This window comes from Thamnophis sirtalis, unplaced genomic scaffold (assembly GCF_051295495.1).
Source record: "Thamnophis sirtalis isolate CommonGarterSnake01/CBP01778 unplaced genomic scaffold, rThaSir2_p1.2 scaffold_7, whole genome shotgun sequence".
Classification (NCBI taxonomy): domain Eukaryota; kingdom Metazoa; phylum Chordata; class Lepidosauria; order Squamata; family Natricidae; genus Thamnophis; species Thamnophis sirtalis.
This window is the reverse complement of record NW_028261387.1, coordinates 60,859,832-60,920,329: the sequence shown is the minus strand read 5'-3', so window position 1 is coordinate 60,920,329 and position 60,498 is coordinate 60,859,832. Positions and strand designations below refer to the sequence as shown.

The 60,498-nt window shown below is 37.8% G+C and overlaps 3 protein-coding genes across 13 annotated transcripts; 2 read left to right on the top strand and 1 right to left on the bottom strand.

The window, feature by feature from the left end:
• Positions 1-12,218: 12,218 nt before the first annotated feature.
• On the bottom strand, positions 12,219-38,025 carry LOC106539195 (uncharacterized). Of its 2 annotated transcripts, none has more exons than XM_087720190.1 (6): positions 37,838-38,025; positions 17,700-17,817; positions 15,696-15,755; positions 14,742-14,903; positions 13,691-13,786; positions 12,219-12,551 (listed from the first exon to the last, which is right to left on the bottom strand). In XM_087720190.1, exons 1-6 carry the CDS (start codon positions 37,999-38,001, stop codon positions 12,447-12,449), a joined length of 705 nt encoding a protein of 234 aa, XP_087576316.1. In that variant the 5' UTR covers positions 38,002-38,025; the 3' UTR covers positions 12,219-12,446. The 2 variants fall into 2 exon arrangements, with proteins under 2 accessions (XP_087576316.1, XP_087576314.1); XM_087720188.1 differs by having other exon boundaries at positions 13,702-13,786.
• Positions 38,026-39,155: 1,130 nt separating this feature from the next.
• Positions 39,156-48,709, top strand: TMEM9 (transmembrane protein 9). Of its 2 annotated transcripts, none has more exons than XM_014053925.2 (6): positions 39,156-39,281; positions 42,870-42,964; positions 44,479-44,570; positions 44,903-45,011; positions 45,594-45,725; positions 46,978-48,709. In XM_014053925.2, the coding sequence occupies exons 2-6, from the start codon at positions 42,899-42,901 to the stop codon at positions 47,125-47,127; spliced, it is 549 nt and encodes a 182-aa protein (XP_013909400.1). In that variant the 5' UTR covers positions 39,156-39,281; positions 42,870-42,898; the 3' UTR covers positions 47,128-48,709. The 2 variants fall into 2 exon arrangements, with proteins under 2 accessions (XP_013909400.1, XP_013909401.1); XM_014053926.2 differs by lacking the exon at positions 39,156-39,281 and adding an exon at positions 39,291-39,500.
• Positions 48,710-51,903: 3,194 nt separating this feature from the next.
• Positions 51,904-59,250, top strand: LOC106539193 (proton-transporting V-type ATPase complex assembly regulator TMEM9). 9 transcript variants are annotated; one of them, XM_014053914.2, is made up of 8 exons: positions 51,904-52,038; positions 53,933-54,030; positions 54,298-54,349; positions 54,618-54,709; positions 56,281-56,372; positions 57,441-57,549; positions 57,992-58,123; positions 58,922-59,250. In XM_014053914.2, exons 4-8 carry the CDS (start codon positions 54,647-54,649, stop codon positions 58,934-58,936), a joined length of 411 nt encoding a protein of 136 aa, XP_013909389.2. In that variant the 5' UTR covers positions 51,904-52,038; positions 53,933-54,030; positions 54,298-54,349; positions 54,618-54,646; the 3' UTR covers positions 58,937-59,250. The 9 variants fall into 9 exon arrangements, with proteins under 9 accessions (XP_013909389.2, XP_013909390.2, XP_013909397.2 ...); XM_014053915.2 differs by having other exon boundaries at positions 54,278-54,349; XM_087720187.1 differs by lacking the exon at positions 51,904-52,038 and adding an exon at positions 52,480-52,497.
• The last annotated feature ends 1,248 nt before the right edge of the window (positions 59,251-60,498 follow it).

Below are 60,498 nucleotides of genomic sequence, written 5' to 3'. Positions count from 1 at the left end.
GATGGATGAGGATGGAACCAGTCAGAATAGTTGTCTGAACTACTCAAAATTTCCACTACTGGTTCTCCAGAACTGGTCAGAACCTGCTGAATACCACCTCTGTTCCCTGTGCACTGAGATAGGAAGTTGGATTTGCAAAAAATGCTGCTCATAAATGGATAAACTATTTTCATGCTACCTTATGGGTTTCATCTTTAGCATATTTTAATAAGCTAGAAAAACTTAGTTTTTAATATCTCTGATTTTGGATAGATTTGTACTGAAATGAGAAAGGAATTGGGAATATCTAGCAAATAAAGACACTAGGTGGTGCTAGAGACAGTTCAAAATCAATAACCATATTTGTTTGCTTAGAAAAGTCAGCACCTTGGAGACAAAAAATGTATTAAAGTACAAAGTTCTGTGGGGTATAGATAGTTAAAACTATGGAGTGTTTCCTAAGTTGGTTGACGAATACAAATATACTGGTGAAAAGGGAAGCAGTGAAGTCAATGGGAAAAAACTATGAAACGTATATAAATTTTAAATATAAATCACATAATGTAGGTGTTATTGGTAAAATAATATTGATGGTAATAAAGTCATTTTGATATTCTTAAGCTAATTCTTATATGAGAATTCTTATATGAGAATATAAAAGGATTAAAACAATTCAAGACACAGGTAATATTATTTTTGACATGTTTCAACAAAAAACTGAATTTTTCATAGCTCTTGTATACTGGGACCAATATTGTTACTGAGCTATCCAACTTGATCAAGCTCCATTTTTCTTTTTTCTTTCTTTTTTTGTATTTAGATGTATATATACTATGTTTGTATTATTTATATTTTAAAAAATAAATTACATTAAATTGCCCCGCCTACAAAGCTGTTCAGTGCCATTTTCTTTGTGTTTCTGGCAAGTAGTTTATCAGAAGGAATTTTTTTAAAAAATGGAGTTAAAGTCTGATACATACAATTAGAAATTCTCCAGTATCAGTCTGCCCGTTTTGGAATCAGTAATAAATCAATCATTGAGCTGAGGGTGGACGTATGCCTTCGTTCTGCAAAAAAGCAGAAAAAGTCCTTGGCGCGGAGAATTCACTGGGTTACAGGGCGGCTCACACCTTCCACCCCCAGATAAAGTCATTTTGATATTCTTAAGCTAATTCTCATATATAAAAGGATTAAAACAATTCAAGACACAGGTGATATTATTTTTGACATGTTTCAACAAAAAACTGAATTTTTCATAGCTGTTGTATACTGGGACCAATATTGTTATTGAGATATCCAACTTGATCAAACTCCATTTTTCTTTTTTCTTTTTTGTATGTATGCATGTATGTATGTATGTATGTATGTGTGTGTGTGTATATATATATATATATATATATATATATATATATATATATATATATATATATATATATATATATATATATATATATATATATATATATATATATATATATATGTTATATTTATGCTGATAAATAAATAAAGGGAGACTAGTATAGATCTATTTCAAGCTATTTAGCTCTCATCAGCTAGCCACACCCAAGGTATTAAGACTTTAAGTGTGTGTGTGTGTGTATATATATATATATATATATATATATATATATTTAAAGTCACAACCCCTGGTATGCCCAAATATGGGAGGAAGGTCACACTTCCACTCTGTCTTCGGCTCGTCACAAGAGACCATCCAGACAGAAACCCAATATTTTTTACTGTTCCCTTTTTTGTTACATTTGTTATATTTATGCTGATAAATAAATAAAGGGAGACTAGTATAGATCTATTTCAAGCTATTTAGCTCTCATCAGCTAGCCACACCCTTACTGGGAATCGAACCTGTGCTCTATTGCCTCTAAGGCAGATGTGTTAACCATTGAGCTACAGGGCTCGACTCCTTATTAGCGAGGCCAGGGTGAAAGGTATATATTTAAAGTCACAACCCCTGGTATGCCCAAAATGGGAGGAAGGTCACACTTCCACTCTCTTTTAACACATATTTTTTTTAACACATCTGCCTTAGAGGCAATAGAGCACAGGTTCGATTCCCAGTAAGGGTGTGGCTAGCTGATGAGAGCTAAATAGCTTGAAATAGATCTATACTAGTCTCCCTTTATTTATTTATCAGCACAAATATAACATACATACATACATACATACATACATACATACATACATATGTGTGTGTTTGTGTGTGTGTGTGTGTGTTTATTTGTGCTGATAAATAAATAAAGGGAGACTAGTATAGATCTATTTCAAGCTATTTAGCTCTCATCAGCTCTCATATATATATATATATATATATATATATATATATATATATATATATATATATATATATATATATATATATATACACACACACATACATACATACATACATACATACATACATACATACATACATACAAAAAAAGAAAGAATATATATATATTTACAACCCCTGGTATGCCCAAATATGGGAGGAAGATCACTACTTCCATTCTCTGTCCTTCGGCTCATCACAAGAGACTATCCAGACAGAAACCCAATATTTTTACTGTTGCCTTAATATTGGGTTTCTGTCTGGATAGTCTCTTGTGACGAGCCGAAGGACAGATAATGGAAGCAGTGATCTTCCTCCCATATTTGGGCATACCGGGGGTTGTAAATCTAAATGGATACCTTTCACCCTGGCTTGGCTGATAAGGAGTTGAGCTCTGTGGCTCAGTGGTTAACACATCTGCCTAAGATGCAATACAGCACAGGTTCAATTCCTAGTAAGGGTATGGCTAGCTGATGAGAGCTCAATAGCTTGAAATAGATCTATACTAGTCTCCCTTTATTTATTTATCAGCACAAATACAACATATATATATATGTAACAAATGTAACAAAAAGGCAACAGTAAAAAATACTGGGTTTCTGTCTGGATGGTCTCTTGTGACGAGCCGAAGGACAGAGGATGGAAGTAATTAATTAATTAATTTAAATTTTAAAAAATTAATTACTTTTTAAAAAAAAAACTCCATTTTTTTGTCAGTTAGAACTAAATAAAGCATTATTATTTCTTTCTGGTTCATCACTTTCCACCAATTATAATCGTAAGCTTTAAGGCAATTAATTGAGTTTGGAAATACATACGGATTACTTTGTTGTTGGCTTTTGTTTTTACCATGTGGAATAAGTTGAACTATTCACAAATTTAACTTTCTCGATGTCACTCCTAAATAATTTATGAACAAAGAAGATCCCTTTGGGAATGAACAGTTCCTACATCCCTTTGAGGATGAGTCTTGTCTGTTAAATCCTTGTCTCTGCTTTTTTTCTTTAACCAGTAATTAAAGGAACCTGTTTTACTTTTCTTATGCTTTTCAGGATCCTTTGACTCACACACTTTTGAAAGCAGTTATGTATTAGATCACCCATCCAGGTACTGAAATTCTGGAAGCAATGTTGTATGTATTTGTTCCTTAACTGTCCTCAAGTGAACATCCTGAATCTCATCTGGGGCACAACTTGAAATCTCTGTTATTATCCCTTCAATACAAATGCACATATGTACATACATCTGGAACTAACTGCTTAGTCATTTCAAAGAAAAAAAGAAACCCTGGCAAAATGTGTTTGGTCATATGATAGAAATAAGCTGAAATACACAACGGCTTTAAGCAGGTAGGAGAGAAATAGACGGAGCTCAGAGGAAATAAAAACTGGATCTAGGCCCAAAAGTAAAATTGGTTCACTACTGCGCTGCATGTATTTTTATTTATTTTTATTTATTTTATTCCATCAAGCATGAATTGGATAACAGATATAAGTATAGACATGATTATGCATTCATTTCATGTATTCATAATTATGTCTATACTTATATCTGTTATCTAATTCATGTTTGGTGAACTAAAATAAATAAATATAAATATATAAATAAAAGTCCAGTGCAGTTGTGAGCCAATTTTACTTCTGGGCCTAGATCCAACTTTTATTTCCTCTGAGTGCCATCTATTTCTGCTGTGATCCTACCTGCTAAAAACAGTTGTGAATTTCATTCATTTTTTTCATATGACCAAATACATTTTGCCAGGGTTAATAAAAATGGATCAGGGAAAGCAATTGCCACAGAATAGTCTTGTTGTCTTTCAGTCATGTTAGGATTAACTTTGCAGTGCTCTTTGGAAGAGGTCAGATGCTCTACATTCTCTACTTTTTCCTAACACCAACTCTGAGAGTTTGGGAATCATGATGTGATCAAGATATCAAGGATATTTCTAGGTTAATCAAGCAGGGCAGAACTGGATGTTTAACAGTTTCAGGTTCTCCAAATCCTTTCTGCAAATTCTAAATACATATTTGTACCATGGTGATTAGCATACAATAAACACCATGACAGCTGAATGGATTCTAATATGCAGAATTTAGAAATGTCTGTGGGCAGGTGGACAATCTCCTGAAGCTTATGCAATGTTGAGGGAATATTGAGATTAAAGCTGAGTCATATCACTATTCTGTATCTCTTCTCTCCTGGAATAATTATTGTACACTGCAAGCTTTGCTCTGTAGATATCTATCAAGTATTTTGAGTATTATCCATTTCTTATTTGGTCACCATGATACAAAATAGATGTTGAAACTCTAGAAAGGGTGCAGAGATGATTTTGGGGCTGGAAGCTAAAACAATTGCAGGAATTGGGTACGTCTAGTCTAAAAGGACTGGGGTGACATGATAACAGACTTCCAATATTTGAGGGGCTGCCACAGAGAAATGTTGTGGATGCAACATTTTTAAGAAGAGTTTTTAAAATGAAATTGGAGACATTGGATGTAGGGTCTCCTGTTTGAGCAGGGGTTGAACTAGAAGATCTCCAAGATCCCTTCCAACTCTATTATTCTGTTAAGTGAGCAGATGTGTTTGCACTGTTAATGGCTTGTCTAGACGATTCTGACATAAACATTACAGAATACAAATAAGTTTTAGAAGACATGCTAAAATTAACAAATTCAAAATTCTGCATGAAAGGTGTCATGATAGCACTGTTCCAAAATCTCAGGAGCTGCCACAAAGAAGAGGGAGTCAAGCAGGTGCTTCTCCAAAGCACCTGAGGGCAGGACAAGAAGCAATGGGTGGAAATTAATCAAGGAGAGAAGCAACCTAGAACTAAGGAGAAATTTTCTGACAGTTAGAACAATTAATCAGTGGAACAATTTCTATTCTATGTGCTTTTAGCTTAAATGTGATCACTTCCTTGGCAGCTCCAAATCACTGCAAGATCAATGTTACCTCATTCTTATGAAACTCTTTGTAGGACTTGAGAACTATTTCCAGAATTATTTCAAATGATATCTTTTGATACACTATCAAAACTGAGTCATTTATCTGAAAATGTAAGGCTTGGATGTGCCAGAGAAATACATATATCTTCTTTTAAAAAAAAAAGATTTAATATAGCAGCCATTTAATGCATAATCATTATCCCAGTATTCATTTGTCTTTCAAAGATCTGATAAGGTGTCATAAACTCAAGATTCAGAAGGATCTTGAAAGACTTCAGAATTTGGCCTTGGCTAAGAAGATGTAGTGGTGAGAAAAATAACATATCTAGGCATGAAAAACCAAATGAACAGATGTAGACTACATTGTATCTGACTCAACTGTAGTAACTACAAGAGGGATCTAGGTCTCCACTTAAGCATGAGCCAGCAGTGTGCTGCAGCTGCTTAAAAAAGCCAATACAGTCCTAGGCTGCATCAATGGGTGAAGCAACGGGTAGAAGCTCATTAAAGAGAGATGCAATCTGAAACCAAGGAGAACTTCCATACAGTGAAAATAATCAACCAATGGAACATCTTGCCTTCTGAAATTGTAGGTGCCATCGCTGGAGGTTTTCATGAAAGTATTAGATAACCATTTGTCTGGGATGATATAAGTTGTCTTGCCATGGGCAGGGGGTTGGACTAGAAGACCTCTCTTCTAGCCGTAGATACTATGTGATTAAACAGAGTTATTTGGTCAAACCATGGCTGTTACTTGATTAAATAATTGTGTGTGTGTGTGTGTGTGTTTGCACATGCAACTGTAATTTATTTTCCAGCTTTATATAGTAGTAATTGGTATACACTTTACCAATTCAGATACTATACATATGAATCAATCTTGTTCAGATATTCAGGGAAAGGAATTAATTATGAATACAATTTTGTATTCATGTGAGTTTGTCTAGTTTCATAGGGAAGAATGGGAATCTTTGAAATATGTAGATCTGAATTTCATTCTATACCCACAGGTTGCAATGCTAAATAATGGTGTATTCTGTATGCAATCAGCAAAACGTGTGTTACGTGTGTTAACTAAAACCTTGGCATGTAGCTTTTAAATAACTGTGAAAATGCTCTTGACATTGATTATGAAGTATTCAGCACACTTTGAAAAACAGGTGGCCAACTTGCAACTTATAGACCAGAGGCAAGAGATATTTATTTAAAAGGTTCTAAAAGTTTAGCATGCCTTTTTCACTGTAAGTCTTTTCTCCCAGCAACCAGTGTTGACATTCCAATATCCCTATGTAGCTTAAGTAGTTTCTGTATTTGTCTGCCTGTTGGTCAACATGCAGCAGGGATTAAAATCTAACTTCACAAATATAGAAAGCAATATAGGCAGCTTCCAGGTTTTAAATTAGCTTCTTCCTTTCCCTCAGTTAAATTTGATTTAAAGGACTGGTCAGCATTGTTTGTTAACCTAATGCCTAATTTAAAAGAAATAAAGCATGCTTTTAAACCTGATTTTTAAACTTCTGCCTTAAACATCTTGTTGGTTCCTGAGGTTGCTTTGATGCTTCTGAAAGGCCCTTGCAAGAAGAAGTGAAAACATTAGGAAAAAATGTTCACATAGCCTTATATGGTTAACAATCCTGATCAGATGGCTTCTTGCTCCAGGTAAAATTAACATTGCATATTCCAAATGTTTTGTGTGTAATATGTCTGGCATATATGTTAACAAAATAATAATACAAGCAAATTTAAAAATATATGGATATGGATAAAATCACTGTTTTCCCCCTTTGGGAAGAAGGGATGGTCTTGTCAGTTCTGTTGCTCTTTTAAACTTCATATCAACTCACAAATGTTAAGTATCCTTGCATTCACTAAAATTTGAGCAAGTGACTTCATGCACTATAAAATGCAATCACTGTGATTCTTAAACTCAGCATTAACCAAAGCTCTCATGTTCCTCTTTAGCTAAATCTTCATCCTTCATATTAGAGAAAACTATACTTAAAAACCAATTACATTTACCTTTACATTTTGAATGTAACCTTTCATTGGTGTGCTGTGTCATGAAATCTAACCAAATATTATTTCCAATTCATTTTCAATCGCTCCACTGACCAGCTGTACAACTCTAACTTCCACAAAAAGCCAATCTTTGAGATGGGGGCAACAAAATATCAGAAGAATCTGCAGCAGGGATTCTATGTGCTATTTTAGTGCTTTGTACTCCCACTTCCCCAAACCAGTTTTAAATTGGCAAAGGAAGGATAAAGGATCAGCAATGTGAATTCCTATACTGTTCAAATAATACCAATACTAACCAGAAAGCAACTCTTCCAATATCCTTTTCAATTTATATGAAAATTCAGCTTTAAATGGAGTTTTGAAATCCATGCATTTTTCTGCTACTGAAAAATAACATAATTTATTCAACTATTTAAATCATCAACTAAATAATTCCCATGCCATGCAAGAGCAATCTGTAAGAAGTCAGGAGCTTTCAAGATTTGTGACTCACCTTGTTACTCTTCCCTTTGCCTTACAAGCATCTCCCGCTTTGCTGCTACTCAGTAGCTTCTCTGTTGCAGCCAAAGCTGTGCAAATGAAGATCTAAGAACTAAATCAGTAGAAGCCTATTGACTCTCCTTCTAATCTCTCTCTCTCTCTCTCTCTCTCGCTTTCTCTCTCTCTCTCTCTTGCCCTCTCTCTTTCATAGATCAAAACTTGTCAGTCATTGCCCCCGTTTTTTGCTGGAAACAGCATCTGTCCTCTGGACATTATTATTTCAAGCCATGTCAGAAAATGCTGAACAAATTCAAAGTGAACTTAATTTTTGACATTTCATAAATCTACCTGGTGGGTTAATTTTCTGCCAATCTGATTTTTTTTCCTTCAAAAAAAGAGCTTTTTTTCCAGAGCTTTCTTTTCGGAAAAGTTTTTAAATATTTATTTGTAAATGCACACTGCAAATCTCGGGAGCATATTGCAATCAGCAACATTAAATTTCCAAAGAACAGAAAACACACTTGTAAATTATGAACAGAATCATTAATATTGTTCTTTATTACATATTTTCTTAATCTTTTAATAACTGATATTTTAAAGAGTTTTTTTTATGAATGAGAAACTATAAAGGAAATTTACCGAAAGCAAGTTTTAAAAGTTTGCATATTCCATTTTGATTTGAGGATGAAATTTGACTGCTCAAAGAACATTGGTCACCACTAGATGCTCCATTGGCTTCTGGGTCTTTTTCTGCATTTCAGTAGATGCACACAAACACAGCACATGAGCCAGGGCAGTAGCATTAATTTGTAGATAAAGTAGTCCTCGATTTACAACCACTTGTTTAGTGATCATTTGATGTTGCAATATCATTATAAGAAGTGATTTACAACCATTGCTGCAGCCCCACAGTCATGTGATCAAAATCCAGGCACTTGGAAACTGGCATATTTTTAACAATTGTTACAGCATTCCAAGATCAGGTCACGGCCATTTGCGACCTTCTCAGCTGGCTTCCAACAAGCAATCAATAGAGGAAGCCAGATTCACTTAACATTCATGTGATTCACTTAACTGCAATAATTCACTTAACAAAGGTGGCAAAAAAAATGAAAAATCAGATGCAACTCAACTAACCTTAGCAATGGAACTTGTGGTCCCTGTTGTACAGTTTCCCTGAAAATAAGAGTGGGCCTTATTTTCTTTTGACCCCTGAAATAAGCACTTGGCCTTATTTTCTGGGAGGTCTTATTATTTTTGAGGTGCAGGAGGCAGTGAGCATGGTCACCTCATGGCTGCTGCTGTGTTGCAATATTTTCGTGGAAGGCTTATTTTCAGGGGAGGGCTTATTTTAGCACATGCTCTCAAAAGTCCAATTGGGCTTATTATTCAGGTAGGTCTTATTTTCAGGGAAACAGGGTAGTTGTAATGGAATGTACCTAGCTCATTCCATTCAGAGGGTGCCTGTTTGAGATACTTTTATAAACTTCTGTTTTTGCATGGTCTTGGCCCATGTTTATCTGTTCATTGCTTTGGTAGATCTTCCTTCTCAGTTAAGGTCACTGTCTACATAGCATACACACTGCTTGCAAATAATAAATTGATAGACATCGACAATAAAATGTATTGATTTCAAGACATAGTTTTAACATGCTACATGAGCTGCAGAATACTGTCCTAAAAATCTGCTGTTAATGTTCACCAGGATCAGTAGTGGGTTGCAGGCGGTACGCCCCGGTTTGGGCGTACTGGTGCCTGCCGGGAGTACTGGGTACTGTTCCAGTACGGTGCTCTAGAGAGCCCACCCGCCTGCCCACTGTCCTTACCTGTGTTTGAGCTCTTCGGCTCTTCCATGCACACGCATGGCGCCTGCCGCTGCTCCATCGAGCAGCTGGAGGGTCACGGCGGCATCGCAGAAGGTAAGGACGCATGCCGCGTGTGCACGCGCGCTGCATGCATTCATGTGGTGGCCGCCGGGTCCCATTGCACCGTACTGGTTGCACTGGGATCCGGAACCCACCACTGATCAGGATCTGTATTCTTATTTTAATCATACAGTACACAAATAAATATTAATACTAAGTTTAGCAATGTGACAAAAACTTCCAGATATTTTCCTATGACACAGGTTTAGAATTAGCCCAGAATGTTCCATATTGTTTGAGAAAATGACACCATGTGACCACATTTGTCTTATTTATTCACCTAAGCCAGGTTGAATGTTTGAATAAGACTAATGGGACTAAACAGATTTAAAATGTCCTGGGGAATTGGGGAAATTTCTCAGAAAGAGATAATGGAAAAATACCCTTCCTATTGATAAGCAAACTTGAATGCATATTAAAAAACCTCAAGCTTAATTTGGAAGAAAATATATTCTCTAGTTGAGCTTTATTTTTGACAACTGCATCTATGTAGGCAGTGTTACTGATAGATATAGAAGTAATTTAACGTTGTCTCTTTCTAGAAGTATTCTAGAAGGCAATGTTAAGCTACTTGTATAACTATGCCATTCAGTTTCCCAAGTTAGATAATATTAACTAGGTCCGTGATGGTGAACCTATGGCATGCGTGCCACAGTTTGCACATGGAGCCATTTCTGAAGGCATGTGAGACGTTGCCCTGTCAGCTCCAGCATGCATACGTGCGCTGGTCAGCTGATTTCAGCCTTGATTTTTGGCTGTTTTTCTCCATCTGGAGAGAGAAAAATGGCCCAATGGGCGACCAAGAAGTCCGTTCCTGAATTTCTGGTTTGCGTGGTGGGCTGTGTTTTGCCCTCTGGAGGCTTCAGGAGACTTCCCTGAAGCCTCTGAGGGAGAAAAACAGCCCAACATGGAAACCAGAAGTCAGAAAACTGGCCGTTTCTGGCCTCCTACAAAGCCTTTGGAGCACGGGGAGGGTGAAAAACGGGTCCATTGTGCCATCACATGCCAAAATCGGGGGGGGGGGGGGTGTCGCACACGCATGTGCGGAGTGGTCATATGCATGCATAGCAGAAAGGCGCATAGAATTATGGGTGTGGGCATATGCACGACCCTCCCACACTTCTCCCACTTTTGGCACGTGATAGCAAACAGGTTAGCCTGCATTGAACTAGGTGTTGCTACCTGCTAAGGCACTTGAAACTTTTATACTTACCTAATCATTCTACTGAACAGAGAATTAGGCACTGGAAGGAAACAGCTATCAACTTTGTTGTAATAATGTCTATAAAAAGACACAGAACCAAATTTTGCATGCCAATTTGAGTCACCTTCTGTCACTTCTTCATAAGGATTTTATATAGGACTATATTTAAACAATCCTGGCTCTTTAGACTATACCAGGTGATGAGCTTTTCATAGGGAGAGTCAGTATATCCAGGCTAATATGTGTGCAAAATCTAACTGTTAAAGGCTTTCTTGTTTGGTACAAATTTACTGAACACAAGTACTATCTTATGTAAATGCATTTCAGAGAAGTCCAGGAAGACAGCTTTTCACACAATTCGTGTGTGAAACAATTTCATCAACAAGATCCAGTGTGTCCACATTTTGTGAATTTTCATCACTCACCTTTAAAGTTTTCTTGTGTGCAAACTGTATTTTGTTAGAGACGCATGAGCATTTCAATGAATAGTCTGGATAATTTTGCCTTGCCTTGTTCATTTTTCATTCTTTGTATTTATGTGACAAATTCTGTATTTCTATGATAAATTGAAAACTGCTTAATAAACAAAAATGTACTTGAAATTATAATATTATAAATATAAATAATGTATTCTATATTTTTAAAGGTTGTCCCTGTCAAAGATGTGCTGAAATTGTAGAAACGCTGATAGGAATAAATCAACAGCTGTATTGACAATCTTTCCCCCAGATGGAAACCACAAAAATATTGATACTTGTGTGTGAATTCAAGAGCAATTTAAAAGAATTAAATAGCACATTTTTACACATTTACTGATTCCCTCTTCTGGGTATTCCATTACCACACTGGAGTGAAAAAATATATGTATTAAAAACACTTAGGGGCAGAGAGGTGCTTCTTCCATTGGTTTTTGGGAAGAATACATTTATACAAAATATTTATACAAAGAGTAAAACACTATTAATATTCTTATTAATGGTGGTTTGGTTGGTAATAGCAAAATACTGGAAATATCTAAAAAGGACACTGAAGAAAAATGATATGACACACTTACTTCTTTGATGGAAAAATTAATATGTAATTTCTTCTTAGTTGAAGAAAAAACAGATTTTTTCTGTGGTATGATTTTTTTAAGCTCTCTAGTAATGAAAACAATAATCAACCACCAAGATGATCTTATGAGAATAAGGAAGCTATAAATGTGCTGTAAATGTATTGTATGCTGATATTAAAAATGTCATTGCTTTGCAAGGCATTAAAATGTTATGATCTGAATTTGTAAGGTGCATAAAAAACAGAAACCAAATGCACACAGGTATGATTGAAACAAAGAAGTCAGTCAAGAATTTATGAATATTACTGTTCCAGAAATTCTTCTGCACATGATTCAAGGTTCCTTTACAAAAGACTTCACTTATCCATATAAGAAAGCTTTGTGCCTTCGCCTTCTTTCAATTCCCCAGTCAAGCAAGCCTTTACAGCTGCTTCACTGTCCAGTTTGCAGATCAGAACAGGAATGGATCCATGACTCGAAGAAACTATATTTATGGCAGTTTGTAGTTTCAAGGACACTCCTCCAGTAGTGTCATGTGGTAGTGCAGATGTGAGCACAGTTGGCTCCATAGTTCTTTCAGGACCAATAACAATGGAATCCACCAGCCTAGCACCTGTTCAAAAACAAACAAAGGACTTGGAATGCAACATACAAAAGCCAGTCCTAAAATATAAACACACTAGCATGGAAACAACTAATTTTGAAAGTTTACAAAAAATCATTTCCACTGCTAGATTTCAAAGAGAAACATAATGGTTAAGATTGTGTTAAATATAACAAAATAGTGTAACCATGTTTTGCTGTCCTGTTCCCCTGTACCCTTTGTGTTGGAGGCACTGCTTAAGGAGCTTTTGGGTTGAAAGGATTAGCTGGTGACATCACCATTTCCCAGACAAGCCCATGGGTTATGACCCTGTCAAAAACAGGAGTGAATGACAGGAGGTCACACCCCACCCAGCAGCACTTGCGTCTCAAATGCGAGCTTGCTAACTTCCAACCCAGCATCTAACCACATAAGTCACATGCTCCTATCACTATCTGTCGCTACCTCCTTAATTAAAGGATGTATTTTACGTGACTACAGTGCAAGTCCAAGAAGAAAGGAAGAAAGAAAGAAAGAAAGATAGATAGATAGATAGATGATAGATAGATCTATCTATCTATCTATCTATCTATCTCTCGCTCTCTATCTCTCTATCTCTCTATCTCTATCTCTCTATCTCTCTATCTCTCTATCTCTCTATCTCTCTATCTCTCTATCTATGGAACTGCTGACAGTTAATTATATATTTACTTTACTGATTTTGGTCTTTGGCTATAAATCTCTTCTCAGCCTTTTGACCAAAATCAAATGTACTGAACAGTACAGTAAAATCTCCCATGCCAAATCTGAAGTACCCTTTCCATTCTGAATCGGAATAGCTGTGCATCCCTAGCTCATACCAAATCCTGGCCTATAAGGAGGACCTATGCATTTTGTTTGCTACTCCTAAATCTGCAATGTTTTATAATGTTATGCCTGTATAGATGATAGCAGCTGGAATATGACCTATTATATATGCAGTTTTCGTATTTTCATTTTTTACAAAATAGTAAGATAATGATGTAATCTTACAATTCTTTTCAAAGCTACCTCTTGGAAAAAGCATGAGGAAACCCCAAGTTATATCACATCATATAAATACTTTAAAATGTTTCATGCCAATTTTGATATTACCCATTATTCCTCTAGTACTGACAACTTCAGCTTACTTGTTCTGTACCTGGGGTATCAGGGGGACAACTGTAAATTCCATTCACATCTGTGAGAAACACAACCCGCCTAGGAGAGAATGTCTTAGCTAAAACCTATAACAGAAAAATAAATAAACAACTTTATACTAAGGCAAATCACTGGTCCGCTAACTTTCAAATTCTCTTGTGATTGACTAGCATCAGCTGTCTAAGTCTTCTTAGAATGATCTTCCACAAACTGATCTATTAACATGAGGAGCCAGAGAAGTCACTGAAAGCCACAATGCCTGAAAATACAAGGAATAATTTGAGGGAGACTTGTCTGCTTCAGAACCATAGGATGATTTCATTGTACCCAAGACTTCACACTATTTGAGATTGCGATGTTTTTTCATTTAAAATGGATGTACATTTTGTCATTCAGATGTTACATGCAAGAAAACTTACTTTTTTTCAAACAAAACACAACGGAACTGCTGTTATCTGCACATGGTTGATGACATTAAGGGTGTGTCTTCATTTGTACACAGCTCTGCATTTCTTCAGGCTACTTGATACATTGGTATATATTTTACCCAATTAAGAACATGACCATATCTGTATTTCTATTTTTTTAATCAATCTCAATTTCAATTAACTGCAGACTGCAAACAACTTCATCTTAGTAATATTAAAGTTCAAAAAGTTCAAAGTTTAATAAATTTATATGCCGCCCAATCCCGGAGGATTAATTAAAAGAAAAAACAGTCTGAAATAATCAGATATATCTGCAGCAGTGATGGGATTCCATTTTTTTTATTACCGGTTCTATGGGCGGGGGGAGGGGAGCTTGCTGGGCATGGCAGGAGTAGGACACTGCAAACAGAGAATAGATGAGGGCAGAGCAAGTCAGAGGTAGTATTTACCAGTTCTCCGAACTACTCAAAATTTCTGCTACTGGTTCTCCAGAACTCGTCAGAACCTGCTGAATAACATGTCTGATGTGCAGCATATGAATTCAAAGAGTAGAGCTCAAATTTCTTGTAAGTATCCTGGTGAATGTACAAGTCAAGTCATTCCCATATCTCACCTCAATAACTGTATCTCCAGATAAGATACAACAGTGTTGCTCCAAGTCCAGGGTACAATCCCCATGTAATACAGGAACATAACCGGCATCTACAACCTTCTTCACAGCATCAATACCAGCCTCAACAACATTCTTGTTTGTTGTTTGCCAGGTTCCAAAAGGCTGGAGAAAAATAGCAAACACATAATTCTGTTACTGTTATTAATCAGAAGGAATTACTATTTCTGAAATAAGAATGATCTGAAAATTAAGGCATTTTGATTCTGGTTATGTTTTATATTCAGGAAATGACTTTGCCTTTTTACATGGATATACAGTAGCATTATTTCTTAATCTGTATATGTGCCAGTTACAGTGGCAACATGAAAGACAACTATTAGATATGTTGGTATTATACAAAAGTATTTAAATATATTTCTCAAATTAAAATACAGGTAAGAAACTGCCAACAAGAATCAGTTTGGTGAAGTGGTTAAAGAACCAGGCTTGAAATCAGGAGACTGAGTTCTAGTTCTGCCTTACAAAGAAAACCACCTGGGTGACTTTGGCCAGTGGTTTTCTCTCAGCTCTAAGGAGGAGGCAATAGCAAACCACTTCTGAAATCTTGCCAAGAAAACTGCACAGACTTGTCTAGGTAGTCACCAGGAGTCAACACTGACTCAACTGCAGCAACAAAAACAACAGAAACTATCATAATTGATGAATATATTATATGAAGCAATAAACTTCAACAATTTACTTAGGGCAGAAAATTCAGGTTTTTACAGGATAAAGAAAATTTTCCAAAAAATACTTTCAAGGCAGATTCTCTTGATAATTCCTTCATCATACTGTTTTGAGTATGAAGATGCCCTCATACTCGAACAGTAATGAAATTAACATTATCTAACCTAGGCAAATCATCAAAATCTATCTCCTTCCAAAAAAGACAAACAAAAATTATAGGCCCCTTACCGAAATCCCCACTGCTGGAACTCCAACACTAATCAATTGTTCTGTCACCAAATGGTTCAACTGTAAATAAATAAATAAAAGAGTGAGTCTCAAAATCCTGGAGCTTTCCTGCCTCAATTTCCTCTTCTTAAATTTCCATATTAGTTCAATAATATTACTTCTTAGATAATGAAAGGAGTAATAGACTCAGGATGACCCAGTATAAGCACAAAAAACCAACCAGATAATTAGATAAGGCATGGAGACTTTTACAGAGACTGCATAGAGAGTATCTTAAGCATCAGATCATATAATTTTGCAAACAGCGTTGCTTCTAAGTGTTCTCATGAATGGCGATACAATAAACCATCCTGATAACCATTTAAAGCATATATTGTGGTTGTGTTGGTAACGCAAGAGAATACTCATTTTTCAATGGAAGGTGATAGCATCAGTCAGTGGCACACATTCAAAGGTGGTCTGATATGGCTTTAAAATCCAGTTTTATTATAATCTGCTCCAATTTACTAGTTGACAATTGATTTATAATGGAGTGGTCCAGAATATACATTTCATGACTCTCCTTAAGTCACAGCGGGCTGTGAGCATCTTCATTATCTTTCAGAACCACTTTGAAAATAAGTTAGGGATGTTCCTCATGACCTGAAGTATCTGAGCTTAGAAATTTTAAATGTACAGCTTTATCCTTCCTTCCTTCCTTCCTTCCCTTCCTTCTTTCCTTCGTATAATTCTGCTTTCAAAAAATAACATCACTGGAGGGCAGATAAGATGCCTCGCATGGCTAGATAGCTGCCAAGCAAATCCTATCCTCTCTGTTTAGCACCTGAGTTGTTATACTGGGTATCAAAACACTAAATTGTTCCTCTCTTACAATTTTAACATGTCTCCAGATCCAATATCATCTGGCTCTCCTCCTGCCACCCTGTTGATGGAATAAAGGAATATCTGGTGGATTTGCTTCCTCTGCGAGAATGAGAGTTGATATCTCTCTTTTTCTAGCCTCCATCCTCAGGCTGTTTGCTGGAGACCTGCCCTATACAAGGGTTCAGATTTCTAGCTGGTCAATCAAGTATTTTCAACTGGACTTCTTTCTTACTGACATGGAGGGGAAGGGGAATTCTTTTAGGCAGCCATTGGGTTGCAACACTTGTCTAGTCCATTGTGGGTGTGGCTTTCTCCGCTGCCATATTATGTGAATCATTGTTCATTTTCCCTGTCCGCTGCTTTTGGAGAACTGGTTGGGCTATTCTTTTGATGTTCCTTCCCCAGTCTCCTTGATCAATCTTCCAGCTCTCACAAACGCAGTCTTCTACATCAGTGGTTCCACAGCTATCAAGAGGTCCTTTAGAATGGTGGAGGATCACTGATCATCTTCTCAGCTTCTTATTCTCAGCTTCCAAAGTAGACCTGATGAAAGGGCTCTGTTTTCTCTAAAGGATAAGACGAAACAAAGATTTCTTTCACGGGCAGGAAGAAACCGTAAATGATCCCTATAATTAGAAAAGAGAAACTTAAGCTTTTTCTGTCAGCTACCTTCCCAGTGGCAAGTTGTAATGTTTCCTAGTTTTGAACCAGAAATTAAAGTATGATTCATGAAACTATTAGAATTCTCACAGAATTCTCATCTTCTTATGTTCATTATCGCTGGTATTGGTAGAAAATGAGTGGGTGGTGGGGCCTCCATGATCTCTTTACCATTTTATCACGGGGTGGAAAAGCCCTATTTATAATGAGAAAAATCTGTTCTATAGTAAAGCAATCAGCATGTATACCAAATGCAGACATGTATTTCAAGACACATATTTTGCATTGATTTCATATATCTGTGAAACTATATATCATTTAAGCATCTCCACATGCTCTCAATTCATCCAACTGTCAGACTTCAGTGCATCTCATATAAGGAACCCAGCAAGGACTACAGCACAATTCAGGAATGAACATGTGATCTGAGAACATTTGCAAGACATTCAATGATGTTGTTGAATATTGCTTGGTGGATACCTTGGTGACCGAAAGCCTGGTCAAACACAGCCCTTGTCTCAAATTATCACTTGCAGCTGATTTTCCTGATGTCCCCAAGGCAATACCATATTCTCTTGCCTGGAAATGCCCAAAAGACCTGGAATGGCAAAAGAGAGTGATTTATATGTTTGGTTCTCAGCAAGCAGTTTAAAAAAGCAGTATTTGCCCACTGATCTTCACATCCAAAGACAAAGGCTATAAAAGACAGGTTTTCACTAGTTGCTTATGATTTCTTTTAATTGCTTTGCTATAATTGCAAAGTATTAATAAGTGGTGCCTCAATTCACATGATCGGCTACTTGTAGAATTTGGCTGTTATCATGCTGTAAAAGAAAAAAAGACTACATTCCTCTATTTTAAGTTACTATTTTTCAAAAGAGCATAAATGGAAAGCTCTTAAACTATCACTTATCTGTTATTTTATCTGTTACAAATCTACTGTCAGTAAAAACACTGTTCTGAGCATATCAGACAAACCCTTTATTCAAAATATTCAACTCCTCACTAATATTTTCCTCCTCAAAGAAAGCTATCTTTTTCCACTGAAAGGAGGAAAGGGGAAGTTTTGTGGAAGATGACTTTGAGATGAGACAGCTGTTTTCCAACTACATCTGATGTCCATCCTGTTACAACAGCTACAACAAACAAACGTCAGGAAAGCATATTTTGTGCCTGGTATGTCACATCTATTTTAGCCCCAAGAATGAATGAATACTTAACTGCTTAAGTTATAAAGTACATCACAATATGATGCACAGCATGAGGTTAATTTGTTTTTTTACAATGAAAGCCAAGAACTTCCAAAATGGGAGAAGAGGGATTATAACCAGAACAAACAGATCCACCAAGCAAAGCCCTGGGACCAGCAATCTCTCTTTGCCTTTTTCACTGAGGAGTTTGTATGCTCTGCTAAACTTTCAGAACTCACCTGGTCAGAACTCTTTCAGTAGTTATTTTAAAGTGTGATTGTTTTTATGTATTTATTGTTTTTAATTAAGTGTTCTATGCTGCCCAGACTCACTTTCATGTGAGATGGGCAGCCCTGAGGGAGAGAAAGGGATAGGAGAGGATCAATGGGGCCAGCCTGAAGGAGAGAAGGGGATAAAGTAGGAGAGGTCTCTATGGGGCAAGCTTGAGGGAGAGAAGGGGATAGGAGAGAATCAATGGGCCAGCCTGAGGGAGAGAAGGGGATAGAAGAGGCTTCTGTGGGGCAAACCTGAGGGAGAGAAGGGGAGAGGAGAGGCCAATTGTAACTACTCATTAATTTTCAAGTTGTAAGTGTTGATTTATCAAGCCCGGTCACATAGTTTCATAGCAGAGCATGGGTATTCAGCTACTACATACACAAAAAAGCAGCAGCAGTTGTGAGCAGAGAAAGCATATACCTATTATTTCATAGATGGGGTATAATAACCAGTTTTTTTCAACATTCACTTCTGAAGGTTTCTCTGCCTCCTTCTCTTTTGTTTGCCTTGTCCAGGGAAATAGAGTTAAATCAGTATTGTTTTCCTCTCATTTCTATGTCTCCTTTGAACTTTAAAATGACTTTCCGTGCATCTTTTCTTCATCCATTTTCCTTGATCAAAAAACTGCTAGTAGCAATACATGCCCAGTATGTCAATCATGCTGATGTCAATGCATGCTTACTTTGAAATAAACTCACTTCTCTAACAAGATATATTAAAAAATACTGCTTGAGATGTCGGAAAATCTGGCATCCCTCTGAGTAATTAATACCGGATTAAATCAGGCTGACAAATGATGGGTGCTGCTTTTGTGACAGCCTTGAGGTGGGGGAGGGGATTTTTGAAACACAATCATTCAAACCAAAATCAGGATTATTAGAAATTTACAGAACTGTCAAGCATTCGTACCACTGCATGACTTCTGTGTGCAGCTAAATGAAACTGATGTAAATTCCAAAACAGCTTATTGCAGAAATATGACAGAAGTCAAAGCAGCTAAAAGAAGCCTGTAAACTAAATCCATGTAAAAATCTAGTTTTGCTTCACTTTCAGACAAGCTCAAGAAATAATTTTAAAAATGAGAAATGGGAGTATATCAGATACAGCTTCTATTATTTATCACCATGGAATTTACAAACTGTAATTACAACAAAGGAACGTAACTTTTACAAATATAAAATGACTATATCTTAAGTGGACGAACTGTATATTCTCAAGTCATTTTATCTTGTCGTTATTTCTCTTGCGGCTGTGAATAGGTGATGCAGGGATGGGCTGCTGAGGGTTCGCATGGGTTCGGATGATCCTCTAGCTAGGATTCTGCCCATTTCAGTGAACCCCCAAATGCCACCGCAGGTTGGCCCCTTCTGCCCCTCCCAGGAATCTCTACGTGGCCCATTTATCATGTCAGGTAAATGCAGGGGCTGCACGGAAGTTCAGGGAGGGGGGGGAAACAGGCCTACCAGAGGTTCCAGAAATCCAGAAACAAGCTTGTTTTCGGCCTCCAGAGCCTGGGTGAAGCAGTTTTCGCTCTCCCGGAAGCTCAAGCCAGGGAGGGTAAAAAGGGGACCTACCAGAGATTCCAGAAACAGGCTTGTTTCCGGCCTCTAGAAAGCTTTTGAAGCCCAGTGGAAGCAGTTTTCATCTTCCCGGAGGCTCGAGGAAAGCCTCTGGAGCTGGGGAGGATGAAAAACATCCCCCCCATGTGGTGTAGGAGGCCGACTAGGCCACACCCACCATGGCCACACCCACCTAGCAACGAGGCAGCGAACCCGTTGCTACAATTTTTGAAGCCCACCCCTGAGGTGATGTATGTCTTCTCAACCTGCTGTCCATTCAATTATAGATGGGGGATTCTGAAATCTTTATTTTATTTTTTTATGATTGTTTTTACCGGACTGGGAACTTTAAATTGCACTATGGTTTTTGAAAGAAAGAAAGGACTGTCCTAACAAATAAGACATATGGTTATGTTATTACTCATGATTAATGTATGTGTGTGTCACAGCACACCAGAAATGATTGCTAACAAAATCTTTAGAAAAGAAACATTCTGAATTTATTTAAGGAATAATTTTCTGCATGGAGTAAAAATCACCATGTTTTAGGTTCAGGAATGGAATAAATTCTGGCAATCCATATATCAACTTTAATTGGAGGTGGGGGAGCCGCTTCCCACTATGAAGAAGAAAGTCACAACATAAATATGCTTAATTCAATAACAAAGAAATGTGTGTGGTATGTTGTTATTGAAATGACAGCTCTTAAGAATTGGAGTCTATTGCCCCAACTGTCCTCTGGAGAGTTGGGAGAACCCACCAAAGCAGTTTGAAAGGGACAGAAAAGACAGTTGAGTTGCCCAAATGGAAATGGTGATTTTTCACCTAATGATGTAGGCCAGAGGTCTTCAAACTTGGCAACGTTTAGATTTGGGGACTTCAACTTCCAGAATTCTTAGCCAGCTATGTTGGCTGGAGAATTCTGGGAATTGAAGTCCATAAGTCTTAAAGTTGCCAAGTTTGGGGACCCCTGATGTAGGCTTTTTTCTTAGTTTACTATTCCAGGGGTGTCAAACTGGTGGCCCGCAAGCCGAGTGTATCACACACAGAACACACACACCCCAGTTTCACAAATGGGGAAAACGTCGTGAAATGTCATGTGACAGCAACGTGACACACAAGTTTGACACCCATGTTCTATTCAATTGTATCTGGTTCACAGAGACCAGATTTAATGTAATCAGCAATGCAAAGTAGAAATAGGTGGTCCATGCTGAACAGAGTCACCATTCTAGCTATTTTGGGTCTCTAACCACTACTAACTGACCCTGTCTTCTAATATTTGAAAAAGAATGCAGTAAGGAGAGTCAATGAAGGCTAAAAACGCTACTTGTCCAAAATGGGACTAAAATCATCCACCTGTTATGAAGGACCAGCCAAGTCTTAGGTCAGACTACCATAAATATTCCCTCACCACGAGGGCCTCCTCATTTTCAAGCATGTTTTATGCCTCCATTATGTGCTACTTGATCCTCTGTTAATGCCACAATTACAAAAAGGCCATGGAGACATGTACTTGATTGCTTGCCAATGGAATAAACACTTTTACTGCAGCAGGAAACGGCTGAAAAGATTTAAGTTTCCCATTTGCTTACCTGCCAAGCAGGTCTTTCTAAGCCATCAGATGAATGAAATATTAACCACAAGGACCCACTGCTAGCAACATAACATTCTAGCCTCAATTAAAAGAAAGCAGATAATGTAATTGATTAACACCTCCTCACGCACAAACATATGCATTATGGCAACAAGTGCAACACTGTCTGGTTTAATTCTCTGTGTATTTGTTTATTTCAAAGATCTGTCTGGCCGCCCATCTTAAAACATAACTCTGGGTGGTTCACAATAGTAATAAAATCTCAAACTATAAGATCAAAACAAGAATTTAAAAAGAAACATTTCACTTTTTACTTTGCTTTTCTGTGGGAATGACACTTGTAAATGATCTGCTTGAATATATAGGCAAAAAAACTTTAAAATGGTTCTGTGGCAAGAGATTTAAGCAGCTTAGATAAGTGATTGTAGTAATGTAACCAGAGGCTAATTCTCTATTTGAAGAACCGTCAGAACAAGCTGTAATGATGAAGTGCCATTTGCACAATTCAATTTGGGTGGGCATCTTAATAAATGAAATGTAGAAAATCTCCAAGACAAAGCATATAATCCCAGGTTAATAAAAACTCAATAAAACCAATTCTGGGAGGGAGGAAGGAACAACTAGTACATGGGTGTTAAACTTGCCGTGTCACATTGCCATCACGTGACGTTTTGCAATGTTTTTCCCATTCACAGAGCTGGGGTGAATGTGGCCTGCACATGTTGCATCTGGCCTGTGGGCTGCCACTTTGACACCCCTGAACTAGTATGACACATGAGAGAAATAAGAATTATTCCTGCAAAGGAATAATAATAAATTATTCCTTATTTTGTTCAGCGTGTCTCCTGTTGATTCAATCAGAGAATTTTATATCTCACAACATTATATTTCAAACATGGCTAAAATAATAAACTTTTAAGCTAATAGTTCAAATAAAAACAAAGTAAACAAATAAAAAAAGAAGTATAGAAAAATACAAAATGGTTCCCCCATGTTTACTCCCAGGGCCTCATTTAGCACCTAATATCCTTGTTTTCACAGCTCTTGTTTTATAGGGTTGTCAAGGCTATTTTTTCCTCATCTTTACTGTATTTGATTTGTGATGTTTAATGATGAGAGTCTGGGTGAGATAGTCAGAAAGAATGGCTCACAGTTTCTATTTCATGGTGTTTGTTTAGCTTGTGCCATGGCTTAAAGGAAAGGATAGTGGGATCCTGAAGTTGCCTCAATTGCTGATTAAACCTGGTCAATGTTTTCTCTCTACAGTGAAATGTGACATATTTCTAGTTTAATGACTCTAATTGTATTAAATTAGTATTTTTATAAAGTTACATTCTATGCAAACTGTTGTCTTTTTTGGTCAGGAAAACCCTTCCCTTCTTCTAATATATAATATACATTTTATTTTCCATTTTCATAACATACAATCACATGTATACTATTACATAGCTAGTATCCTATTGTATTGCGTGGCATTTACATCAATTCCTCTTGTCATCAACACCCAAAAGGATAAAAACTCATTATTAGCTCTTCTGCTCTCCATACACCTCTTTCTTCTACCTCTCTCCTACCTCCTTTCTTCCCTCCAGCATCCTTTCCTACTCTACTTCCCCTTCCTTTCTCCTTCTCCTCTCTCTATCTTCCACACCTCCTTATCCTCCTCATCTTCCCCCCTTACCCTCTCCTATCCCTCTCTTCCCAGCTTTCTTCTCCCTCCTGTTTCCCACTCTTCCTCTCCTTGGTGTATTTCTGCTTCTGATGGTGCATGCAGCCATCTTACTTTCAAGGGGAATTTATTCAGGAATGGCCTGCTTTCTAAATTACTCTGCATTCCAATTCTACTAAAATATTTGGAGGGGAAAGAAAGCTCAACAGAAAAAGCAGGGTTATGAACTGAACCAGCACAAAGAATTCCAGAATCCAAAGGGAGCAGAAGAGCTTGAGAGGAAATCCCCAAGCAGAGTTTGTTTACCAAAATATACAATTTTAGCAGAGAAAGCTGAAGCTTCCAAAACACCTAGACTATATTTTCAGGAGTTTTGGGTCTGCAGAAATCACTGTTATTCCCTATATTGAGTCAGAAGAATAACTAAGGATCTTTAGAAGCAAATGTTTCTAAAAGGAAAAAAAGGCCAAAGTAACAAAATGGTCTATTGAAAGCAGGGCATGTTCAACAGTCAGAGAGATGGCTCTTCTAACACCTTTCAATTAAATACCTAAAGGCTGAACCACATGCTTCAGGGACAGGGATAGTGAGTGAGTACTCAAAGCTATGTCCCTGAATTGCTAGAAGTTAGAACAAAGCATAATTAAGAACAGTAATTGATACGTTTTAAATGAGGATAGGGAATTTTCAAAGTGGCATAAAAATTGACTAACACATATGATGATATGGTGAAACACAAAGCAGACACAAAAAGAGGAGGTAAACATAAATGCAATGTACAAGAAGACCAATTTGAAACAAGCCCTGATTTCATATCCAAGGCTGGTCATCATTTTTAAAGTGGAGAGGATATTTGTTTCAGACTATTTTTAAGTAACAGATGTTATGAGATCACCACACATCCCAAAAGGAGAGGCAGGATGGCTATCCGTGTGCTGCTCTGAAAGGTTAGGATGGTATGAAAAAGGCACAAAGAGAGGTCAGCAAGCTGAGGGGGTATTTGTAGATAGCTCCATGTGCTACTACTACCATATGCAGGCACGTCCCATGACAACACTGCCACTGAGTCTATAGAATTTCTGTCACATAACTAGCCCTCTATATTGGTTCTCAGACTTCATTCCTTCTCGCCAGTCCTAAGAAGAGCAGCCCACCGAGTTTACGCTATCCAGTGAGAAAAGGATATGGGAATGACAAGACTCCTTCCATAATGTCACTATGCATGCATACAGATCAGTAACAAAAGTTTCCTTTTAACGCTCTAAATGGATCTGAACCAACTGGCTAGTTAGATTAAACAGTAAAATCTAGAGTACCGTAGTTGGTTGTTGTCATAAATTCTACAAAATCAACAATTCTATGTGTGATCTATTTGTATATATAAAATTGTGTGTGTGTGTGTGTGTGTGTGTGTGTAGAGAGGGGGGGGGGGGAGAATGATACTACAAATATGATTGTTTCCTTGAGCAGCTCCATATCATGATGTGATCCACCTGGCATCCTCATTAGCAACTAGATACACCAGAAACCAAAGTGAAGAGGAGACACATGAGCTAATGACAGATCCCAATGTGTGTTTCCAGATTCACAAATCTCTGTGGTATCCTTAGCTGGCAGATAAGCCTAGGTATTTGTCTTAGAAACATGCTTCTCAGTTAGGGCATCATATAGAGAGAATCTTTGAACTTTACTGATATGCAAGGCAACTGACAAGAGTTTTGTATTTGAAGAGAATTACTACACGAGAAAATCTTTGTTTTTTTAAAAAAAATAAAAAGACGAAAGAAATCAGCATCTGTGATAACATGGTTTCCCAATAATAAAGTAGCACCCTCACCATGTTGGATCCTAGCAATTAGCATAAATACAATGAGCCCGTTATCTTTTTTATGGGGGATATTTGCCCTGGACCCCATGCAAAGAAGAGACACTATCCAAAGCATTTCATAATTTTAATTTTATATTTGAAATGACCAAATGGATAAATGCTTTTATTCAGAATGTTCTCCCCATACCTTCTTATTTATGTATGGAGCCACTGATTTCAATGGACAAAGAACAACAAAAGAAAAATGCCTTAGGGTAGGTTGCAGTAGGAAGGGAAGATGATGGCTTACATCCGTGATGGCAAACCTATGGCACTCATGCCAGAGGTGGCATGCAAAGCCATCTCTGTGAGCATGCATGCCATCGCCAGCTGCTCTTCTGCTTTCACGCCGGCCTGCTGGTCTTTGCGTGTGTCAGAGTGCTGGAAACCCAAAGATCAGCTGGCTGCTACACATGCAAGCGCCAGAAACCCAAAGACCAGTCAGCTGGCCGGTATGCTGGACTTTGGGTTTCTGGTATTCTGGGGCACGTGCATGCGCACATTCTGATTTGGGCATTCAGTACTGAAAAGGTTCGCCATCACTCGCTTAGATATTTCAACATCAGGGCTACCAGAAAAGATCTGATTTTGCTTGTGCCAACTACTTCAGGAGAATAAGATTCTACTAATGTCTGAATACTGAAAAAGTACTCAGAAATGGGAAGAAGAATCAGATTTCTAGAATCATTAGTTTTATAGCATTTCCATCATATATATTATCTCAAAACTACACATTCACAAGTCAAAAGTCTGTTCCAACTGAGGAGACATTCATTTCTTTTGAAACAAGACTTACAGAAATAGGAAAACTAGACAAGTGTAGTTTTCTAACTCTCCATGATAACACACAAATAATAAGTCAATTACCCTTGTGAAAATATCTGCAAAGGATGACAGTATATGCAGTGGTTCTTTACCCCCTGCACAAATTGCTTGTGGAAAAAATACATAAAATGCAATTATATGACATACACATTTCTATTATTAGATCAGGAATGGATTACAGCTGAAGTGGGAAACCTATAGCCCTTCAGATGTAGATGACTAATATCTTCCATCAGCTCCAGCCAACTTCATCAATGATATGGAGGGTTATGATTCTACTTTGATGAATTAGACATTTCTAAGGAAATGCAGGAGTGAACTTAGGCCTTTTATTTGTTATATTTACACCCTTTCCTTCAGGTGCTCAAGGTGGCATACACAGCATTCATGTCTCTCTCCCCCCAGCCCCCATAATAATCTTGAGAGATAGGTTGGACTGAGTGACCGGTGCAAAATCATGCCATGAGCCAACATGGATAAAAATAGAGTCAAACTTGAGCCTTCAACATCTTAACACCACATCACACAAGGGGCAGGAAGCAGATGACAAAGAATACTTAAGTCCTGAAAAAACTGGGAATATTGCCTGCTATTCTTGTCTTCAGTTACTGTATGATAGCAACATTCCAATATCTGCCACAAAGAAGTCGGAGTCAACCTATTCTCCCAAAAACCTAAAGGCAGGACAAGAAGCAATGAATGGAAACTAATCAAAGAGAAGAGCAACCTAGAATGAAGGAGAAATTTCCTGACTGTTAGAACAATTAATCAATGGAATGATTTGCCACCAGAAGTTCTGGGTGCTCCAACACTGGAGGTTTTTAAGAAGAGACCAGACGACCATTTGTCTGAAATGGTATAGGACAGTGATGGCGAATCTTTTTTGGCTTGCAAGCTAAAAGCAGGGGGAGCGCAGGGGGGTCATGCATAGGCATGCCACACCCATTATGTTTCTCAGCGCTCCTGCCATTTCTGGCATGCTTTTTTCACCCTCCCCAGGCTCCGGAGGCTTTATAGGAGCCTGGGGAGGGCAAAAACAGCCTTCCCACCCCAACAGAGACCGTCTGGAGGCGTCAGGAGCTTCCCTGAAGCCTCTGGAGCACGAAAAACCAGCCCTACAGGCAAACCGGAAGTTCGGGAATGGACTTCCGGTTTGCTCGTAGAGACGGTTTTAGCCCTCCAGATCCTTGAAGCCTCCGGAGGGCGAAAAATGGCCTCAAAAGAGGGCCAAAGTCAGCTGGCCACTGTGCGCATGCACGCTGGTCAGCTGACAGGGCAAGCCTCGTGTGCCCTGACAAATGGCTCCGCTTGCCACCTGTGGCACGCGTGCCATAGGTTCGCCATCACAGGTTTAGGATTTCCTGCCTAAGCAGGAGATTCAACTAGAAGACCTCCAAGGTCCCTTCCAACTCTGTTATTCTGTACTGTTCTATTCTATTCTGTTCTGTTTTACTCTAATCTATTCTGTTAGAAAATTCTGATTAACATTGATTGATTTACCTATGCCCGTGATGATGAACCTATGATATTTGTGCTAGAGGTGGCATGCAGAGCTCTCTCTGTTGGCACACGTGCCGTCGCCCCAGGTCAGACCTGGATGGCATTTCTTTTGTGAGTGTCTGTTTCCCTGCAAACGATGAAGCAGAAGCTCACGAAAGTAAAATATCTTACCTCTTGCCGCGCTGCCAGTATTGGGATGCCCTACCTTCTGCCGGCCAGCTAGTCTTTGGGTCTCTGCCACACATGTATGCATGCATGTCCACGCATGCACATGCATGTCTAAAGTCAAAAGGGAAACTCAATCAAAAGCACCAGCAATGAAAATAACCACAACTGAGAAGGGCTAGTTGAACTTCACAAACTTGATATAGCAATAGCAATAGCAGTAGACTTATATACCGCTTCATAGGGCTTTCAGCCCTCTCTAAGCAGTTTACAGAGAGTCAGCATATTGCCCCCAACAATCTGGGTCCTCATTTTACCCACCTCGGAAGGATGGAAGGCTGAGTCAACCCTGAGCCGGTGGGATTTGAACCGCTGAACTGCTGATCTAGCAGTAGCCTGCAGTGCTGCATTTAACCACTGCGCCACCTTGGCTATCTTCACTAAGGTTCTGAAAAAAGGCAATCTTGCCTTGATTTTAGAATTCAAATTATAATTTCTTCTCTAGACAAACAGTCATATAAGCTAACATGAGAACCCATGACAAGTCATTGAGCAAACTTTAGATTGTCATATGTGCACCATATGGAGGCTGCAAATTCCAGAGGACTACTGGATCATAGAGTTTACTGCATTTTTTGGCTTTTATTATGAATAAATTAAATAATATTAAGAATATTAATAAATATTATTTATAGAATCATTATATGATTATATCATTACTAAGGATATGGAATAAGAAGAAATATTAAAGAATTAAGGAATATTTGTGAATAACAAAATGCTCATAAAAGTTCAAATTAATATACATCACACACACAAAAATAGGATGAATACTTCTATAAGATTTTTCTACCACTTAGTGGTTGGCTGGATTTTTGCAGCTCATATTGGGTAGACCTAGGTAGCATAGTCTAGTGTTGGCAAACCTTTTTGGCACCAAGTGCCAAACGGGAGTATGCGCACATGCTGGAAATCAGAAGAGCAGCCACCCAGTGTGCATGCGCGCCCAGACCAGTTGCTCTTCCAGTTTCTGGCACGCATGCATGCGCGAAGACCAGCTGGCCAGTGCACATATGCACCGTAGAAGCTGGAAGAGCAACCTCCTGGCAAGCGCATGCATACCTTTGTATTTAAGTTTTAAATGCTGGTCCTAACATCGAGTTGGGGGAACAGGGCATTTTCCAGAATAGGTTCACACATAGTACAGAGGCGGATATTTTGTTTTGTTAGCAAACCCACAAATGGCTGAGTTTGTACATCACACTAGGTAAAAGTCACTGTTTACAAACTTTAATGGCTAAGTTTATACAACTAAATCAATCTCAAGAAAAACATGACACAAGAGGAAGTCAGTTTTTGACTCACTGTACCAATTGCACACTATGCAGTTAGAAATAGCCCATTACTTTGGTTCTGAAAACTTCTGAAACGCAGTAATGGAAAAATCTTGACGCCTGCTTATGAGGCACGTTCTGAGAGTTGAGCTAAGCCCTTCTGCATCAAAGCACATTTCTCTCAAGAGCTAACATGCTAGAAATCTTCTTGTTGGCTCCAGTTCAGCACCTTAAATGCTTCTATTCCAAGTGCTGATCTACCTGCTAAATAGTAACCCTTGGTGTAATCCAATCACAGCGGGCAATGCTGTGCTGATTCCTTGCCATCGGCATCCCACTCATTACAGACTTTGCCATCTGGCTTTCTTCTTTCCAAAGCTAATCCATGCCAATCAGCAGCAAATGAGAAACAGCAGTATAGCGGGCAGAAAGCTGGTGAGAGTGGAAACATCAAGCTGATATTGTATGCAAACAACAGGAAAAGCAACTTGCTGGGAAAAAAAACCTCCAGTTTTGTTCTTCTCCAGGTTTAGCAGCTGCTACTTATATTTGGACCACAGCTACCAGAATCTACTGCCAGTGTAGCTGGTAAATTCTAGATGCTGTAGTTCCTACATACCTTTTAAAGCGTGCACCAGTGGTGGGTTTCAAAAATTGTTCGAACCTACTCTGTGGGTGTGGCCTCCTTTGTGGGAGTGGCTTGCCGCCCATGTGACCGGATATGAAGATGCCGACACTTGTCAGAACCACCTTAAATTACCTCACACACAACACTGGCATGCATAAGAATATGATGTGAACTTGTTTTTTAAAAGGCATCTTTGGTTTGCGTTAAAACAACTTCAACACACGCAATGTTGTTGCACCACAAACGCAGTAGTCATCCTTACCTTTCACAGAGGCACTGAGTTTTATAAATATGAGCATGATAGTGTAGAATAACCATATCCAAGGACCTGTGGTGGGTTTCAAAAAAATTTGGAACCTCTTCTGTAGGTGTGGCCTGTTTTCCGGGTCCACTGGTGGAACGAACCGGTTCCACCGAATAGGTGCGAACTGGTAGGAACCCACCTCTGGCGTGCACATATTAAAGCATGTGATTTGGGGCCACTGTACAATCTGGATCAATCAGAGAGTTGTGGTCAACTTCAAATCACCTTAATACAGTACCCCTTCTGTTCTGAGCCAGGCTTCCTAAAAAACCTTAAAAAGAAGCAGAGTCTTGTTCTGGCAAAACCCCTTTTATTTACATGACTGTGAATTCCTTTTATTCATAGTCAGCAAGGTTTATCAAACAGTCTTTTCGAGGAATATTTATCAACAAGAACCTTATCATGTTTGGAGAGCTGCCAGATAACTAGTTTCCAAAGGCAGGGCAAAGCAAAACTTGGCACAGGTCTCTTATAGTCACAAATAGAACTTTCCACTCTTGAACCAACTGAATGAATGAATGGTTTCCTGCAAAAGCCAATCACCTCCAAGGTGTGGCTTTACTCATAAGTCGCCCTGCTTTCTTAATTGTTCTTGTCTTCTGGCAGCTCTGCGCACACTGGGAACAGGCTCCAGCTGTTCCTCTGCCTTACTGCTGTCTTGCTCCCTCTCTGCCTCCAACGCAGAGCCCTCGTCTAAGCTGTCCTCAGCCCCTAGGACTGGCCCATGTTCCTCCCCAATCTCCTCACTGTCCAATTCTGCTGCCAGCTCCGTTGGATGCCAGCGTACTACACTTTCAGACCTTCCAGGCAACTATTCTGCTTCAATAATTCCATGAGTGATAATCAGAAAACTCCCAGAATCAAAAAGGAGTAAACAGAATCTACCCAACTTTTACAAAGTTTTAATCACCTTCCTATCACACTATGCCATTACTGCTTAGCTTGTATTTTATTCATGCTTATCTGGGAATAAAACCCACTGAACTACTGACATGTTTAAGGACTGTATCGTCTGTGGTTTCCTTTGGGTCTTTAGCCCTATTCATGCAGCCAGAGAACTGAACATCTGAACATGTCTATTAAGCTCCAATGCCCAGTGATTCTAACTGCCCTGCAGAATTTGCATGTTTAAAGCAAACATGTACAGAAGGAAAACCATGTCTGGCTATATGCACACTGAATCATGCAGAGTGCAGAAGTCTGCAATATGAGGATCCTGGGTCTTATAAAACAGTTTTACTAGGGTGACTGATGGCAAGGGAAGGAGTAGAGAAGTTATCTGAATTTCTCCCTAGCAAGTACTCTGGGTTCGTAATGGCTGAGCAGGGTTTTGGATGGTTATGTACCATCAAATCATTTTCAACTCTTATCAACCATTTTTCTTTGCTGATCTGTGCCTAACTTGTTCCTTCAGGTCTTCCAATGCTGCCCTCATCACTACTCCCACTGAATCTATCCACTAGCTGGTGGTTGTTGCGCTACCCTAGCAGTAGTAGCTAGTGTAGGAATTAAGAACTGTCTCCTTTAAGAAACTACCTCATGGGAAATATAGGCAGAGACTGCCTTATGGGAAATGTAGTTCCATGACATGTGATCACATCTCTGTTTATGATTGGCCACTGGGGCATCTTGCCCACATACAAAGTTTATAGCAGGGCAGTTTAAATGCTTTTGTGAACCTGAGTAGTATTATCTATCTCTCCGCTCAACACGGGAATGAAATCATCATCTTTTTACACTACGTGATGAGACAGATCATGGAAAGTCAGAAGTATCTTAACACTGAACTGTAAGTTTTGCTATTAAAAATGTCTGATAATAAACTTGATCTGAAAGAGATTCCTAAGCGTGGAGTTAGGCCCCAGCAAGCCTACAACGCTTGAGGCAGAACAGTTTCTTCCATCTTTCCGCTGAAATAACAGCAATGTATTTTATCAAAGGTGACAACTACTGCCACCTGCTGGAAATGAAACTTCACTCTTATTAAAATAAACGAAGTATCTTTAAGTCAATACTCTGACATGATGGAGGCTGTCTATAAAAGATCATGTCATAATAAGCAAGAAAAAGCTGGATATTGGATAACTAATGAACATAATAATTTCTGTGGGAAATCTTATCCATACGCCCATTCCTTAAGTTAGCAAAGATACGAAATCATTCCAGAAAATTTCAGATTTTAAACTAGCAATTTCAGACTTCATAATTATATTTCTCCCTATTAAAAAGATTTATAAATTTACCTAAGAACAAGGCAAAACATGAACAGTTGATAATATATTCCTGAATCTCAGCATGGGTAATAGTTATTTCTTCATATTCATAAGCTTGGGACTTCAGAAAGGCAAGAAAGAAAGAAGCTAAAAGGTTATTTTATGGATCAAATACCTCTTCTGAAAGACGCTTTCAAGACTTGAATACTAAATAAGGCTATTTATTTAGTCCTGAATAAAAAGGTTAGGCTTCATCTTGTATTTAATTATATGTGTAGCATTTCAAGAAATGTGTTATACGTAAGTGGCTTTTCATACACTGACTCACTCAGACAGCAAAACTCTGCACTATCAGGGTCCTGCTCACATCATTTTTTCCCCTCCCCTAGGAAAGAAGATGATTTTATTAGGGTGACTGTTGGCAAGGAAGGAAGGAAGGAAGGAAGGAAGGAAGGAAGGAAGGAAGGAAGGAAGGAAGGAAGGAACAAACGAACGAACAAATGAAGGAAATTATCTGAATTTCTCACATAGCAAGTAATCAAGGTTCATAATGCTTGGCAAGGCTTTTGATGATTATGTGACATCAAGTCACTGTCAACTCTTAGCAACCACATAGGTATATTTTCTTAACCCAATATAATTATGCACCAAAGATAAAACAAGCATAAGTGGCAATGTCAATAACAAAATTGTCAAATGATAAGGTGAAGAAAACAATGCATAACATGTCCTTGAACTGTACAAGGGCCAGAGGAATAGAGATAGGTAGATGTTGTTGCATGATATTTCCCATAACCACTTCCTACTTCCCATTGTCCATGCCACTTAGGGCTATATGGTATTAACATTCAGTAACATCCCTATCTGATCCTTCAAAAAAAAAGTTGCCTATTTCCCAAGTCTGGAAATTGCCATCCACCAATCTTACCAGAGTTCAGTTTTAGTCTCTTGACCAAGTCTTGCAGGATGTCAGAAAGGTATTTATTTGAAGATATGCAATGATTCTCAATTAATTTCAGAGTATTTTCTACTGTCAAGGAACATCTTAGACCTTGGATAAACAAATTGGTCTTACTTCTTGATCAGGTTTGATCAAGATGATCTGGATGAGAGAAATAATCAATTTACTTCATCAAAGCGATTTCATAAATATATTTCCTTCAAATAAATACATTTAGGGACAACCTATAAAAAACTTCATTTTTTCTGTTCGGTTTTATTGGCCAATATCCCTGTTTCACTTAGTTTAAATTTATTGTCCCAAGTCCTGATCTAAATCTGTCTAAACTTCTGTAGTTTCAGATCTAACTGAGAAATAGAGTTGAATACCATCAAAATCCTTGTTATGATCCCACTCAACTCAAGCTTGGAATGACTACTTCAATTTGACACCAACACCATCTCTTCTCACTTTCCATCTCAATTGATTCTGGGATTACAGGGCATAATTGCAGTCTGCACTTTCTATAAAGGTCTCAAATTAATTCTTTCTTTTATTTCAGGAGCTTTGCTGACATTAATCCTGTGCCATAAAATAAGGAACAAAATACCAGATAATCCACCACTTTGTGTGGTTTATTCAAGAAGTAAATTTCAATAGGAGGAAACTCAAGGCCAGTAAACAAACAGATCATGTGCTAAATATAACTTAAAATAGCAATAGCAATAGCAATAGCAGTAGACTTATATACCGCTTCATAGGCCTTTCAGGCCTCTCTAAGCGGTTTACAGAGAGTCAGCATATTGCCCCCAACAATCTGGGTCCTCATTTTACCCACCTCGGAAGGATGGAAGGCTGAGTCAACCCTGAGCCGGTGAGATTTGAACCGCTGACCTGCTGATCTAGCAGTAGCCTGCAGTGCTGCATTTAACCACTGCGCCACCTTGGCCACCTGAAGCATCCATTTATTTCATTTATTTAGTTGCAATACCACACAATAACAAGCAGACTGCACTTATCATTTGATAGGATTATACATTTTAAGAATGTTAATTAACATATTTTTCTATTTTCACTACCACGCCAGGATAAAAAGACAAGGAGTCATCATTTTTAACTTTAGCGACTCAGAAAATAAAAATATTTTGAGACGTATCAGAGAAAAATCAATTCTGCAAAGGAATATTTAAAAAAAAGTTGCTAAACTACAGTTGAAAACATATATTAGGGATCTTAAATTTCTGGCCCACAGGTGCCCTGTCATCTTTTGCAGCCCACAGGTAACCAACAGGAGAGTGAGGCATAGATGTTGGCCAGCCCCTCTGTACAGTGTTCATGAACACACATTATGAATCCTCCCTTGGGTTAGTCATTAACATGAAGCTCCGTTCTTAGGCATTGCAGCCTAAAAGGCAACTACCATGCATCAAGGTGCAATCACAGCCGCCACTGTCAAAACAATTGTCTGTCAACTCCAAACTTGGACAGTGAAAATACCTCACTGCAGCCTTACCTTTGCCTGTTCTATACAGGTTTATAGCTGTATATTTATCCCCTAAATCCATAGCAAGAAGAAACACAGCAGAGTCACTGGTGCAGTGCCAACTCTGACCCCATATGTGACATCTTAATGCACGGTGAGGAGTGTAACCATCTGGGCATGGAACTGACTCTTGTGGGCGTTAGAGTCATTGTGCCTGACAAAACCTTCATACTGTTGCCTAATTTCCAGCAGTCTTTCTCCTGCTGTTTCAGTAATACCTGAGTGACTTTCCTCCTCCTTTTTTCCATTGGTTGCCCAGATTTTTAGAACTCTGAAGGTGCACCTGATATGCCAAAGGAAAATATGGCAACAAAGAGGCATCTCAATTCTCTATGCAATTGCCTCCTAAAGAAATATCTCTCTCAGGAAATATCCACAAAATATTCCACTATGAGATACTTGAAAGACCAAAACCAAGGAGCTTTCACTCAATTCTTTATTTGTCATTATAAATATTTGCTTTCACTTCAAACACATAGTAAATGAGTTTATTAAATAAATAGGGAATCAGTAATTAGGAGGATGTGGATAAAATATTGCATATGTTTATATATAAAATATACCTTATTTCATATATAAAATTAGAGCTGCTGAGTTTAGTCACTGGAAGCAGTTCATGCCCCTTGCAGCAATTTACTGGCAAGAAAACAAAACTTCCAGCCACAGAGAGTCACATGAGAAATTGTATTATTAAATGCTTGGATCTTGATTACGGTTATTTGATAAGACTGGACCAATTCAAAAATGAAGTCTTCAGTTTTGTTTATTAATTTTAAATTAATGATTAAATATTAGTATATCAATTTTCCCCATTAATTGTAATGAGAAACTATCCAACAGCAATTGTTTTTTCTAATATGATAATATTGCATACATCAATACAGCTGGCTAGATAATCCAGCTTTGATTGTTTTGTTTGAAATGCTATCCATGCCCTGCCCTGTGATTACTGATTTAGGATTTATGGGTTTAAAACTCTGGGTTTTTATTTCTGTATACCGCCCAGTATCACTATGTGTCAGTTGGGTGGCCATATAAATTGTTTAATAAGCATCTTCTCTGAATGTCTATGGAGATTCTCAGTTATCCAAGTCATGGTTGTCCCAAAGGTGCTTTTTCAAAAGGCAACTGGACTTTCTGGTTTTTCTTTGAAGACTCTTGAAAAAGCACCTTTGGGACATCTTCTCTGAATCAAACCCTTTGTGGGTTCTTCAATAAACCAGGGTTAATCAAACTATGACTTAAAATAGTCTGTAAACCTAATTAATGTATCCAACAGGAGCTATTTAGTATTTAGTATTTATTGGGATTTATAGGCCGCCCTTTTCCCTGAGGGGACTCAGGGCGGCTTACATTCGTAGGGAAAGGGGAAGTGCAATATAAAACAAGAACAGTATGTGACTAAAATAAACAGTAAAAAAAACACAACTTTCATTCAGCATTCAACACTCGGGCGGGGTGAATTAAATGAATTCAGCTATAAATGAATGAATGAATGAATGAATGAATGAATGAATGAATGAATGAATGAATGAGCTGGAAGGGACCTTGGAGATCTTCTAGTCCAGACCCCTGCTCAAGCAGGATAACCTATACTATTTCAGATAAGTGATTATCTAGACCACAGGTGTAAAATTCGCCACGTCAGGTTGATGTCACTTGACATATCGCAACATTTTCCCCTTCACAGAGCTGAGGTAGGCGTGGCCTGCATGTGATGCATCCGGCCCACAGGCCACCAGTTTGACACACCTGGTCTAGACTCTTCTTAAAAATATCCAGTGATGGGAGTGGCCACAATTTCTGGAGGCAAGCTGTTCCACTGATTAATTGTCCTCATTGTTAGGAAGTTTCTCCTTAATTCCAGGTTGTTTCTCTCTTTGATTAGTTTCCAACCATTATTTCTTGTCCTGTCCTCTGGTGCTTTAGATAATAATCTGACCCAGTTCTTTGTGTCTGTCCCTCAAGTACTGGAATGCTGCTCTTATGTCACCCCAAATTCTTCTTTCTTTAGACTAGCCAAACCCAAATCCTGCAGCTGTTCTTCATATGCTTTAGTCTCCAGGCCTTTGATCATCTTAGTTGCTCTTCTATGAACTTTTTCCAAAGTCTCAACATCTTTTTTGTAGTATGATGACCAAAATTGGTTACAGTATTCCAGGTCTGGTCTTATTAGGGTTTTATAAAGCAGTACTAATAATGCACCTGATCTTGATTCTATACCTGTTTATACAACCCAGGATTGTATTCTATTCCCACATAAAATTATTCCATACATTTCTTGGGTGTCAATTCATAGAGCACGTTGAGGACTTATTTATAAGAAAATGTGCATAGATTTGCAGAGATAGTCTCTTACATTTGTTTCTTAACTTCGTTTTCTATTTTCTGAACTCTGTATAATCCAGATTCTCCCTTTATTTTCTACTGTTTGACCCTTCAAAATCACAAGACTTGCTGGATTATGCAAAACCATGCAACTAATAAACTACAAAAGGTTTTCTTTAAAAAAAAATCGTTGTCATTTTTCTTTTACAGATACGGTTTATTATTTTCTCAAATCATGATGCCAGTACACGCTGCTGCGTGTACGATTCTAGGCACTTCAACCACAAAAACCCATTAAAACGCAGTTAAAATGCATCTTCTTGGTGAAATCCCAGGAACAAGATTCATTGGGAAAACTGGGAACTTCCTTCCAAATAAAAATACGCATGGCTGCGTTACAGGATGTATTTGTTGCCCGTGCAAATTTAAACATAGTGCAATCACCCTCTCAAGTCAGAGGGACTCGCTCCGCGGTCTTCCTTAACTTTGTACCCCTCCAGGAGTGTGTGACTTCCTTTCATTGGCATTAATTAATTAACCTCCTTTCATTAATTAAATTGTTTCGGAAAGGTGGGAGTTGAAGTCCAATTTATCCCGAGGCGCCAGAAGGAACCGATGACGCCCATTTGGCACCTTGGCTGAAAGGCAGAACCCTTCCGCTACTTCGCATGCGTTCCTACCCTGCGCCGTGCACGATGATGCATCGTCTCTCTCCAGCCTCCCAGAGCTTCGAAACAAGAACAGCCGCCCTCCGCAAGGACTCCGTTTTCAGCGTCTCCAACTGGTTTTTCTGCGTCAATGCACTACCTCCTAGTTTCAGAATGCAATCCACTTCAGCAGCCATTGTGCCCACACTTGCCGGCTCGCAATTTCCCAGCTGTCTTTGCTGACGCCACATCCGGCCAATGCCACTGTACCAATTTCAAGTTAGCCCGTCGGTGGCAGCGAAGGCAATCGAGTGAAATTGAGGAGAATTTGAAAAATAACTACTGATTGCAACATCGAACAATTTATTGCTTTTTTTTGAGGGGGGGGGATATGCGAGTATTTTTGTTTCAACTTTTCTTCCCGAATACTCAGAATGCTGCTCTTTCCACCTTTTAATCAAACTCTCGAGACAGGTTAAGACGAGTTGATTCCTGCTGAAGTAGAACTGCAGATATTCAGACACTATTTTATGAATTTTGTTTTCACAACTGGAACCAGGTTGATGTGCATTTAGATGATTAATCGACAAGGGGGGGAAATGGCCTTAGGCAATGCAATGCATTTGCGAACATTAGTCTCCTTTTACTCCCCCACCCCACCCCCCAAATTGCTGTACAATGTAAATCAGACGGGGGTCAGAAAATCCATGGGCGATGATTATGTGCCAACATAGTGGCTTCATAGATAGAAAGGATGGCTTCATGCTCACAGAAACGGCTTATAGTGGGAAAAACATTTTAGAATAGAATATAATTCTTTATTGGCCAAGTGTGATTGGACACACAAGGAATTTGTCTTTGGTGCATATGCTATCAGTGTATATAAAGAAAAATAAAATAGAATGCATTCGTCAAGAATCATAAGATACAACACTTAGTGATAGTCATGGGTTACTAATAAGCAATCGAATTATACTAGGAAACAAATAAAACAATATCAATTTAAAAGATATTCATTGGCACTGCTAAGAACGTCTCCTTTTGCTGTTGTGATGGTGCTCAAAGGTAGCAAGGCAAGGATGCATGCAAAACAACCCGAAAGCACCTCTTTACAGGCAATGAAAAGATAGCACTGAAGTTGTTCTCCAAATCGTTGGAGCAAACGTACAGGGCTCCCGTGACTCGCGTAACAGATTAAATCGGTAAAACGACATCGCTTCTTTAACCCCACATCCTGAGGAACAGCTACGCAGCCTTTTCGCCTCTCCTATTTTAATATTTTGCAGTCAACCCTGGAATCCACAGAGCGCAGTCATATGACTTTTTTTCTTGTTACTAGAAGGCTTGAAAATCATTAATGGTCCCTTAAATCGCGGCAGCGGATTTGGTTGGTTCCTAGCACCGTCTACTATGGTGATGTCGCAGAAAATCACAGCGAAAGGCGGACCCGACGGTTTCTAGGAGCCTGCGCTGCTAGGTGAGTCTCTTGTTCCGTCGCCAATAGCATAAAAACCCCGATGTGGGTTGAGAGAAAACGGGGAGCACTTTCCTTAGCTTGTGGTACTGTGGGTGTAGCGAAGCTTGGAAGAATCCGACCTCTGCCCGTTGATCTGCGTGTTTTTCTGGTGGTTCGTGTCCCTGGAAAATGGTATGCTCTGAAAGGGAATTTAAAGCGCCAGGAGAAGCTGATCAGCAGGTAGGAAGCTAGTAACTATGAACGGTTGCCGTTCCTTCAGGAGTTGCAGCAAAAGACACCCTTATTTAATTGGGCATGTTTTTCATCATGACGTGTATATACAATCTTCACCTTTTCATTTATATATAAAAAATCCAAATTCTGCGTAATGAAGAAAAATTAAGTCGCAGATGTATCACATGAACATTTTATGGGAGATGTTGGCCATCAAAGTTAAACATTCTGAGAAATCTGGCCATTGTGCAAGAGAGCTTCCTAGCTCTTTCCCCTCTATAACCCCCCCCCCCCCTGAGTAGTGGAAAAAGCCTCATCATCATCTTCCTTCCCTTTAACTTTCAAGTAATCTACACCACAAAGAGGAAGAAGAGTGTAAACTTTAGCAAATGCTTAAGAAAAATGCTTTAGTGAAGAATGTATGTGGAGATTTTAAGTCATCCAGGTCATGGTTGCCCCAGAGGTGCTTTTTTAAAAGGCAACTGGATTTCCTTTGAATATGTTTCCCTTCTTATCCAAGAAACTTCAGAACTGAAGAAGCTTCTTGGATGAGAAGGGAAACATCTTCAGGGAAAAAGAAAGAAAGTCCAGTTGCCTTTTGAAAAAGCACCTTTGGGGTTTTAATGAAGTACTCCAGGAATAAGAGAATCAGGCAGAACACACAAGGAATACAGTCTTTCTTTACAGGACATGCTTTGGGATGGGGAGAGTGTGTAGAAATCATAGGAGTGGGGAGAGATGGGATGTGAGGAGACTCCTTTCCCATCACATGTTCACCCAGTTTCTCAAGGCATCTCTAAGAAATGATTGGAGTGGGTGTGTATCTCTTCAGTCCCTGCATAGACCCCATCACTCTTTACTCTGAGCTTGACTTAAAATATAGATTCAAACTAGTTGCAGATAGTGTCATTTCCAAATCAATAACTGCATCTGAGATTCAGGAAAGTTTTTCCAGCTCAGGTTGTGTGGTTATACATAGTCCTCGATTTACAACCATTTGTTTAGTATCAGTTTCAAAGTTACAATAGCATTGAAAATATGAATTATTACTGGTTTTCATAAGGTTACAGTCACAGTCATGATCCAAATTTAGGTGCTTAGCCACTTGCATGTATGATAATTGCACTGTTCCCAAGTTATGTGATCATCATTTGTAACCTTCCCAGCCAGATTCCAACAACAAAGACAAAAGGAGGAAACCAGATTTGCTTAATGACTGCATAAGTCATTTAACTGTAGTGATCTGCTTTAACAACTGTGGCAAAAAGGTGGTAAAATGGAACAAAAATCATTTAACATATGCCTCGCTTAGCAATGAAAATTTTGCACTCAATTGTAGTTCTAAAATGAGGACTACTTACACGATTAATTTCTAATTTGGTCACTTCTTGAACATGTAGAAATTGGCATACATTTAAACAAAAAATCAATATGTGCCATTCCTCATTTATGCTTTTTCCAGATTGGGTAATTTCAGTGTGAGAGTAGAACTTTGGCTTTCATATTTATCCAACTAAATTGGGTACAAATTTCAAAGCATTCTCTGGACTGTCACAGAATAGAATGATGTCAAAATGGCTTGGATAGCTAGCCGTGATGTCAGAATGGCTTGGTTAGACCTCATAGCGCTAGAAAGAATATAGCTGGAGACTTCTGAGTTCTGCCAGACATTTCCCATAGCGGTGGGTTTGATAATTGGAAGATTGCACTGGTAGTCAAAAAAGAGTCTACAGATTGCATAAGAAGTGGGGTTCATTATATACAGCCTTTATTCCAGGTGACATTATTCAATTGTTATGGCGCTGCATGCTGGAAGGAAACATGGCACTATCCATCATCATTCTGTCTTATGAAGAAGTCTAGACCAGGCACTGCATAAGAAGGGGAAGATTATTCTGAAATCTTTACATTTATGCAAAATCTTATCCAGATACTGTGAAGGATAACATATTAAGTATGTATGTATTAGATATGCTTCAGAAGCTTCATCAAACTCATTATGATTCCTTTGGGTCTCTCTTCAGCTTCTCAGGCATCCAGGAATAACTTGGACATATCTTACATAAGTACAATCTGCCCCAGCAGGCTTTCTTCGCTTTCAAGAGAGTTTCCTGATAAATCTATTGATGTTTGTTATGGATCCCCCAAAGTATAAACTGAGAGCAATTTGAGATGTCACCAAACACTCTGTTTTTAAACATATGCTGGGAAATCATCTAAAACCCCAAGAGCATTGGGGAGGAGCCAAGCAGCCCCAATATTGTGAATAAATAAAGCTACACAAACAGAACCGAGAATGAACCCACCCTTGGTGTGGTCTAAGACTGAAGCATTCAGTTCACATTCTTTGCAGATGACACAGTTTTATGATTTCTTTTATATGACTCAACTGGCTTTTCTTGTGTTCAAATGTTTGATTGATTTCTGCCTAAAAGCTGAAACTTTCCAAAATGTGTGTAAATGTGATAGATATTTATGTATGTGGTAGATATGCATATGTAAGATCTTAGTAAGTATCTTACTAAGAATGTTTTTGCTTTTCAATGTTTCAGTAAAATGGAACTTGGAAAAAGTTCATGTTTACACAACTTTCTTAGTAAAAGATGATCTAATCTAACTTAATTGCTCTTTTATTTTTTATTTACATTTTGAGAAATAGCTGTTGGGATCTCAACTTTTATCAAGACTGACCACTGATTAACTTCGACATCTACCATTTTTGGAAAAATAAATGCATATTTCTTTTCTGCTATTGTAATTTTCATTACTCTACTGTTAAAGTGATAAGATAAAGATGTAGCCAATGCAGCTGAAAAGCTTTGTTCTTTCGTGAACATGGGAAATCAGTTAAACTGTGGCCTCCAGGTTACTTAAAAGGATATGAAATTTTAAAGTGTGAAAATATGATTCAAATGAATTCATCTTTCCTGTTTTTATATTTTTTACTGTTATTAGATTATTTCTTATGTAGTCTGAACTGAAACTGAATTGTAGAAAATCTAATCTACTTGCAGAAAAGCACAAGGTGTAACATATGATAAAATGGTAATATGTAATGAGCTATATTTAAAATTAATGCAAAACTGATTCTATTGAAATTGTCCAATGAATAGGAAAGGGCTGATTTTCTCTTCTCTTCTACATACGCTACAAGTTCTTGTGCAACCTCCAAATTTGTTGGGAACTATTGGCATTTGATACACAATTTTATTGCTTCAGGTTTTCAGGCCCTAAAAGGAGGAGGTATTGTCAAAATTACACATATGCTGTGGTAACCAGCTTGTCACATTTTATCAGATGAGTTGTGATATCTAAATGTCTATAATGTTATTTTAAAAAATGGCTTATTTCTGTTGTTTTCTCTCCATCCTCCAGGTAATGTTCATTTACACATCTGAGAAATCATGAACTCGGTGTCACTTGCAGCCATTTTTTGGTGTATCCTAATACCATCATTTGAGACCAGCAAGGTGAGGGAGGAAAATAGAGACAAAAATTAGTTTATAATTAAATAAAAAAATTGTTTATGGATTAATTTCTACACACAAACCTGAATTCATTTACTTGCTCTATTTTTTTATATCTGAATATAGTCTGCAATCTTTCACTCTATTTTTTTTTTGATAAACACAATTATCTCAGCATTCATCTATACTTTCAGATCCATGCTCTTCATTGTATCATATAGTCTTATCAGCCAACAACACAATATTATTAAATACAAATGTACATCTATGTTCATGGCCCCATTTATCACATATCTAATGATACTACAAACTTTCCTTATCTATTTATTTCACAAATACATTAATCAAGGAGATGTCATACAAGGAGATCTCTATCCTTATCTTATTCCCTGTTCAGTGTTTAATCATTCACTAAACATTCTATTTATTCTCACACAGGTTTTAATTCCATTATATACCAAGATTATTTCCCTCAGCGATTAACGTCCAATTTTATATGCCGGATGGGGAGCAATGGGCTGAAACTGATTCCTTGAAATATCAAATGAGACTGGGTTTGGGGTTCTTTGGTCCATGGAGAATTTCTGTCTCTGGTCTTGGAAGGGGTAGCACTGCCACAAGATAGATCCAGTGTGTAATGTGGAGGTTCTTCTGGACTCACAATTCCTGCTGAAGGAGCAGGTAGCAGTCATGGCCAGGAGGGCCTTTGTGCAGCTATGGCTTGTGCATCAGTTATGCTCTTTCTTGGACCAATGATCCCTCCTTGCAGTTAATCACACCCTAGTAACCTCCTATCTTGACTATTGTAATACTCTGTACAAGGAGCTGGTTTTGAAAAGAATCTGGAAGCTCCAGATTCTTTTCAAAATGCAGTGGACCATGTTGTTTTGTGTAGATGTGTACAGGTGTCATCTCTCCTGTACTACCAATCTGCTTCTGGATACAATTCAAGATACTGGTTGTCACCTTATAAACCCCCACATGGCTTGGAGTTAGGTTATCAGAAGGACCGTCTCTTCTCGGTTACATCTCTCTGACCTACCAGAGCTGGGAGTCAGGAAATGTGGGTCCCCTCTCCTATGGAGGTACATCTGGTGGGGCCCAGAAGGGCCTTTCCTCTTTTTAGAACAGCCCTGTGGAGATTAGAGTGGCCTCCACATTGATATTCTTTTGCAAGGCCCTGAAGTTCTGGTTTTTCCAAAGTGTCTGGGAGTTCATCAAGTGGCTTATTTGATTGATTGTTGTTGCAGGGGGAGAGTATTATTTTTTATTTTTTTGTATATTGGATTTTTATTTTTTGTAAGCTTGCCCAGAGTGAGTGGACAGCCATACAAATTTTATTAAATAATTAAATGTTACTGAAGTAAAACTGATATAACAACCAAAATATGAAGGATCACAGATTCTCCAGCACAATATGACATGACTGGAAAGAGTATCGTTAACTACTTTACTTTGCAATGAGGGGAAACTATTGGTCACACATATTCAAGTTATGTCCTATTTTTCTTCTATAGACATTTGAAGACATCCGCTGCAAGTGTGTCTGCCCACCATATCGGAATATAACAGGACAGATTTACAAGAACAATGTATCACAGAAAGATTGGTGAGACAAATTTCAAAAGAGATTTTCAAAGCTCAAAGAATGTTTGCAAGATGTGATTGTTCTAAAAAGCTGGTTTGAAAACTGCTCTTCAGTATAGGAAGACAGTGAAATGAAGTAGTCTCATGCTTTCAGTCTGATCAATTGGATACTTTCATCATGTAAATTTTATCTATTTGCATATCTGCCAAGGGAATTAACAGTGATGTAATAACAGTCTCAAAATTATCCAGCTAAATGTTACATTAAACTATGTATCCTTGAAAACAGGTGAACTTCCATATGATAAAAGGTTTTTGATGCCTGTTGTTGCTTCTTGTTTCTCACAACTACAGTAACTGCCTGCATGTGGTGGACCCTATGCCAGTGCCAGGACATGATGTGGAGGCATATTGCCTGTTGTGTGAGTGCAAGTATGAAGAACGAAGTACCACGACCATCAAGGTAAAATACCAGCTTTTTCTGTCTTCTGTTGTCACTGTATAGAACTAAGAATTTGGCTGTTGACAACCGTCAAGGAAACTAAAAGGAATCTGAAAATATACTCACAAAAAAATTAGGATTGTGAGATTGAGGCAAGAGGGTCTATATCGGTATTTCTGGTTAGTGTTTCTCTTATACATATTACTTTGTAGTGAAAGCTGCATTTAAGAACCATATCTTAGATTTTTCCTTAAGAGATCAAAGAAATAATTTTAGTCATGTTTTAGTTATGTACTGTATATAAATGTTTAGTTTTGGACTGTTCAACTTTGCTGGGAAAGGTATTATTTTATTCATCCTTTCTTAAATCTGATGTCTTCAACAATGCAGAATTTTGAATCTGCATAACTGCATATGCTTCCAGCAGATTGAAAAAGCATCAGATTGGGGAAAATCCAATCTGGTATCTTTGACCATATTTTGATCTTTCTAAGCACTGGTAATTTTTTTGCTGATTTCCTCTATTACAATATAGATGTTGATGCTTTGCTTAAAATATGTTCTTTTATCCAGGATCTTTGATGACATTTTGTGTTCATGCAGATTATCATCATCATTTATCTCTCAGTGATTGGAGCTCTTCTACTCTACATGGTCTTTTTAATGGTAGTTGACCCTTTTATCCGCAAACCTGATGCCTATACTCAGCCCCTGCACAATGAAGAAGAATCAGAGGTGAGTTTTATGCTCTTTAAACAGATTTCCCCCCCCCCATTTGGATTACCTGAATCTGCTATGCTTTGCATGTTGCTTCCCACAATCCCTCACTTAGTAGATTGTGGGAATTAAAAGCTAATAATTTTGGAAAGCTTCAGATTCTGGAAGGCTTGGCAGTAATCAGACTTTTAAATCTATGTGTTCAGCAGTGGAGATTTCTACATAAGAATCACTTTACAGAGCAAAGTGATTGGTATGTAGAAACCTCCATGTATGCTTATTCACTTATTCACATAATGTTTTCTATATGCACAGTGATGGAAGTCTTCCCAGACACAGAGCGTACCTTGTTCAGTATACAGCCCTTTCTCTCTAGATACCCTTCTCCCCAATGCACACACATCTTCATCTTTTCCAGACAGCAGAATGCCTGAAGAGGGTTCAAGATATGCCTCAAAATCTGTTTCTATAATCAGCACTCAGAACTAACATTTCCAAGCTGAAACACTGCAGATAAGTTGAGACTGCAGTTTTCTGAAGTCTGGAGGTGACCTGGTTAGAAAAGGCAACTTTAAACAATTAGTGACATAAACGAATTGGATTTCTTTCTAGGATCTCATTTTAGATTGTGGCTTACATCTTTAAAGTCCATGCACATTAAATACAAGCACATTTTGTTTTGAAGAAAATATTTTAACTATGTTTCCTGAGACAACACAATTCACATTAAGCCATAGTACAAAACCAAAGGATTTTATTTTGTATGTCATTCATTCATTTGAATTAGAATGCTGAAGCAGTGTCTAATAAGGCTGTTTGTTTCAGAACAGTTTTCTGAACTACAGCTCATTATGATCAAGAAAGAGACCTGGGAATTATATTTCAGAAATATCTCCTGCTTTTGTTTTAAAGAATATGGCTGCAGTGCAATATAACATGATTGTATTGATTATGGAAATTTATATTTTTGGTAGATAGAATGTTATCCAGACATTTCACTATAACTCCTTTGTGTTTGTTTTCATAGAAGGTAACTAACCATTCTTAATAATCTGAAGCATACTGCAGTAATATCGCTGCCTTGGGATATTTCCTGTTGTTAATGATGAGCAATTAACCTTGCTATTTTCACAGTGTGCCTGAATATAACATACCTGTACATTCTGTTTTTAAAAATATTTTGATTTGTCTTTGTAGCCCAAGGTGGAGCATTACTACTGCGCATCTGAAATGCTTTTTCTCTGAGATGTTTCTTCTTCTGTTACTGCAGGATCCCTGTTCCTTGACAGCCATACGTCCCTCAGCCAGTGCCAGAACCAATACAGTGCTGGAGAGAGTGGAAGGAGCCCAGGAAAGGTGGAAGCGTCAAGTGCAGGAACAGCGGAAGACTGTGTTTGATCGGCACAAGATGCTAAGCTAGACCTTTTGTTTTAGTGTGACCTGCAGCTGCTGGTTAGCTAGGCAAAACTTTGTTTGCCAATACAGACCCCAAATCTGTAGTTGAAATATCTTGCACCCGCTGTTCCTGATTGGGTTTGCTTGTTGTCCTCCTCCTCAGTCCACCCAAGAGAATAGGCTGCATTTGAAGCAAGCTGCTGGCTGTACGTTCCATCTATGAGGGCTGCCGCTTGCTTTATTTGTTGCTGTCAGGAAAAAATAACTCTAGGATAACTATTTGACTTCAAAAGTGAGAAACAATTGCAACTTTGGGTTCTCTAATCTGCCAAGCACCTGGTTTGGTGATAAAAATGTGGCATGCATTTCTTCGTTATTGCTTACTAACCTGTGGCTTGGCTTTCAGCTCAAGTTGGATGTATTATTAATGGAATGAGAAAAGCAATATCCTTTTCATTCCATTGACTGTATGCCGCTATATGATTCTTCACTGTTGCAAAATACCTACAGAGAAGTGGCTTGGATCTATGTGTAACATGCTAGTTTGAAAAGTTGGCACTAAAGATAGAAATGCAATAAGGGAAATTAACTTAGCAAAAAGGAGTTACTGTATTTGGCTCATAAATTCTTAGATTCTTCCTTCAAGGATTTCTTTCAGGATAGTTAACTTTACACCAAAGAAATTTGGACAGATTTTTTTTAGCACTATCATAGCTAATGGTAAGTTGTGGTTAACCCATCACAAGAATGATCTGGATGAGTTCTGTGCTTCCCAGTCTCCTAAAGGGACCAAACCAAGAAGCTTGTGGGCGCCTCTTTCACATGAAGATTTTTAAACAATCAAGAGACTATACAGATTCTTGTATTTCTTTGATTTGGAGACAGCTTAATTGCTGCCTAGGTTAAATCTCAATTTTCACAGTACATTGAACAGATGAAGCCATTACTGTTCATAGAATTTCATATGCAAACAAAGAATGCTTTGCACATGTTAAATATTGCAAATACTTTGCTTCAAAAATTATCTGCACAGGAAGGAAACTGGATTATTTAGTGCAAAGGAAATTGCCCTTCTACATGTGGCAGTTTATCCCAGTATGTAGAACTGGATTCTACTATTCAAAGGACATTTATAGAAACATAGCCTTAGATTTTAATATCAGTTCAGAGTGACATGCAAAATGAAAAATAAAATTTAACTTGACTTAATGGAAAATTTCCTGCATGCATTTGGATTTTTTCCCCCTTGGCCTACCTGGCCATAATTATTTTTTTGTAATTTTACAATACATCGACCAACCACTTGCCCAGATGTATGGGACATTGTATTAAATTTGTTTTTTATGGTACTTATAGCAGCCAGATTTATGCCACCAATTAAGGGGAAGTATTATTAACACTATGTAATGGTGAAATGTAATGTTGTAATGGTTGCTCAAATGCAAAAGACACTACCAAGATATCTTCAAGTTTGGACAGTATTTTTTCTGCATGCAAAAATATTTATGTATTAAATGATCTACTTTATCTCTTAAAATATCTCTGGCAGTTGGAATCAGTCTTTGTTACTATGCAGCATCTGTTCATTAAAGAAAGTATGTACAATATCACAGATGTCAGGCATGATTCAATAACTTTTTTTCAGAAAGAAATGCCAATCACTCAAGGGCTCAGAGAATGCATAAAAACAGAGTCTAAATTCATAAAATAAATGCTAGCCATACCATATGTGGGGGCTGTTGAAATCCAGTAAATATTGCAAGTCATAAAGTTTTCTGTATCTCTTTGTTGTTTCTATAATCATCTATATTTTATAAACCAATTATGTCTATGTATTATATTTCTCAGCAGCTGGTTACTAAGCACAGATCTGCAAAAAAAATTCTTGTTATCCATTGGTTACACAGAAGTATGTGGCAAGGGATTTGACTTTATTTACCAAAAACATTTCTAAGCCATTTTTCATTCAAATATTCGACATGATGTAGAAAAAGAAATCAGCAACAAAAATGTAGACTGAATAACAGTGTTCTAATACGTTAGAAATTAAATGTGATAAAACAAGAGCTCTAAAATTAATATAATAATAAGTTATAATGTGAACAAATAATGTGTTCTACAACACTTTACATCCTATTCTAAAGGAGAGAAATTAATGTCTAATGATAATATTGGAAAAGGAACAGAAGCTACTTTTTAAAAACTTCTTTCTTTTCTCCCAATTTATTTCTTTTAAACTGGCACTTCTAAATGTATGTTGTATGCCTAAAGTGATTTTAAGCTAGCTAAAAAATTACTCATGGGGATGCCAACGAAAGATACATATCCTAGGTCAGTATTAACTACAGTTAGGAGACCTGAAAGGAACTCTGAGGACAACCTCATTTCCTAGAACCACCTCAGTGCATGAATATTAAAAATCAATAGCATCATTTCATGCTATCTTGAGATACAAGAAACTTGGAGAGCATAGTTAACTTCTCATAGATTTAATGCAATTTAAAAACAAGTGTTAACTTTTCAGTTATAGAATTTGTTTCCAAGAAAACAATATACATGCATCTTCTATCCAAATCTGTGTAAGATAGCAACTCATGTTGGGCCTCAACTTAGTATGCACCCTCCCGTCCCATACTTCCCTGCAGAGAGGGCCTTCTCTGTTGCTGCGCCGGCCCTGTGGAACAATCTACCCGCAGAGATCCAGACCCTTACCACTCTCCCGGCCTTCCATAAAGCCGTTAAGATCTGGTTGTTCCGGCAGGCCTGGGGCTGTTGATGGATATCCAGCCCCCACTTAGATGTAATGGATGATGTGAATTTTTAATATTGTATTTTTCTATTTTTAAATTTAAACTGTTTCTGTCTTGCTGTGAGCCACCCAGAGTCCCGATGGGAGTGGGCGGCATACAAATTTTAATAAACCTTTAAACCTTCTTCCCTAAACATTTTGTAGGAGTGGATGAACCAAAAATAGGTGTTAATTTATGGTACATTTGTGTTTTAATTTATAAAGCATTTGAGTAATTTGGTCCCAACAATCCCAACCTATACAAAGCTAGTCTTGTGTGACCACTTGAAGCAGAGTATGAAACTTAACCCCACCCCCAACAAGAATGGCATACAAAAATATAACAGTACATTATTCTAAATCAGTATACAAACATATTAAAACTATATGTGAATTCCTCCAAAATATAAATATTGGTACCCTTTTCTATTTCTTCCCTTTAGTCTCCCCATAGTCTTATTAAAGGAAGTCCTTGGTAAAGTTGGGATTATTCAGCAAAAGTGCATGGGTGTCCTTAAAGTTTTACTGGATCAACAGGATCCCTTTCACTTGAATCTACCTCAGCCACATAATTTTTTTTTTCATCAATCATAGTTGACTATTTTTAACAGGTCCAACACAAAAATAATCCACCAGGACATTACTCTCAGGATGATTTTTCAGGAACAAATGATGAAACAATTGTTTATGCTGAGCTACTTAGCATAAGAGATTTTTATTTAAATGAGTAGAGGGGCTTTTAGAACCACCTCTCCTAGGCATTCTCTTAATGACTGCTGCAAAACAAGATACCTAAATTGGGCAGGTCACATGATAATTTACTTTTATGACCATCACAACTTAGGGCCATAATGGGCAGGCTCATATAAGTCATAAATTGAGGACCACCTTTATTTTGCAAGCATTTTTACTGACAGCTCCAGGAAGGACTGCATTTTAAAGAGCAATTGTGTCACTGGCATGTTGTTATTCCTCTGAGCTAAGATGGTGATGATTCCTAAAACTAGATCCCCAGATGTATGAAGAACATAATGGCAAATAAAGGACCCTTCAGTTTTTGATAATGGTTTAAGACAAACTCTTTTAATGGACAAATTATCATCTTGGCTTCCCTGAATGTCACCTCTGGAAGACCGTAGAGCCTTGACTGGTGCCTACTCCATGTCCTGGGCTTTGGCAGTTCAGGAGGATGAGGAGACCTTATTCTGCAGATCCAAGACCATGGCATTTGATTTCTTCCTTCACAGCCTCTTTCTTAAGCGCTTCCACTTTCTCCAGTTTAGCTTCTCCTCCTACCACACTATTACTTGGACAATGTTTTTTTTTTAAATCCTGCCTTTACAATTTTTATAAGTAACTGGAGGCAGTGAACAAATCCAATACTCCTTCCTCACGCTGTTTTCCGCACAACAGTCTTGTGAGGTGCATTGGGCTGGGAAAAAAGTGATTGACCTAAAATCACCCAGCTGGCTTCCACACCTGAGCTGGACTCTGGCGATTAGGATCAGAACCAATGGATTGAAATTATATTGGTGAGCGTCAAATTCAATATTGGAAGGTATTTATTAGATTTTTTTTTTAAAAAAATACTATCTTTATTACTTTTATAAGTAACTCAAGAGCAGCGAACATAATAATACCCCTTGGTAAGGAGTATTAAAACTATCCCAAATTCCAAGGAAATCTTCACAAGGAATAAGAACCTAGCACTGAAATTATTGCATTCACGGATTGTTTCAGTATTCTTGCAGCTTTCCAAATATGTGACAAGGCATCGCGCATTAAGCCAGCACCCGGAAAAATTGGATATCACGGCAGGAGCAGAATATCAGAATAAAATCAGAATAACAGGGCGGGAAGGGACCTTGGAGGTCTTCTAGTCCAACCCACTGCTAGAGCAGGACAAAAGGCTACGCGGCCTTTTCACCTCTCCTGCTTTAAATGTTCTGTCGTCCAACCCGGAATCCAAAGAGCGCAGCGGTTTCACTGAACGTTTAAAATTTAAGTAACCGTTCTAAAATGATTAATACTCCCTTAAATCGGGGCAGCGGCTTTGGTTGATTTCTAGCAACGTCTACTATAGTGACATCACCAGAAAAATCACAGCGAAAGGCGGACCAGGCCGTTTCTAGGAGCCGACACTGTTGGGTAAGCCTCTTGTTCCGTCGCCAATAGCATAAAAACCCCGATGTGGGTTGGGAGAAAACGGGGAGCAGTTTCCATAGCAACCTGTTGTATTGTGGGTGTAGCGAAACCTGGAAGAATACGATCTCCGCCCGTTGATCTGCGTGTTTCTCTGGTGGTTCGTGTCCTGAAAAATTGTATACTTTGAAAGGGAATTTAAAGCGCCAGGAGAAGCTGATCAGCTAGCAACTATAAACTCCTGCCGTTCCTTCAGGAATTGCAGTAAAAGGCACCCTTATTTAATTAGCGGTGGTTTTTTTATTATCATAACGTGTATACAATCTCTTCACCTTTTCATTTACATTAAAAAAAAAACACCCAAGTTCTGCATAATGAAGAAAAATTAAGTCCGTTGCAGAAGAGGAGGGGGAAAGTAGTTGGCCATCAAAGTTGGGAAATCTGGGAAAGCTGGCCATTGTGCAAGTGAGCTTCCTGTCTCTTTCCCCTCTATTTATACTTTATACTTTTTAAATACTTCAATGTTTTTTACTTTTTAAATAATTTTTCTCCCTGAGCAGGGGGAAATGTCTCCTCTTCATCTTCCTTCCCTTTAAATTTGGAGTACTTTACAGCGGAAAGGGGAAAAAGTGTAAAATTTAGCAATAGTACTTGGACTTATATACAGCTTTACAGCCCTTTCCAAGCAATTTACAGAGTCAGCATCTTTCCCCCAACAATTTGGGTCCTCATTTTACCCATCTCGTAACCATAGAAGACTGAGTCAACCTTGAGCCTGGTCAGATTTGAACTGCCAAGTTGCAGGCTCTAGTCAGGCAGCAGAATTAGTCCGCAGTACTGTACTCTAACCACTGTGCCACCACTGCAGATGCTTAAGAAAAATGTATCAGGCAGAACTCACAAGGAATACGTGGTCTTTCTTTACAGTACATGCTTTAGGATGGGCGGGGGTTAAAATCACAAGAATGGCAAGAGATGGGGTTTGAGGGGAGATCTGTTCATGGGTATTGCAATCCCATCACATGGTCACCCAGTTTCTCTCGGAAATGATGAGTAGATGTGTATCTCTTCAGTCTCTACACAGACCCATCTCTCCTCTTCAGTCCAAGCTTGACCTCAAAAATAGATTCAAGTTTTGGCTGAAGGTGATGTCATTTCCAAATCAATAACTCAGTGTAAGGTTCAGGAAAGCTTTTGCAGCTTATGTTGTGTGGTTATTACATGATTAATTTCCAATTTTCTGGCTTGTTGCGTATAAGTAAACATTAGAATGCAATTAATATTATCTACTTAAACCAAAGATTCATGGAATAATATACAGGCTATCCCAGCAGAGTTTCTTGGGTCCCAAGAAAGTTTCCTTATAAATCTATGGATGTTTGTCCTGGATGCCCAGAGTATAAACTACAAACAACCTGAAATGTCACAAAACTGTCAGTTGTTTTTAAACATGCTTGGAAACCATCTAAAGCCCTAAAGAGCATTGCAAGGTTGCAGAGCAGTCCCAATAAAGTGATGAAATAAAGCTTCATGAATAGAACAGGCAAAGAACCCATGCTTGAAGTGGTATAATAGTTGAAATATTCAATTCACATTTCTTGCAGGTGACGGGAGAGTTTTGTGGTCTTTTTGATGTGACTTGACTGACTTTTCTATGTCCACCTGTTTGATGGTTTGCGGCCAAAAAGCTGAAACTTTCCAAAATATATGTAAAAGTGAAGAGCATCTAAGATAGATATGGTAGATAGCATATGTAAGATCCAGTATCTTGCTAAGAATACTTTTGTTTTCAATGTTTCCATAAAATGGAACTTGGAGGGGGCTCATTTTTACACAAACATTTCTTAGTAAATGATGAGTTAATCTCATTAATAGCTCTTTTTATTTTATTTGCATTCAGATAGACAGCTGCAGGGATCTTGAGCTTGCTTTTTAATTAAGAGTGATCACTAATTAAGTTTGGTTCTACAAATAAAAGCAGCTACCTTGAAGGACAAGGTAGGAATATTTTGTTTCCTATAATTATAATTTCATTCTTGCATAGTTCATACTGCTATTAAAGACATAAGATTAAGATGCATTTTAATCAGTGTAGTTGAAGCGTTTTGTAAACATGGGAAAATAAGTTACAATGTGGCCTCCATTTTAATTAAAAGTACATGAAATTTGAAATAATAAAATTGTGATCTTTCCTGTATATTGATTTTTTTCTTAATGTTATTAAATTATTTCCTGTATCTGAAAGCCACTGCACATCTTTTGCAGACAACCCAAAAAATGTAATCTAGTTGCAGAATAGCACAAGGTGTAATATCTGGTAAGATAATAATATGTAATATTATATTTTCTATATTTAAAATCTAACTCTAGATTGTTTTTAAATTAAATTGTTTCCTCTGCCAAAGGAATTGGAAAAGACTGGTTTTGTTTTCTCTTCCACACATACTGCAAGTTCTTGGCTTTTGATATATGTTTCTATTGAGGAAACCAGCTTGTCACATTTTAGCAATTGAGTTGTGATATCTAAATGTCTATAATGTTATAAAGAATTGTCTTATTTCTGTTGTTTTCCTTCCACCCTCCAGGTAATGTTCATTTATACAGTTGAGAAATCATGAAATCAATGTCACTTGCAGCCATTTTTTTGTGCATTCTAATACCATCATTTGAGACCAAGGTGAGGGAAGAAAATAGGGAGAAAAACTGATTATGTTAATGTTTATTATTTGCTTTTGGATAAATGTAATGGTCATGTTTACCTATGTCATCATAGTATTATAGGAAGCCAGGCCAACATAGCTCAGTTCAAGCATTTACTAAATCATGGTTTATTTTTAATACAATTTGTTGATAGCAATAGCATTTAGACTTCTGCTACTATGTGCACTTCAGTTATAACAGATATGTAGAAATGCCCATTATGCTATTCCTTTTTTGGGCAACAGTGTTATATAGAGTAGGGGAAAAAATAAGAAACGGCAAGCGAAAAAAATTTAAAGCATAAGGTTAAAAAAGGGGAAAGGAGTCATAGCTAAAATTAGTTTATACTTCTTCATATATTTCTATTTGTGCAAGCCGTCCTTTGTTCCAGAGAGTAGTTAGGTAGGTAGGTAGAAAAAGGGAGGGAGAGAGAAATAGAGAGAGAAATACAGTAGGCAGGTAGGGAGGGAGAGAAAGTGTGTGCAGGTTGGTTGGTAGGTAGAGGGATAGATATAGAGAGAAATAGAAAGAGATAGAGAGAAATAGAGTAGATAGATAGTGAGAGAGAGTAGGTAGGTTGGTAGGCAGAGGGATAGAGAGAGAAATAGAGAGATAAAGAAATGCAGTAGGTAGGGAGAGAGAGAGAGTGGGTAGGTAGGTAGGTAGAGGGATAGAGAGAGAAATGGAGAGAGAGAAATACAGTATAGGTAGGTGTTTCTGCTGGCACACACTTGATCAATGTAATTCTCTTCAAAGAGAAGAGCTTTCCAAAAGAAAAAAATAGTTTTTGCACTGTGCAAACCTCCCCAAAAAGGCCCATTTTTAAAAAAGCATGAATAGCCTGGGGGGGGGCGCCTTGCAGAGCGCTCCTGGGGGGGGGGGCAAAAACGAACAGAAAATGCCCCGTTTTTCACAAAAATGGGCCTGTTTTTTATCAAAAGAATTGCATGCATAGCCTTGTGGAGGCTTATAGAGTGCTGCGGGGGTGGGGGGGCAAAAAATGGCCCCTTTTTTGCTCATTTCTGCCCTCCCCAGCCCCCAGGAACTCTCTGAAAGCCTCCATAAGGGTATGTACTGCCCTTTTGGTGAAGGGGCGGGGCTTCAGGAGGCAAAAAATGCTGTATTTGGTGTATAAGACGCACCCAGATTTTCAGCCTCTTTTTTGAGGAAAAAAGGTGTGTCTCATACTCCAAAAAATACGGTATATTAAACAATTAAGGAGATTTGATGCACATGTTCTTGTCTTATTCTCTCTTAAGTGTTTAATCATTCACAAAAAGGATTCTATTTTATTTTATTTTATTTTATTTAGTCTCCCATAGGTTTTAATTCCATTATATGCCAGTCATCATCCTCGGCAACTAATATTCAATTTTATATGTTATTAAAGTAAAACTTGGAGCTGCAATAGCCAAGATGTAGATCAAGTAGACCTTAAGGTTCTCCAGCAGGGTATGAGGTGATTGAGGAGAATGTTGTTAATTACTTTACTTTGAAATGGGGCAAAACAATTGGTCACACACTGCTTATCTTATTTTTCTTCTATAGCAATTTATGCCCAATGGCTGCTACTGTTTCTGCCCACCATATCAGAATTTAAGTGCAATGACTTTCTGGAAAAAAGAATTTCAGGATGACTGGTGAGACAAATTTCAAATATCATAGAATTTCTCAAGATGTGATTGTTTTAAAAAGCTGATTTTAAAACTGTTCTTCAGTATAGGAAGTCAGTTCAGTGAAATGAACTAAAGACTCACACTTTCTGTCTGTTTACATTGGATACTTTCACCATGTGCATTTTATCTATTTATGTATGGTCATCATTGATCAAGGGAATAATAGTTCCAAAATTAGAGTTTTTCCAAGAGCTATTAGATTCACATTTGAGATCTTATTTTATTTTTCATTTATTGGATTTATAGGCTACTCCAATCGTGAAAGAATGTGAAGAGAAATATTCTAGATTTCTAGAAATATTCTAGAATTACTTCTCTAATTACTTCCTGTTGTCTCCCTAACGACATTTTCAAAGCTTTGATGGAAGTCATAATGTTTTAGGTAGGAACCAACAGCTGAATGCCAGTGTCTTTGATAGCTATGTTAGCTGCTGGAAGATGAAATTCTGCAGTTCTGGGAATGCTTTTAAAGTTGTTATGTAAGAATTATTAAGTCATATTGAAAAAAATAGGTTCAGAAATATTTTTATATGAAAACTGACTGAATCAAATATTCTTACTCTATAGATATTGGCCTAAAATTAAACAGTCCAAATAAGCCAAGAATTTTGAAAATGGATAGAGTTTCTCCTTTTATTCACTATACAGAGCAATTAAATGTAGAATTTTTCAATTAACTATGTTTTCTGTTTCATTTAAACTTAGAAACCAGTTATAATTTGGAGCACATTAGGCTCTTAAGTCAATTTGAGATCATGGGTTGACTGTAATTTGATATGAACCAGTTAATCAAAATTTTCCAGATTTGATCAAATACATTTAATTGAAGTAATGAGTGGAGAAAATAAAGGTGAATGCTTGGATAAAGGGTTCTTATGTATCTTGGCTTATTAAACCAATATATGACCATCCATAGATAGTCAATATGTCCTCCCAAATGTTACATTAAACTCAATACCCTCTGGAACAGGTGGACTTCCAAGGGATGGATTTTTTATACTTATTGCTGCTTCTGGTTTCTCACAATTGCAGTAATTGCCTATATACAATGGAGCCGATGCTAGTACCAAGACATGAAGCCGAGGCATATTGCTTGCTATGTGATTGCAAGTTTGTGGAAAGAAATAACCCTGCCACTAAGGTAATATATCAGACTATCTCTTACACCAGCTTTCTCTGTCTTCTTTCCTCAATGTATAGAACTAGGAATTTTGACTGATTCCAGCTGTCAAGGAAACTAAAACGACTCTGAAAATATAGTCACAAGAAGATATGCACTATGGCATTGAGGCAAGAGTGTCTACTGTGGTATTTCTCATGTAGATCTTGTAGTTAAAACCAAATATATTGTTGCATGAGAGTTAACTTCTCTAGAGAAGCAAGTACATGCACTGGGGGACTCATCTTATGTTCTTGTTTTGGATTGTTTAACTCTGCTAGGAAAGCTGTCATTTTCTTCATTATGATCTTCTCTTTCTAACAGTGCTGATTTCCATTTTTCCAATATAGATGTTGACGCCTTGCTTAAAACATATTCTTTTATTCAGTATGTTTGATGATATTTCGCTTCTCTGTTCATGCAGATTATCCTCATCGTTTTGCTCTCAGTATTTGGAGCTGTTTTACTTTTAAAAGTCTTTTCAGTGGTAGTTAAGCACTTCATCCATAAACCTGATGCCTATACTAAGCCCCTGCACAATGAAGAAGTGTCAGAAGTGAGTTTGATGCAGGTTTTGTTTTCATTCAGACGGTCTGAATCTGGTGTCTTCCATATGTTTGTTCCTATACTACCTCATTCAATTGATTGTGGGAATGAAAGTAAATTTGAAAAACCTTAGAACCTTGTAGAAGGTTCATCTTGCCAGCAATCAGGTTGTTAAATGTATGTGTTCAGTAAAGTAATTTGTATTTAGAAATGTGCATGTATGCTTATTCACATAAAGTTTTCTGGGAAGAACCCTTCCCACTCAAAGAGGACATCTTGTTCAGTGTGCAACCCTTTCTCTCTACTCTTCAACCCAGTGCATGCACAAATTCATCCTTTCCAGACTGCACAATGTCTCAGGAGGGTTTAAGATATGCCTTAAAATCTGTGTCTATAATCAGCACTTCAAACTAACATTTTCAAGCTGAAACACTACAGATAAGTTGGGAGTGCAGCTTTCTCAAGTTTGGAAGTGACTGGGTTAGAGAAGGCAGCTTTAAACAATTAGTGAATGTAGGATTTCATTCTAGATTGTGGATTGCATTTTTGAAGTTCAAAAACATTAAATATGTTTTCATAGACAGTAGTCATCTTAAGAAGGCTTCTCTATTACCACTGCTTGAATATGTTTTCTCTTGTTAATGATCAGTAACTTAATTTACTCTTGGTATTCATAGTGTGCATATGCTTATATTTGTTCATTCTGATTTAAGAGTAATTGATGTGTCTCTGTAGTCCAACGTGGAGCATTATTACTATGCATGTGAAATATTCTTTTTTGGTGATGCTTCTTCTTCTATTACTGCAGGATCCCCACACTTGATCTACTCCCCAATCCACCTAAGAGAATATGCTGCATATGAAGCAAGCTACTAGTTGTACATTACATTGATGAGCACTGCCATTTCCTTTATTTGTTGCTGTCAGGAAAATAATAACTGTAGGATAACTATTTTACTTCAAAAGTGAGAAACAATTGCAACTTAATTTGGTTTCTACAATCTTCCAAGCATTGGTCTGGTTTGGTGATAAAAATGTGGCATGCATGTATTTGTTATTGCTTACAAACCTGTGGCTTAGGTTTTAGCTCGAGCCGGATGTATTATTAATTGAATAAAAACAGCAGCATCATTTTCATTCCCTTGACTGCCAATATATGATCTTTCACCCTTGCAAAATATTACAGAGAAGTGGCTTGGATTCTGTCTTTAAATTCTGACTGCTTTGAAAAGTTGGCACCAAAGACAAAAATGTAATGAGGAAAATTTATTTAGCAAAAAGGAGTTACTGCATTTGTCTCCTAAATTCTTACAGATTCTCCCTTCAAGGAATTTTTTTTTTTTCAGGATAGTTAACTTTACACCAAAGAAATACGGACATTTTTTTTTAGCACTGTCATAGTTAAATTAGTTAACCCATCACAAAAATGACTCTGGATGAGCTTTGAGTTTCCCAATCTCCTTAAGGGACCATAACCAAGAGGCTTGTCGATGTCTCCTCCACATGCAGATTTTTTAAACAGTCAAGTGATTATACAGAATACAGACTCTTGTATTTTTTGCTGAATTCACTGGATTATTTAGTGCAAAGGAAATTGCCCTTCTACATTTGGCAGTTTATCCCAGTATGCAAAACTAAATTCCAATATTGAAGGACATTTAGAGAAATATAGCTTTATATTTTATTATTGTCCCAAGAAGTGCCATGTAACATGTATTTTTTAAAATAAAATTTAAGTTGGTTTAATAGAAAATTTCCTGTATGATATTGGATTTTTTTCCCTTGGCCAACATGATTACAATTACTTATTTTATTCTAATTTTACAATACATCTTGCCCAGATGTATGGAACCTGTAGCAATCATGTCTAGGTCAACAATTAAGGGAAAGTAGCATTAACAGTATATAACACTGAAATGTAATGTTGTAATGGTCTCTCAGGACCTACTTCCAAAAGATCTTGAAGGATGGATAGTATTTTTTCTGCATGCTTAAATATTTCAGTATTAAGCAAGCTACTTTATCTCTTGAAGTATCTCTGGCAGAGTGGATCAATCTTTGTTGCTGTGCAGCACCTTTTCATTAAACACAGAACGTTAGTATAACATAGGTATCAGGCATCATTCAATACTTTTTGTTCAGAAGGAGATATTATGCAAAGGTTTGGAAAATATGTAGAAATGGGGAGGGAATTCCTAAAATATATGTTAGTCATACCATATCTATGCTATAAAAATTCAAATGACCACTTATGGGTATCCATATGGTCCAGCCATGTCTAAAATACAATATGCACATTGTATCATCAGCTGGTTACTAAGTATGCATCAAATCTGAGATGGTATTTGCACCCAGTTTGGCCCGGATTGGGTGAACGTGGTAGCA

Bases quoted from the DNA above. Each gene is read 5' to 3' on its own strand.
- LOC106539195 (XM_087720188.1), bottom strand. From the start codon at position 38,001: ATGGCTGCTGAAGTGGATTGCATTCTGAAACTAGGAGGTAGTGCATTG. The intron at 17,818-37,837 runs GTAGGAACGCAT...TTGCCATTCCAG, and splicing joins ATCATCGTGCACGGCGCAGG to GTCTTTTGGGCATTTCCAGG. The intron at 15,756-17,699 runs GTATCCACCAAG...ATTTATTTACAG, and splicing joins CCAGGCTTTCGGTCACCAAG to TTGAACCATTTGGTGACAGA.
- TMEM9 (XM_014053925.2), top strand. From the start codon at position 42,899: ATGAACTCGGTGTCACTTGCAGCCATTTTTTGGTGTATCCTAATACCA. The intron at 42,965-44,478 runs GTGAGGGAGGAA...TTTCTTCTATAG, and splicing joins CATCATTTGAGACCAGCAAG to ACATTTGAAGACATCCGCTG. The intron at 45,012-45,593 runs GTAAAATACCAG...GTGTTCATGCAG, and splicing joins GAAGTACCACGACCATCAAG to ATTATCATCATCATTTATCT.
- LOC106539193 (XM_014053922.2), top strand. From the start codon at position 54,647: ATGAAATCAATGTCACTTGCAGCCATTTTTTTGTGCATTCTAATACCA. The intron at 56,373-57,440 runs GTGAGACAAATT...TCACAATTGCAG, and splicing joins AAAGAATTTCAGGATGACTG to TAATTGCCTATATACAATGG. The intron at 57,550-57,991 runs GTAATATATCAG...CTGTTCATGCAG, and splicing joins GAAATAACCCTGCCACTAAG to ATTATCCTCATCGTTTTGCT.